Genomic DNA, 72089 nt, shown 5'->3' on the forward strand with positions numbered 1-72089 from the left:
ACTTCGTCTTTCATCGCTTTAGCACTTTGTTTCCTTTTTCAGAAGATCGGTGGCGGATCCTTTTGTTATGAACAGAGGTCATGCGTTTTGACAACGTTGGTCATGGCACATAGCATTCAACTGCTTTCATTAATCAGAATCAATCGTTAATGACACTGCTTTAATCAATCAGCTTACAACCTGGCAGGAAAGGGATTTTCTCAATGAAGGAATTTCTCCATGAAGGTTTTTTTTTTTTTTTTTTTTTTATGAGGGCTTTCTCCATGAAGGGGTCTCTCAAAGAAGAGATTTCTCAATGAAGGCTTTCCCAAGGAAGGGATTTTCAACGAAAGGATTTTTAACGAAGGGGTTTTCAATGAAGGGATTTTTAATGGAGGGGTTTTCAATGAAGGGCTACATCAGATTCCAGAACAGTGATATTCAAAGGATCAAATAATTTCATCTTTGGCCATCTCAAAGAATTAACAAAAATTCAGGACAATAATCAAATAAACAAATTGTGCATTTCATGAAACTTCAAATCAAAGCAGAAATAAGACAAAACTCAATTGCAAAAGATGCTTTCGTTAAGCTATTCACATATGCAAGAAAAAGTTTTTCGTGAATTTTAGTAAATGACAACCCCTAGATTCATCGAAATTCCCTTCGAGAGGGAGGATAATCAGCCATCCAAATTGTGCAGAGCTCCTTCAGGATTTTCAAGTTTTGTCATTGGAGGTGGATGCCTCAAAGGTGTCCTTGTATTCAGAAAAAGGATTCGTACTTATGTTCGGTCCTTGTTCTTCCCTTTTCCTTAACACTATATTTCCTGCTTCGATCATATCCTGGATCTTATGTTTTAGTACCCAACATTTACTGGTCGAATGACCGGGCGCTCCAGAATGGTAGGCACACGCGGTTTGAAGGTCGTATCCAGAAGAGAGACCTCGACGAGAGTAGTTTGGAGGAGGTATGTCATCTATTTTACCGGCAGCCTTGAGCTGTTCATACAGTTGGTCAATGGGTCGGCCTAAGTTGGCAAAAGTTCGAGATCGACCAGGTTTTTGTATTTTATTGGTTTGAGGAGGGTTGTAAGTCTGTTGGTTTGGTGGAGCAGGTCTGGGATTATAAGGTAGACGAGGTTGAATTTGAGGATTGTTTTGAGTCATTGGGAAGGATATTGTAGGTGGGCTTGCATGGTTTGGCTGAGGTCGAGGGTGATTAGTGGTAGTATGGTAAACAGGGCGTGAGTTTGGGTAGCGAAATGAATACGTCTGGTAACGTTGGGATCTGGGTCTTGAAAATGGTCCTTGGCCCCACACAAAAGTAGTTTCCTCCTCTTTCTTCTGGAGTTGAGGCTCCCTTCTGTTATTACTTTGACCTTGCAAGGCATCCAACTGTGATTTTAAAGCTGATACATTGACAATTTTCCCTGCTTTGACGTATTCGTCATATTCCTCCAACTTATTGATAATTGCTGCAAATGAACATCCGGTCATGCGAAAAATCTCCTCAAAGTAGGGCGGATCATGAGTTTTGATGAACGTACGAACAATCTCATCTTCAATCATAGGGGGTTCCACCTTGGCGGCCAATTTCCTCCATCTTTTCGCATATGTCTTGTGGTCCTCAGATGGTTTCCTCTTGGTTCCCTCCAATGTGGTCCTCGTTGGAGCCAACTCGCAATTGTATTCGTATTGCCTTACAAAAGCAGTTGATAAGTCCAGCCACGTCCTCATATCCTCGGGTTTCAAATTGGAATACCAGTCCAATGCATCACCTTCTAAGCTTTCGGGAAACAAACGAACTGGTAGATTCTCGTCATCTATTGGTTTGCCCAACTTGTTGGCAAACATTCGGAGATGCGTCTTGGGATTGCCTGTGCCATCGTATTTGTTAAATTTAGGGGTTTTGAACCCCTCAGGCAACTGTACACTTGGAAAGAGACAAAGCTCATCGTAATCCAGCACTCCTTATTTGTTCAACCCCTGACTTTTCCTCATAAACTCATCGAAACGGTCAAGGCGTTTGAGAAGCTTCGTATCAACAGGAGCAGAACATTTTCCTATCTCCGGCTTGTTTTGAATGGTATGGTCTGGCAAGAAAGGCTCAGCAGCAGCGTGGTAAAAAGTGTGTGACTCAGGTGGTATATTTGAGGTGATGTGAGGTTGTGGACCTTGCATGTAAGCGGGGAAAAATGAAGGATCAGGAGGGTAAGTGTATGGCAAATGTATGGTGGGGTATGTGAAAGTTCCTTCGGTTGGAATAGGGAAAGATGGAGCAACAGTGGCTTGAGTCGGAGGGAAGACAAATGGTTCAGATTCCGATTGTTTGATGGGCGCCAGTTCGGGCTGCACTCCGCTACTAACGAGCTCGTCGATTAACTTCTTTTGCGCTGCCATTTCAGATGCCATTTCACCAAACTTAGTAAGCATCTCAGTCAACTGAACCCCCAAACTCGCAGTCTCGGGTTGAGCGATAGTAGTAGACCTATCTGCTTGTTCCGGTTGTGAACTCATGTTTACACGACTCCTCTGAGCTTGGCTACGGGATCGTGTTATGATGGGGCTTCGACGAGAAGCTATGTTTAAATATTACCTGAGAATTTTTGAAAAGATTGCCTTTAGATTTAACTCTTGCTCAACTATTCCAACGAAAATAAAGAAAAGGAAAAGAAAAAGGCAAGAGTTAGTAACTATCCAAAAAATTCGGATGCATGTCCTATTGGGGAGCCCTTTTTATGCCAAGGGTAGGCCTAGCATGTAAATGCGATCCTCTAGGGTAAGCACTATACCATACCTGACGGATCTGATCAACTCATTGAATGAAAAATAATTTGAAAAAATTTGACCATTGAAGTGACGAGAGATTTGTCAAAATGAGGACAACGTCCGAATGGATGGATCACTTTTGATCGGTACAAGGTTTTGCAAAAACGCACGGGTTTGACCTTGACGAACTTCCTATCAAAGAGATTGGAATTCGTTGATAAAATTTCTCGGTGAATTACGGGTCAAAACCCTAATTGATCAAGTGGTGGGATGCCATGGATGTTTTTCTCAAAATCGACTAGGTTTTTCATTTTAAAATTCGACATTGAAATCCTAATTGGTCAAATGAAATTGACAATTTATTACAAATCGACCGGATTACCCTAAAAAGGGAAATAGGTCAAATGAATTGAATGAAATTTAATTTATCCAAAATTAATCAGATCACCCTAAAAAGGGTAAACTGATCAAATAGATTGAACGAAACTTGATTTATTCAAAATCGGCTCGGTTGCCCTAAAAATGGGTAAATTGGCCAAATGAATGAAATTGAATTAGTGATTTATTCAAAAATCGGCCGAATGACCCTAAAAAGGGTAAATTGGTCAAATGAATTGATGATTTATTCAAAATTGACCAGGTGACCCTAAAAAGGGTAAATTGGTCAAATGACCCTAAAAAGGGTAAATTGGTCAAATGACCCTAAAAAGGGTAAATTGGTCAAATGAATTGACGATTTATTCAAAATTGACCGAATGACCCTAAAAAGGATAAATTTGTCAAATGAATTGACGATTTATTCAAAATCGACCAGATGACCCTAAAAAGGGTAAATTGATCAAATGAATTGACGATTTATTCAAAATCGACCAGATGACCCTAAAAAGGATAAACTGGTTAAATGACCCTAAAAAGGGTAAATTGGTCAAATGAATTGACGATTTATTCAAAATCGACCAGTGGACCCTAAAAAGGGTAAATTGGTCAAATGATGGTTTATCGAATGAATCGGCAAAATGGATTGGTTGAATTATCCGGCCATTGGTTATTTCAAAATTATTGAAGTGCATTAGTCTATGACCTTCTAAAAATCAAATTTTGGCCTTAATTTATTTATCGTCTCAATAGGAGGAATCATTTGTGAATCTCTTCAAATTAATGTCCTTCATGCAAGGGATTTTTACCAATTTTTGATAAAATGGCCAAAAAGTGATTATTAGATGCTCATATTCCAAAGATCACTCTATGAAAATGATTGGATCCTACCTTACCTTGTGCACTACCCCTTTGGATGGTACAAAATGTAAACGTGCAAGTCTCTTTGGATTAAGTATCCGAGACACAAGGTGGTTTATTCCTAACACGGGATCCCCTAAATGGCATTCCCTTCTAGGGTTTATGCATGATGCCAGTTTATTAAAGCAAGGAAAAATGCAATTTGAAATGAGACGTGACCTAAGAAGCCCTTTGTTTGCCAGGGTAGACCTAAAATGGTATGACATTATTAATTTATGAACGAAATATACCAAAACTGCTTAAACGTGCAATATTCTATCTACACGGGTAGGCTTCTAAAAGAAAGTCATGTCAGACCTCTTATTTCCTAATGTTTGTGAATGCAACGGGGACACAAAACCAAGAAAGGTTAGTTTAGGTAGAGAAATACACATAACACATTGTAGCAACAAGATAAAACAATCAATACAAAGCAATAAAAGGGAAAAAGGGGGTTGGACCCCTCCCCTCGTGAATAGTGTCCCTAGCTCAGGATAAGGCCGAGTCTACCCTAAGGCAATTCTAAAATGGATGCATGAGGTTAGGGTTCGCTAATGCATCTAGACTCGATAAGCTCAGGTCCCCGAGCCTTCAGACTTAGAAACCAAGGGTCATCAATCCCAAGGTTCTTTGTCGGTGGCTCGAGCGATTCCCCAAACACCGCTACGCACACATCGTGTCGCGGCTACGTGTTTGAGTGAATCTATCAAAATCCTCAACCTTCGACTAAAAGCTAAAGGCTATCAACCCATAGCTTAAAGCGGAAGATTGAGTGACCCATTGGATCATGCTACACACACATCGTGTCGTGATCACATGTCCAAGTGGATCGCCTAAAATCCTAATAGGGTGGAGTGGCGTGACAAGCCACTAAAAGAAAAATAAATGAGGGGTAAAAATAATTAAAGCGTATGCACGTATGCTAGTGCTCGTTTGGAGGGGAGGGATCAAGAACCAACGCGAGGCTCTAAGGTGACACCCCCCCCAAATGCAATGTGAGCGCGAGGTAAGCAAGTAAACATACATTCAATCAACCAATCATACATTCGTGAGCGAGGGAGTAGTTGGACGCGTGTGAAATGCAAAAATCCTAAAAAAGGAAAAAATGCAACCCTAAAACACCCAAATGTGATATATGAAAAGGTTAAAAGAAGAAAAAAATTGATTAAATCAAATCTGCTCGGACTCTCGAATGTCCCCAGTGGAGTCGCCAACTGTCGCGCCCCATTTTTTGATAAATAAATAAATAAATGTATTTTTGATTCAATTTGTGATTTGAAAAATGAATCGTGATTTAAAAGGAAAATGGGTCTAAATGGGGGTTTGAAAATGCGACGATTTGACCCAAAATTATAGTTTAAAAAGGGTTTTTGAAAAAATGGGAGTCGCCACTTGGTAATGAGTTAAGGTGTACCAAGTCACCTAAAAATGAATTTTTTGGGAAAAAGTTATAAGAAACCCCTTTTAAACGACTCCTAGTCCACGTAAACCAATGAAAAAGGTTCGGGAGTCACATTTGACGAAGGGGAAGGCAAGGATAAAAATCCAAGGCACCCCTTCGACCTAGCCAAGGCTAGTTGCATGATTAATCAAAGATTTTCTTGTTTTAACCAAAGAATTTATTACATTTGGATGCACTACATGAATGCAGACCCTAGACCTAGGGGTATTGGGGGAAATTTCCCTTCAAAGGTTGAGTGGTGCCAATCACATTAATTGTGAAACCCAATAACGATCCTTCGAAGAAGTCACGAATAATGCAAGTGGAATGCTAATGAATGGAATGCATGTATGCAATGTGATGACATGAGTTTGAAAAAAAGTAATAAAAGGCAATAATATGTAAGTGAAAATGTGCACGTGAGTGGGCAAGGTGCGGTGTGTGAAATGATAATATGAAGTACATGTGTGCAAGTGATGATAAAAGTGTTCGTGTGTAAGTGAAGGAATAAAAGGTGTACGTGTGCAAAATGGGACAAAAGTGTTCATGTGCAAGTGAAGGAATAAAAGGTGATGCACGTGTGCAAATGAAGGGATAAAAGGTGTACGTGTCCAAATGGGAGGAAAAAATGAAAGTGTAATGATAGAGTGGATGCATGAACCTAGGGAATGCATGCATATTGGGTACGGGGAGACCTAAATCGTGACTCAATTTGCCCTTTGATAGAGAGGATACAAGCGTGCTAAGGCTTAGAAAAAGCCACACTCGTCTATATCCCATATTTAAGGGGACTCTCAAGCAAATGAACCCTATAACTAGCATGAAATGCAAAAATCCTAAAATGGAGGGAAAAGGGGTTCGAGGTGCATGCCAAATGATAAAACTAAGAAAAATGCATGAAATGAAGTGAAACATGCAAACATGTACTAACGAGGGGAAATCCCTAAGGGTCTAGCGTTGGACTAGCCCATTCTATGAATTCCGACTAGCGTTGGACTAGTGGAAACGTACATTCATCCATCACATTCATTTAAGGATATGGAAAGCGAGTAGACATGCGAATCATCTAAATCATGTAGCACTTATCATGCTCGACTAGATGCAAGATCCTAATAAAGCATTTAACATATAACACATAGGCATGCAACCATTGCATTTGCTAACTAAAACAAAGGGGAAAGGGAAAATGGACCGAATTACTTGCTATGCCCTATCTATTACAAGCCAAGAGGTGTACACATACCCCATTAATAAAAATTAAAAGTAAATGAAATAAATGAAAGGAAATAAGGAGAGGCTAGGAAAGCAAGTAGACATGCAAATTTCAATTAGCACATTAGTCCACATAGGAGAGAAACAAAAGGGGTACAAGAGATTATACCTTCCCTGTTGGTGATACTAAGGAAGTAAACAAACTCAACTTGGCTAGATTCACCCAAGAAAAGACTAACTTAGGCTAAAATCACCAAAAACAAAGGATTAATGCACCAATTTAGTGATAAGATATAAACTAAACAATTTGAATCCACCAAAACATCAAAATTTCCCTCAATTGCAACTCAATGAAGTCAAAACTACTTAAAGACCAAGGCAAAAGGCATGATCATCCAATCCCCAAGCATAACATCTACTAAGACCCAAATGCAAGCACTACTCAAATCAATTGAACCTAATAAATCGTTTAAGCACTTCAAAGATTCCAAAATAAAGAAAGAGTCAAACAATGATTGAAGTTGCAAATGATTTTAGGACTTAATTACAAGATACTAAAACATGCTTGGGCTATTGTAGCACAAAGAGAAACTTAGAGGGATCAAATTGATTAAATGTTCCAATTACTTGGGCCATAGTCGAGTTATCCATGAAACAAGGGACTAGACTGCAATTTTTAGAATATTTCCATGCAGATTTTCATGCAAAGCACGCAGATTGCCTCCTTTCTCATTGCTGGTTTCTGCAAATTCCAGCCAAGGTTGCTTCCGCAACTCTTTGCTCTTAAGCTCTTGGTGGCCAAAACAAAAATCTGAACGCAGCTTGCTCAACAATTTTTAACCAAGATCATAGTTTTTAAACTAAACAACAAAAACACTCGGCTCTATCATCCAAAACAAACAAGAAAACATAGCAGAAATTGGTGCAGAAAATCTGGATAAAACATTCGTGTGACAGTGACTTAGCAACCTGGAATTTACTTGTTCAGCAAAACATTCGAACATGAACCCAGCATTTCAGCCCCCCGAACATACAAACTCAACACCTTTAATCCATTCGAACACAACAGTCATCACCATATGACAAAAAAAAAAAGAAAAGACTGGTCTGCCCGAAAAATGCAGCAAGAATTTCTGCAACAAAACAAGCAGGCTGCTGCATTTTGTTTCACTTAGCCGAAACATGTCTATGCAAAAAGTAACCCAAGAAATTTTCACTGAATCCAGTCGTTCACAAGTTCAACTGGATATAAAAATGAAATGCAGCAAAGGTGCGAAGGGAAGGACTTATAGTGAACATTCACTCCATGTCAAAGAAATATGAGAAAAAAAAAAGAATAGACTTTGCCGAAACTTCATGTTATCTTTCTGGGTTATATTTGTTCTGCAACCATAAACTCCAGCAACAATCTATGATGCAACCCCCTCCATTTAACTAACGTCATTCGAGCATTGATCATCAAACCCAGAAATTTCAATCAAAGCAACTAAACAGAAGAAACAGCAAATCACAATCATGAAAACCAAACAAGATACTATGAAAAGAACTCCTGACCACTTATGTATGTACAAGGAATTCTAAAACAAGACCACACAGTCCACTCCCAACCATGCTACAATATCTTAATCAAACATCAGAACTTGTTTCCAAGCGCAAGCATCAGGCAACGAATTACGCAACAAAAACCCACCCAATGGGCTGTTATAGGAAGAAAACAGCAAAGTGAACAAAACGCAGCAAGGTTTTTTTTACTTAAGGCAGAACTGAGCTTCCGGAAGAGGTATAAGGCAAAAAAAAGATTACCTTTAACAACTTATGGAGTTCAATGACCAAGGAAGGATCGAAAAGATTGCGTCCAGATGCCAAATCAGTTGATGCAGATTTCTAGAAAGAGACTTCAAGGGCACCGTATGAGGTGCAGAGACAGGAATCAATCCTTCTTATCCAGCCCTTGCCCCCTTTCCTCAGCCGTGAGCTCTCGTGCTTGATTTTCCTTCTCACTCTCTCAAACCGTCTCAAAATTCTCTCTCAGTTCTTCCCTTCTGTCTCTCCCTTCCTGGTTTTTCTTCTGCCGTTCTCCAGAACCTCTCTCACGGGAGCTCTCTCCTAATCCCCCCTTTCTGATGCAGCCGCCAACCCCTTCTCTGTTTTTCCAGTTGCGACCGTCACCTCTCTGATGAAAAACCTCTCCTTTTTTCACAGTTTTTCTGGTTCTCCACTCAATTCTTACGGCTGCCCTCTTGTTCTTCTCCGTTCTCTGCCGTTTCTTTTTTTCTATTTCTTCCCGTCAATCTCTTTCTCTCCTTCGAAACTCTCTCCCTCAGCGGCTGCTGTCCTCTTTTTCTATTTATATGAAGCCCCCCTCCTCTAACCTACAGTCCTTTCTTACCTATTTGCAGCCCAGGCTCCCCAGTCCTTCCTTGCAAATCCTTCCCTGCAAGCTGCGTTTCGACGCAGCTTGCATGCCGCTACTATATATATATATATATATATATATATTTTTTAACTTAACAACTAACCGATTTAATCAAACAAAATTGATAACAATAATACTAATAATAATAAAAACAAAAATAACTTAATTAACATTGGATTGAATAAACAAAAATAAAACTAGAAATAACAAAATGCCACTTTCAATCTTCCATTTTTCATTTTTTTTCCTTTTCCATTTTCCATTTTTCATTGTTTTCCTTCTTTTCCTTTTTTTTTTCAAAATAACTTAACAAAAATAAGTAAGATGCTAAAAGATTGATTTTAAAAGACATAAAACACATTTTTTGGAACACTTTTCTTTTCCCTTTGAGAACTTCTAGCTAAGATGGTTAAAATAACTAAAACTAAATGTAAATAAAACTAAATATGACAAATAAAAATAGAAAAAATAAAATGAATAGTAAATAAATAAATAAATAATAAAACACCAAAAATTTGGTGTCTACACCTAGTGCATCGAGAGGTGCTTTAGCAAGGGGTGCTGGAGCTAGAGGCCCTGGGGCGAGAGGATCTGGAGGGAAAGGAGGTCAAAGTGGAAGGGGACCCCCTAGGAGTGCTCCACAAGGTGTACAAGTGTCAACCCCTCAGATAACCTGTGGTTATTGTGGAAAAACCAATCATACTGCAAATGAGTGTTGGAGAAAGGATGGCAAGTGCCTCAAGTGTGGAAGTGCTGAGCACCAAATTGCTAATTGTCCTAAGATTTTCGAGAATGGGGGAAGCCAAGGAGGTGCCATAAGTTCTAGGCAAACTGCTTCTGGAGGGAGTCGGCCGAAGGTCCCGGCCAAGGTTTATGCCCTAGATAGTCAACCTGCACCTGACCCTTCGGAGGTAGTCGAAGGTACACTTCCAATCTTTCATCGATTAACTAAGGTTTTAATTGATCCTGGTGCGACTCATTCGTTTGTTAATCCTGCTTTTATGTGTGGAATTGATGTAAAACCTGTACGATTACCCTATGATTTGGAAGTTAGGACTCCTACGGGTAATAAGAGCATGCTCACTAGTTTAGTGTATAAGGAGTGTGAATTTTGGGTTGGGGAGCGAAAAATGCTAGTTGACTTGGTGAGTTTGGACCTTAAGGGGTATGATGTGATTATAGGAATGGACTTTTTGTCTTACCACCATGCCAAGCTAGATTGTAGAGCTAAAGTGGTAGAATTTTGCATCCCAGGTGAGGCAACTCTCAAGCTAGATGTAAGGGGTAGATTAGCTTCGTCTGCTTTGATTTCAGGGATTCGAGCTAGGAAAATGCTTCACAAGGGGGTCCAGGGTTTCTTAGCTTTCTTAATTAACGCCCCTAGTGACCAAGTGAAATTAGAAGATGTGCCAATCGTGCGAGATTTTTCCGATGTCTTCCCGGAAGAATTAACATCTTTGCCACCTGAAAGGAAGATAGAGTTTAAGATTGACTTGGTTCCAGGAGTAGTCCCAATTTCAAAGACTCCTTATAGAATGGCTCCTGCGGAGTTGAAAGAACTAAAGATCCAGTTGCAGGACCTACTAGAAAGAGGTTTTATTAAGGAAAGTGACTCACCATGGGGAGCACCAGTTTTGTTTGTAAAGAAAAAGGACGGGAGTTTGAGATTGTGCATTGACTATCGAGGTTTGAATGAGGTGACTATTAAGAATAAGTATCTGTTGCCCTTGATTGATGGATTATTTGATCAATTGCAAGGATCGGTGGTGTATTCTAAGTTAGATTTGAGACAAGGGTACTATCAATTGAGGATTAAAAAGGAAGACATACCTAAGACTGCTTTTAATTCTAGATATGGGCACTTTGAGTTTGCGGTAATGCCTTTTGGGTTAACCAATGCCCCAGCTGCTTTCATGGATCTAATGCAGAGAATCTTTAAGAAATATCTGGATCAATTTGTGGTGGTATTCATAGATGATATTCTAGTATATTCTAAGACCCGAGAGGATCACGCCAAGCACTTAGAGATAGTTTTACAAGTGTTGAGGGAACACAAGCTTTACGCTAAATTCAGTAAGTGTGAATTTAAATTTCTTTTCTGGGTCATAGAATTTCTAAGAATGGAATTGCAGTGGATCCAACTAAAGTGGAGGCAGTTACTTTGTGGAAACAACCAGAGAATCCAACTGAAGTTAGAAGTTTCTTGGGATTGGCGGGTTATTACCGTCGTTTTATAAAAGATTTCTCAAAAATTGCTGGGCCAATGACGGAGTTAACTAAGAAAAATCATAAGTTCATTTGGAGCCCTAAATGTGAAGCGGGCTTTCAAGAATTGAAGAGGCGATTGACTACGGCTCCAGTGTTAGCCCTACCTGAGGGAGTTGATGGGTATGTAGTATATTCCGATGCTTCTAAAGAAGGGTTAGGCTGTGTTTTAATGCAAAAGGAAAAAGTTGTGGCCTATGCTTCTAGGAAATTGAAATCCCATGAGATGAATTACCCGACCCATGACCTAGAGTTAGCCGCTATTATTTTTGCTTTGAAGAAGTGGAGACATTACTTGTATGGAGTGACATTTGAGGTATTCACCGACCATAAGAGCCTTAAGTATTTGTTTTCACAAAAGGAGTTGAACTTGCGACAGAGGCGTTGGGTAGAATTTCTTGAGGATTATGATTGTTCAATCAATTATCACCCTGGGAAAGCAAATGTGGTTGCAGATGCACTAAGTAGAAGGACTCAAGTAGCGGGTCTAATGGTGAGAGAATGGGATATGTTAGAAGAAACGAGTGGTTGGAATCATCGTTTAGAAAAGTTGAAAATCTTGTTTGGAAATCTATCCTTAAAATCACCTTTGTTAGAAAGAATTAAGGAGGCTCAAGGGAAGGATCCGGTAGTACATGGTTATTTGGAGAAAGTGAGAAGGGGGGAAACCCTAGATTTTAAGCTAGGACCTGAAGGCATTTTGAGATTTAGGGATCGAATAGTAGTACCTAGTGAAGAAAGTTTGAAAAGAGAAATTCTAGAGGAGTCACATCGGTCCAAGTATACTATTCACCCTGGAGTTAACAAGATGTATCAAGATGTGAAAGGGCTTTATTGGTGGGATGACTTAAAAAGGGATGTGGCGAAATTTGTACAGACTTGCCTAGTATGTCAGCAGGTTAAGGCAGAACATCAAAAGCCTTCTGGTTTGTTACAACCTTTAGAAATCCCTGAGTGGAAATGGGAGCATATTACCATGAATTTTGTGACGGGATTACCTAGAAGTCAAAGGGGACATGATGCGGTTTGGGTGATAGTGGATAGGCTTACTAAATCTGCACATTTCTTACCGGTGAATATGAGTTACTCTTTGGAGAAATTAGCCAAGTTGTACACAGAAGAAATTATGAGATTGCATGGGATTCCTGTAAGTATAGTCTCCGATCGAGACCCTAGATTCGTTTCCCGCTTTTGGCAGAAATTTCAGGAAACTTTGGGAACTAAGTTGAAGTTGAGCACTGCGTATCATCCACAAACAGATGGACAGTCGGAGAGGACCATACAAACCCTAGAGGACATGTTGAGATCCTGTATATTAGATTTCGGAGGGAGTTGGAGCCAGTACATGACGTTGGTAGAGTTTGCTTATAATAACAGTTATCAGGTTTCAATCCAAATGGTACCGTATGAGGCGCTTTATGGTAGAAGGTGTCGATCCCCTATTCATTGGGATGAAGTAGGAGAGAAGAAAGTTTTAGACCCGACAGCTATTCCATGGATCGAAAAAGCTTATGAGAAGGTTAAGCTGGTTAGGGAGAGACTTCAAACCGCTCAAAGTCGGCAGAAGAGTTATACAGATCACCGAAGAAAAGACTTGGAATTTGACGTAGGGGATAAAGTTTTTCTAAGAGTAAAACCTATGAAAGGAGGGGTAGTATCCAAGAAGGGAAAGAAATTAAAGCCGAGGTACATTGGACCTTTTGTAATTCTTAAACGAGTTGGAAAAGTGGCTTATCAGCTGGATTTACCTCCTAGTATGAGCAGGATTCATAATGTCTTCCACGTATCTATGCTCAAGAAATATCATCCCGACCCAAGTCATGTGATTCAATTAGATGACGTTGAAGTAGACGAGTCTTTGACTTATGAGGAGCGATCAGTTAAGATTTTGGACCGAAAAATCAAAGAATTGAGAAATAAGAAGATTGCCTTAGTCAAAGTCTTGTGGAGAAATCACGACATCAAGGAGGCAACTTGGGAGGTAGAGAAGGACATGAAGGACCAATACCCAGAGTTATTTGCTTGAACAGGTAAGAATTTTGAGGACAAAATTCTTTTAAGGGGGGAAGGATGTGAGGATCTCAAAATTGCATTAATTCTAAAAATTAAAATCAAAATATTATTTAAATGTTGAAATTATTAAATAATATGTATTTATATTTAATAATGTACATTTATATTATTAATGATGTTTTCACTTATATAAATGTTATATTTTAATTTACATGAATTTTAAAAAAATAAAATAAAATTTATCTGACGGTTCGTGTTTGGCTAAGCATTAGGGTGAATTTTTGCGTACTGACGCGCAATGTAGCCCTAAGTTAAAATGTAAGGTATGTAGAGGTTATAAAATGTACAACTAAGCTGAGGAAATGTTAAATGGAGAATTCCTACCAGTAGATAAAATTTTCGCGCTTAAACACGATTCAAATTCGAAATTGTCACCATTAATGGCATGCCCAAAAAGTCTTCAAGCCTATACCTCTAGCTTACCTTCATTTTCAACCCATCTTATCACCAACTACCAGCCGTTTCTCTCCTCTTCAAGCTCGTTCCTCTGGTGCAAGAAGAAGCAGAGACCGCTGCCATTCCAAGCTTCTAACAGCCTTCCATCCTCAGCCATTCACACCCCAACCTTCAAGCTTCCATTTCCAGCTTCCACCTCTATTCTTGGCTGCTGTCTCGACCAAGCAAGGAGGAGGAAGATCGCTGCGGCTGCTGCCGGCGTTGCATCAGACCAGGGGAGAAGGAGAAACCAGCTGCCATTTTTCTTTCCTCCAACCACAGAACCTTCCAAGCTGACTCAAAACCCCAGACCAAGCTTCTCTTCACCTTAACGTTTGCTGCTGGGTTGCTGCTGTGGGAGGTCTGACCGAGAGAAAAACAGAGTGCAAGGGGTGCCGACTGACCTCAGTGATTCTAGGAGCAAACTTGGGGAACTAGGCACTTCATTTAGCTAGTAAACAACCACCAAAGGTAACCAAAAAACTTCCGCTTCACCCCCTTAGCCAAAATTTCAGATTTGTTGCAGCTTTTGGTTCTTGAAGTTTTAGCTTGTCTTGGTGAAACATGTTGGGTTGCTGATCCTCTAAGCTAATGATTGATGAAGCTAGAGGTGTTTTATGTGTTTATATGTGTGTTTTGTGGTGGTTAAATGTTGGGAAAATTTTTTTTTAGAATGAAGCTGGGGTGCTGCCGAGAGAAAGGAAAATTTTCCAGATTTGTACTTGTTGATGTTTTGCAAATTTCGCTTAGGTAATGAGCTGGATTGTTTGTTTGGGGGCTAGACTAGTTAGTGGTGATTGTTAGGGACTTAAAGTATGAATTATAAGTTGGAAATGGTTGATCAAAAAGAAGAGAAAAATTCTGCTCTGCAACCGAACCAGCAGGCCTGTTTTTCTTCCATTTTTACCCGAAATTTTGAGCTGGATTTTGTGAAGTTATTGAGCCATTTAAATCATGTATATGTTCACCTATATGTGTAGAGTAGTTTTGGTGAAAATGCAGCTTTGGTACAATGGGAAATTTCATTGAAAAATCAAAGAGAAAAATGCCCTTGAGTTGTCCGAAAAATTCTGGAAATTTCCAGATTTTTGGGCGAATTTGGGGTTTGGTTTTGACAAGTTTTTGAACCATTTGAGCTGTAAACATGTTAACCTATATGTGAAGTATTGTTTGGGTAAAAATGTAGCCTTTGAGTAGTTGAAAAATTTTGGACAAATTGAAGACAAAATGGACTGCTTGTACCAAATGCACTTGAAAATTTTTCCAGCTTTGCATGAGACATGTTGAATGATTTTCACGTTAACATGAACCCAATTTGACTTGTGTTTAGTTAAGGGGTGTGTATAGCTCCATTTGGGGACAAAATCTAGTAAAGTTTACGTTCAAAAGTAGGCCAAAATTTTATTCTTCACGAGACTACCAAAACAGAAATTTTGTTTGAAATTGGAAATGATTTTGACGTTTGGATTTCATTTTGATTAAATGTGGACCAAAGTTGCCCCGAAAATGTTTTCTAGCATTAACCGTTGTTACTAGATCTACTTTGAGTTGATAACCTTGAATTTTATTAGACCAAATGCCCCATTTTGAGGAATTTGTCAAATCTGGAAATTTTTCTAAAAACTCAAGTTTTTACCTTCATGAAAATCATTGGACTAAGTTGGTCATGGAATTTGGCAAACTTAAGGAGTTTATATTTTATAGAAATTCTAATGACTAGTTTTACTTGGTTTATATGATTGCCTCTTAAAGGAATTTCCCAAGATATGTTTGGGAAAAATTTGAGGGGAAATTCCTCTAAATTGTTTAAATGTGATTTTTCTCAACTTGTGACACAAAATTGGTGTTAAATGGCTTATGTGATTCTAGAACTTGGATGTTGGAATATTTGACGAATTTAGCAAGTTTTTGGGTTTTAAAGAAACCTCAAAATTTAATTTCACTCTATTTGTGGATTTCACTTTGAGAAAAACGATTAATACTAGTTTGGGATTTTTTAGTGAAATTAAATGCTAGAAGACTTGAGTAAACCCGCCAACTCAAAAGTAGAAATTTACGTGAATTATTTGTATGTTTTTAGGAGTTGGTGAAGGGCACAATCTCGGTCAAAGTTTGGAATTCTAGACACTTCACTTAAAGTGAGTGTCTCTTGCGTGAATCGTGTTTAACTGCTAGTTGAACTACTTGTTAAAAGTACTTGCTAGAGATATCATGAAATATTATATGCTATGTGATTGCGTGAAATGCCACAAGTACAAGTGTTGCAAGGTCGATTGGAGCGTGGTCTCGTCGACTAAATAAATCAAACGGATGTACGTACCACGCTCTATTAGAGTGGGAGGTACCTCTCTGCCGTCTTGGTAAAAGTGCTTGAAAAATTCGTGCTGGAGTCGGGTCCGAAAATAAGGGGGAAGTCGTTGCTAAGAGACGTGTAGATTAGGGAAAATGTCTACATGGAGATTAGGTAGTGAAAGTTGACGGAGTGTCAACTACTATAAATTACCTGATCGAGCGCAAGGACTTTGGCTCCTGAGAGCCCCGTATCCTTTTCTTGTCATGTTATTTCGTTTTTCTAAATTGTTAATTGCTTGCTTGTCCATTTGTACTTGTTAAATTGCCCTATGTGAATTGCATGTTACGAGGCACCACTGAGCTATTGGCTCATCCCTTCCAATTTGATTTCCTTGACAGGTTCTGAAATGCATGAAGTTTTGAAGAACTAGAAAAGAAATGTGATATTTTGAATGCCCACTTTTGTAATTGCACTTGGGAGATACTTTAATATCTTTTGGATGATTTTCTTGTGCCTTTGGGAAAATGTGAATCCTGTGGTGCTTCTGTGCCCTGAATTAGGAACTGTAAATTGTAAATTAAATATTTTAAGCTCGACGTTTTCGTTGGTACTTGGAATTGTATTTTTGGGCTGTATAAGTTGAATTGTATGATTTATTTAAGTACTTAGCTTGCTCGAGGAGTAATGTTTATTTCCGATTTATGTTTGGTGATATTAGTTGCTAGAGTGAGTGAGTCCTGGCGAGAGTTAGGCAGGCGACCCGCCAACCCTTTGGTTCGCCTTAGGGGAAAGTGGGGCCGCCACATTAGTACTTTGTTTTACAGTGAATTTGCAAAGATAGCAATAGATTGAGAGCAGAAAAAAGAAAAACTAAAGAATGGTAAGAATCATATGCACAATAAATCACAATAAATAGATTGACATTTGACATTTCCTAACCCTGCCTTGCAAAGAAAAGATCCAAAAATCCTAGAAAATTTCCAAAACCGTAACCTTCCCAAACAAATAATTAAAGAGTCATTCGTATCAATGAACACCACAAAAAATAGAGCAGGCTTGATCATAGTTGAACATGGTTAAAGTACTCTGCTACCTCCTCCTTTTCACTTAGATTTGTAAAGTAATAGCCACCAATAAAGTTGAAAACGCTATTTAGGAGAAAAAGATCAGCACTCTAGAAATTTAAAACAAAAAAGAAATTTATAGTAAGAATGAAACATAATCAACTCTCACAAAAGAATTCTCCCTATATTTTCTAAGATCTTGGAGCTTTGTGTAGTTTAACTATACAGCCTAAATATATACTAATTTGTATTACATTTTCAATCTCCTATGAGTAATTTAAACATATTCTTCTGTATTTATTTTGGCTTACTTGTCTTATGTCATTATAAAATAGAAAATTTTTATGATTAAGGTTATGTTCAAAGCCAAAAATATATCGAGTTCTTATTTTTTTTTGCTTCTTATCCTTGGAGCTAACTATCAATTACTAAGCATATGAGGTGAGAAAAACCTCGGTATTATCAATCTGTCAAGATTACTTGTTTTCTTTTCTCAAGTAGAGTTTCTGGAACTATACATCATATCTTGGATAACCTGATCTTGCTGACATTTTGCTATTTTGCAACAGCGTAAAGCTTCTCAATTTTCCTTCAGTTTCTAAACCTTAGATTATTTTTGAAAGGGTCCTTGTAAAATCAAATTTGAAACTACTATTGTATTGGTGAAACAAAAAATTACACCATACTACGTAAATATTTTCTAACCAATTTTTGGTAGACGATCATTCAAAATAGATATAGTCGCTACATATATGATGTACTTGTCTGTTTTAGGAGTGCTTTTGATTACTGTGCATTGGTCCAACTATCATCCCAAAAATTAGCAATATATGTCTTAGATATTTTTAATCAACAAAGCCTAGAATTGATTCCACAGTGGCTAAAGTTGGAGCTTGACAACTTGAGAGATTAGAGGCATTTTTCAGTTTTTTTTATTAATCTCACTTAGTTTTTATTAGAGGTATTTTTTATACTTGTTTTGGTTTATATAATTGCCATTTCATATTTACCAAAGCCTCATGTTAACTAAAAAGTCAAAATAAAAAACAAAGGAAAGAAGATCAATGGTTAATGTTAGAAATGAATGAAATGGTAATTGGTATTTGTTTATTGGCCTTAGAGTTTGGCCAATTTCTTACCACTTCTTTACTTAGATTCAATCTATTTATGCTTTGTTATCTTCCTAGAATTGGATGATTTGCAACACTCTATGTAGTCAATTTATATGCATTTGTTGTTGTCTACTTTTAGCATAATTAATCAACAGTTCCTTTCTATCTTTTACAAAATTTAGATGTTAGTTTACCTTCCAATTGAGTATGTTTATTTTTCATGCAAACTTACATTCGTAGAAAAAAATCAATTCTTATTCATGTTGTGTTTAGTGCTCAGATATTTTGCTAAAATATTTTTTTTCTAGATAGAGTTATTCTTTTCTATCGCTATTCCACATGTAGTCTTTTTTCTCTACCAACTCTCTGTGTCTTTCTTGTAATGTTGGAAATCTCGTCCAAGGCATGGTTGTTCTCTTTTCTCCATCTACCATATAAATTGTAAGCTTTTTCCCTCCATTTTTTTGTATTATGTTTTTTCTGTGTCTTTCACTTTGCATCAGTGGTCTCTTTTCTTTATCGCTATTCTCAATCTTCTCAGTTTATTTATATATTTTTTCGCTGATAATTGGTGTATACTCTATAGCTATGCATGACTTGAATGGTTATTTGCTACAGCTATGTTTTGCTTTTACTGCTGATAAATGTTATAATACTTTGGGTCGTGGCTATTTATTGATTATTCATCTTTAGTTCTAGCTTTTATTTCCTTTTTGGATTGTCATTTGATGTTCCTAGTTTGATGGTTGTGCAACATTTATTTATCATGCTTTAATATATTAATATGGTCCTCTTTTATTATCTATAGTATTCAATTATGTCCTATTATGTTTGTGGCTTCCAATATTTCCAAATGGAATTTGTCCTTAAATTAGATAGAAAGGAATGCTCGTTGGCATAAGCATTGTGCAGAAATGTCATTTGTTGAGAAGAATGCATTGCTACGACGCCGACGAGAGGCTTATGTAGCAAAGAAAATGAACTTGCTAAATATGGCTTGCTCGTCTGCTCCTTCTACTGAAGCACCTAGCTGTAAGAGGAAGTAGAAACACTACATTAGTGGAATTGGTTTAGACCATATGGAGACTGGAATTTGCTTTCCAAGACCTAAGTGTCAAGCTCAAGTTCGGTAGAAACGAGGTGAAATTAATAATGGTCCTTATAATCTTGAGGTTTCCACTTCTGCTACCACTACTTCTATCACAAACTCTATGGATTAGCCCTCTGTTTTTCAAAATGTTCATTCTTTAGATGATTTGCAATTAACTCGCCTATTTGAATCAATCCTTAATGAACTTGATTCTGGCTAGTCTATTTCAACTCTTGGCACCTCTTCTAATCCAAAACATGTTTCTGCATCTGTAGATCCTATGATATTTCTGATTCTGGAGGTGAAATGTAATCCCTTTTTTTTTAAAAAAAAAATTCTAGGTAATTAATGGCTTTAGATCCTTCCTGTACTACACATATGTAATGAAAAATCCTCATGACCTCCCTTTTAGATATACACCAATAAACTCCTGGCTTTTTTCTTATTCTGATTTTTTTCTTTGCAAATTTTCTCTATTATATGAAGGTTCATTCTTTGTGACACCCTTCTTCATCGAAGGTTAAGACATTATAGCATGTCTTGATCAAACCTAGGGATGTACTAGAGAATTCCTCCTCTTCTACAACTAAAATAGGTCAAGTCCACCAAAAAGCGGCACATGTTTCTATATTAGGTGTTATAGATAGTTTGGATTTCTCATAAAACTTTAATTTTCTTGCTTTTCCCTTTTTACTTCTTAATAATTTTCCAAATATCCTTCCTTCTACACCAGCGTCTATGTGACGATCTCACCTCTCCCTAAGGCCCAACTCTCGCTAAAACTCACGCACAAACACACCCACAAACCTTGGTTACAAGCGCAACCACTTCAAAAACAAGAATCACATCTCCAAATGACAATAACAAGAACCATTTTTCAACAAATACATGAAACAGTGATCAATCCAATCTTAAGGTACATCACTAGATCAAACTTACAAAAGTTGATTTTTCAAACTTACAAGTCATAAACAAAACTAGAGAGTTGATACTATTACATAAAAGCAAAATATTTAGATAAAACTCGGCTCTTTGCAATTGATCCCCCAAATTCTCGCCCTCTATAAGGAAAATAAACTAAAAGGGTTAGTTTTCGCTCAATGAGGTTCCAAGAAGGTCATGCAAACAATAATATAATACTCAAACCACAAAGAATGTAATTCACCACAAGATAGAGCAATTACACTTCAATTAAGCAATAACACATTCATTTAAAAGGATACATGGCTCTCATGAGCTTGTTCAAGTAGCTTGATCACGATTCAAGATTTCTGTTAACACTCCATCAACATTATTCCATAATACTATTAAGTATTTCACTACTTCATATCATTCTCCAACCACCGCTCAATCCCCTTCCGAGCCCACACGTCAAATTCAAGAAGGGTAATACTCGAGTATACCAATTCAAGTTCAAGTTCAAGAGTTCAAGTCCAAGTTCAAGTTCAATTCCAAGTGACATGACCCATGGTTCATTGATCTCATTGATCAAGCCCTTGCCGGTTCGACTCGACCAACTAGCAAATGAGATTTGGGGCCCCAAGCATGCAATAGAGTCGACGGGATAACAACCCAAATGACCATCAAGTCAAGCACAAGTAAAGCAATTCATTTAATACAAATATCAGGAATCTAGCCAGGGGCGGAGGGAAGGGGGGGCCAGGGGGGGCAACCGCCCCCCCTCCAATTGTTAAAAAAAAAAAATTCTAAGTAAAAAAATTTTTATTATATTGTTTTGCCCCCCCAAATATTGATAAAAAATTTCACTTTGCCCCCCTCTCAAGGACCCAAACAATAATGTTTGAAAGTTATTTGGACTTGGTCCAAATAACAGAGACTCGCCCCCCCTAATTGCAATTCCTAGCTCCGCCACTGAATCTAGCCATGAAAGGTCGAGAATGATAAAGTATATCCTCACCTAGACAATATCAATTCAATGGCAAGTATCTCAACCAAGCAAACATGTCATTTAAGAAAGGAAACATGGCATGTAAACACTTCACAAGCACTTAGAACACTCACCACTGAAAACAAACCTTAAATGTCTACCTCGGGAGCAACTTCGGCTTCACTTCCAAGACCTAGAATCAAGTAAATAGAGTACAATAAGACCCACTACTCTAAACCACAACATTTAAACAAAACTACGTCTAAGTTCCAACTAAGAAATCTCACCCCAAGTCATATGGTTTCTAACTCAATTCAAGGGGAACATCCATGTATACGATAGATCATGATTTAAGTAAATGGTAGTGAAAAAATTTCTCATTTTCATCCACTAATTTGAGTTTAAAACTACCCAAATCAATTTTGTTTCTAGGTTGGATATCCAGCACTTAAAATAGGGAAAGTGGGGTTTTCACCTCTTAAAACCTATCATTTTTTGCTCAAATCCACCACTCATGCTAGGGTTAAGGTATAATCAAGTGTTTAGGGCATTAACAAGATGATTTCACCACATAGAACCAAGAGTAAAGCTAAACAAAATCGCTCTTTCTTTTAGGCAGCTTTGAGCAGATTTCCAGCATGAAAACAGTGAAAGAAATGGAGTTTAAACCACTTAAAGTTCATGATTTTGGTTCAAATCCAACGCACACTTGTAGTTTAAAGTCTTATAGAGTGTTTTGAGCAAAATTGATTACAAAATCATCATGAAAATTTAGAAATCAAGACTGAAATTCCAGCCCCTGTTTTCGGCCAGCAAGCAACAAATTTCCCAATTTTCAACCAAACATACCTAGCAAATCCATAAGGTTTCATCACCAACGTAACAATAGATATATAAAACCAAAATCTCAAAAATAAAACCACCATAATTGCATATATATCTGAACCCTAAAACTCAAGTATCAAGTTCAAGAATCATCAACTTGGAAAATTTTCAAAGATTCACCACAAAACCTTATCTATAATCCCACAAAATTAACTTATTTTAAACTTAAGGTAAAGAAAGAAGGATAATCTAACATTTTTACCTCTTTTGCTTCTCAAAGCAAGGTGAAAAGCAACCTACAACCCACCAAATTTCTTGCCTTCCAAGTTTAAACCAAGGTTGGTGGTATGATCAAGGTTTTCCCTTTTTTCCCACAAATCTAAACAAGATTGAAATTAGAATTGATGAAGTTTCTCTTCCCTTTTTTCCCTAAAGCTCTAGGCCTTTTTTTTTTTTTCTCTTGTTGTTTTTTTTTTTGAAAGACAAGAAATGAAACAAAAATGGTAAGAAAGGCTTGGTCAAAGGAGTCTTTAAAGGATAAAGCTTGGTTCCTATTGCATCACATGTCCAATTCTCATAACTTCTTGTTTCAAATATCTCATCTCTCTCTTATTGCACTAAACTCCCTTTTTTCACTAAAGTTTCCTTACACACCTTACTGAAAGTCGTAGTCACCCCACTCACTAACTCCCACATGCAACAATTAATAAAGTCATTAAGAGTAAAATCATTGTCAAATCAATAAACAAATAAATAAGTGATTAAATGAATAAAATGAAATGTATTTAAAACAGGTAAAATAACAAAATTTTTCTAGTCCTCACAATCTAAGTCCTTGCAATTTGCTATAGTGAAGAGGTATCCTTGCAAAATAGATTGCTATTCCATTTTTTCCGTCCTCTTATTTATTTGTAGCAGCCATGGTTTAGCGATACTAAAGTTTTTTCTCCTTGAAATCTCATTTATATATTTCTAATAGCCAAAAAAAGAAATAGAAGTTAGCAAAAATTATCTCCATTAGATTCAATTCCAATCAAATCAATGGTCCTTCTTGAAGGTCCCAATTGTCCTCACTGTGGAGCGAAAAGATTTCATTTAGAACCAACCAACTTTTTGTTGCTTCAATGGAGAAATTTCACTTCCCTCTCCAGCAATGCTTTATGACTTATATCGCTTGCTTACTAGGACTGATGAAAAAAGTGTTGAGTTTCGTAAAAATATTCGAACCTATAACAACAATTTTGCATTTATTTTATTTGGAGATGGACGGTCCGGATTTGATCTAGGGAGGAGAGAGAAAGGGCAACCTAGGAACTGGGTTGTTGCGAGCCCCCTGTCCCCCACATTCTTGATTGATGCACCTTAAATCATAGCCATTCATTATATTAGGTTGAGTAGATCTCAACCATCCAATCTTCCATTGGATGATGACGTGGACCCCCTATCCGCCGTCCACGTGTCCGCCCCGAGCGTCAAAGCCAAGTGTACCATTTTTTGGATAGCTTTTTCTCTTCAACTGACAAATCCTTTGGGATTCAACTTTACTTATTTGACATAGAGAAAGAGCTATCAAAAAGGCTTAGTAGCTCAGGAAGGTTTTGTAAGAGTACGCTTAAATTGTTGACGCAGGTCCTTTCCAACAATCCTTACAATAGATTCTTTAAAGACTTATGCGATGTTCGTGATCTTAAAGATCATAATATTGTCCTTAATTCTAACTTGGGTTTGAACCAACGTGTTTATAATCTTCCTACTTTTCAAGTAGTAGCTATTAGGACTGAAAATGAGAATCCAGTGCTTGACTCTAGTGCTCATATTTAAATTTATAGTTATTCTGACACCAGCCATCTTATCAAGTACTATTACGGCAACTACAATCCCTTATAATATCCTCTTTTATTCCCACGGGATGAAACTAGATGGTATCATGGCATTAAAAGAAATTGCCCAACTAAACAAAGTTTTGATGTTTCTTCTGATGATGATAATTCTCTTGATCCTACCTCAGCAAACGGCATTCCTTATTTGCTAATTCTGAGAAAAAAAAAAGGCAAGGCTCTAGATAAATTCTGCCTTGATTTTTTCTAGTCAGCCTATTTTTCCTACTCTAATTCATATCTCTTCCATGTTTCTGTCGATATGTTATATAGTTGCTGCTGATGGAGAAAAATGTAGGAAAAATGTCACAGTAAGAGAATACTACTATTATAAATTTCAAATGTGATACAATGACAGATCAGTGTTGTTTCATACAGGCAGCCTGTTGCAACAATTTGTGGTAGACATTTACATAAAATTAGAAACATATAGGCCAGATAACTGTAATAAATGAAAAAATGAAATTAGAACTGAAAAATTATGAGTAATTGATAGTCTTTCAACAGGTAAGACAAATGGAAATAGAGTTGGTTGAAACATAATTCTATCTCCTTCTTTTATAGGTGGTCCTAGAGATATACGTCATAGGTATATTGATGTAATGGTTTTAGTACAAAAATACGGCAAACCTGACTACTTCCTTACCATGACTTGTAACACAATGTGGTCTGAAATACAATAGAATTTAAAATATGATAATAAACCACAAAATAGACTAGGGCCCTGTTTGGCAAGTGAGTTTTTTTGGTGTTTGTCTAAAACTTTACTATAGTTTGTTGTAGAATTTGTAGAAAATTTTTTTAAAATATGTAATTTTTTGGATATTTTGAAGTGTATAGTTTAAAAATTTTGAGAAATTTTTTGGATATTAATGAAGAATTCACCATTCCTATATGTTGTTATCACTGATATCTCTTGTCAATCTTATCACAGTATAAATTGTTACTAATACTGTGACAGCCCCACCTCCCCTTAGGGTGCACCCAAAAGTTTGGTGGATCGCCTGCCCAACTCTCGTCAGAATTCGGTCATAGGTTATGAAATTTTAGAACAATAACATCAATAATAAAGGTGATAACAAATACAACCTCCAATCTGTATAGTTATGGATTTCAATTGACCGTACAATCTATGAATACAGCCACAGAGTCGAATTTACAAAATCAAAACCACACAAGCAAGGTAGAAATTCTAAGGAGTGCTCACACGATCAATTAACAAAATTTAGACAAAGTCTATACGTTCTCCAATTCAATCTCTTATGTTCTCATTCCTGTAAGGAAAACAAATTCATAGAATGAGTTAAAAGTCCAATGAGGTTTCAAGAAATAGGCAAGTAAACTCGCATACATGATACTATTCACAGGATATCAAAAAATAAGTCATACTCAAGCAGACCGTGACATATGGTTTAGTAATCAGGTAACCAGATAGATCATGCATTAATATACGGTAAAGAACACATTTATGTCAAAAGGATATAGGCTACTCTCAGGAGTAGGTTCCACAGCTACTTGTTTGGTGGACAAGTTTTGGATTATATATGAAATTTTAAGAACAAAGGTGTGAGTTTTATACTGGTATGTAAATTTTGACAGAATTAGAATGATTGTCTTGATGGCGGATGGTACAAGGCACTAGTAAAGGTAAGGGATTATGGTTTCTTCTTGATCAAGTTTATAAGAAAGTGTATAATGGAGAGTGAGTTAGGCTGCACAACTTTTACTTTAAGGAATATGATTCTGTATTTGTTATGTGTATAAGTAATGGTAGTAGTTTTTATGGAAAGACCCAAGAATTCGTCTATCTCAAGTAACGATTAGTTAAGACTTATATTTCTTGGGTGACCTGCAAGCAAAGGAATGCAAGAGTTATATGGCTAGAGTTTCCAATTGTGATTAGTTACTCATTTCAATCCTTTGATTTGCCTGACAGGTTATCATTTGATTTAAGTAAATCGGTGAGATGACAAATTTGGGAGATATGTATAAAGAAATAGACATCCTTCGAAAGGAAGTAGAATTCCAGAAGAAATTGGCTGATTACTAGGAAGGACGATGGAAACAAGAATATGCGGAGAAAATTGAGCTGCTGCACAAGAATATAGAACTAAAAAAGAAATATGAAAGGATCCTGAAAGAGGTGCGAAATAAGTTTGAATTGGTGCATTTGTCTAGCCAAGTAGCATCTCAAGACATTACTAGCAATCAAATTAAAAGGGTGAAAGAAGTTCTCATGATACTAAAGGGAAATGTAGAAAGATTGGTGGAGATAAACTTACTATGAAGGATAAAGGGAGGAAGAAAAGAAAGAATGGACACTTCAAGAAGAGATGTGTAGCTACTAAGTGTGAAACCTATAACAAAAATTATACTCGAGAGACACCAAGTTTACTATTTCCAATCAACTAGCCATCCGACATCGAGTTTACTATTTCCAATCAAATATGAAGGGACACCAAGTTCACTCGAGGCTGGTTGACTCTCTGTCAATCAGGAAATAATAATGTCCGTAGATCACCACTAAATGTCAATCTCTGTTCACTGATCATCCCCCTACCGGTCCCGAACACCAAAAATACCCATGGTTCGTCAATCTCTGTTCACTGATCATCCCCCTACCGGCCTCGAACACCAAAAATACCCATGGTTCGTCAATCTCATCGACCAAGCCCTTTACCGGCTCAATTTGACCAACTAGCCATGGGATTGGGTTTATAGCCCTAGGTATTCAAGAATCAAGTATTCATGATATGGTTTAAAATCCCGAGTATTCAAGAATTCATGAGTGGAGTCATTGGTTGCTATCCAACGCTCATGCAGTTATTGATTGGAACCGTTAGTTCTTACTTAACGCTCCGTATCAGAGATTTCACAGTGTTCAGATTAGAGTTCCAGTCAGAGTAAACAGTATTAGGAAATTCTTCCTTTACCCAAGGTTGCCCAACTTACCCGACCGCTCTAAGGCTGGTCTCAAGCAAGAGGTCTAACGTGGCTCAGTTCAACCGTTACCGACCCACATTCACGCATATATATGAGTAACCCAATTTCCAACTTACCCAATGTCTCGGATAAGGGTCTAAGGGCCCAATTCAACAGCTGTAAGAAAAATTCAGCTGGCCTATATTCGCACACACATATACATGCAAGATCAAGTAATTCAAGTTCACAAAAATTGAGTGTACATAAGAGCACACTCGCCTAGACAGGATCAAGTCATAAGTAAACTCAACATATCATGTTTTCAAGCATATCAAAAGTTTACTCGATTTAAGTTAAGTGTGATAAAGTACACACTTGCCTATGAGATGACAAATCAAGTGCCTAGTAATTTTTAGCAGCAATGAGCACGAAACATGCAATTGGAACACTCACCACGGCAACAAGTTTAAGTGTTTGCCTTAGGAACACTTTCAGCCTCACCTTCAAATTCTAAAATCAAGTATGTAAAGTGCCATGAGATCCCCTACTCCAAGCTGCCATATTCAAAGGAAAACAGTTCCAAACCAACCAAGTTATCTCAACTCCAATTATAAAACCAAGCTCAAAATGGTTCTACAACTCCAACTTGAAGTTGGAAATGAAAACAAAAATAACTTTTGAAGAATAGAATTTTCTCCAGTTTTGCGCAATACTATTTAAAAAATCATATCTCAAGTTTCTTAAGTCCAAAATTTATAAAATTTATACGTTGGAAAATAGATTCAAAGGATTAAAATTTTTCAAAAGACACATTTGTAAGATTCTATCCACAAATTAGTCAAATTCAAGTCTCAAGTTGCTGCTTCATCCGATAGAAAAACAGAACAGGTGTGGAAATTCAGTCAATTTTGAAAAATCACAGATATTCATAAGAATTGAGAAAAATTCTAAAATTTTCACGGTAAAAAGCACTTTGAATCTAGTTTCAAATATAACAAACGGAACTCAATTCGGACATTTCTATACAAAGTTATAACCAATTTTCAAAACTATGTAGAGCTTCCTGTGGAAATTTCCAGCAGCAAAACAATGAAGAAAAAGAAGGTAGCCCACCAGTTAGAACCTTTCGTTTTCCACTCCAATTCACTACTCATACCAGGCTAATTGTCTAATCATGTGTTTAGGGCAGTAATACGGCAAGTTCATCACACAAAACCAAGAACAAAGCTATATAAAGTCACTCTCTCCCTCGGTCAGTTTTGAGCAGAATTCTAGCCATGAAAACAGTGAAAGAAATGGGTGTTCGTACCACTTAAAACTCCTGATTTTGGTTCAAATGTAACACATACTTATAGCTTAACATATTATAGAGTATTTTGAGCAAAATTGAGCTTAAAATCATCATGAAAATTTAGAAATCAAGGCTGCAATTCCAGCCCTAAATTTCGGCCAGCAAGCAGAATTTTCTCCAATGGATTTTCAAACATTCCTCTAATTAATTTCCTAATTTGTCAACCAAACCTACCTAACAAATCCATAAGGTTTCATTACCAACATAACAATAAATACATATAAGCCAAATTTCAACAAGAAACCCATCATAATCACATATACATACAAACCCTAACAAAGCCATGAAATTGCCACAAACATGCTTCCTTTTTCTTCTATAACATCAAATCTCAAATAAAATCAAAGATAAGAAAAGAAAACTAAGGTTTCTAGCCAAATTCAACCCTTTACCTCCAAACCCAAAGATGACAAGCAAATGAAGAGGGATGACAGATTTTCTTCTTCTAAAACTTCACCAAAAGCTTCTCTCCAGGCTTACCTCAAGATTGATCGAAGTAGGTAAGGATTTTTCGTTGAATTCTTCATGATTTAAGCAAGAGATCAAGGCTGATTTTTTATTTTTTTTTTGTGTTTTCTCTCCCTTACCTCTCTCAAAATTTCGTCCATGATGTGTGCAAGAAAAAAAAATGATGAAAACAAAAAGGTTTGGTCAAGATAAGAAGAAGAAAGCATGGTCTTGGTCAAACTTGGTTGGTCAAGCTTAGTTGGCTAATTGACAAATGTCAAGGAAAGATGTATTGTCTCTCTTTTTGCCTCTATATTTGTTTCTAATCACTAACATATCTAATACCCCTCTAATTAACTCTTAACACTTCTTGTCATATAATTCCTTTTACGCAAAACTCCCTCTAATCCTCCAAATTTATTGCACGCACCTCACTAGTCGATCACACTAGTATCATGCACTATAAAATTTAACATGTATCAAAATTAAAATGCGCCAAGGTAAATAAAGTAATAGGGTTAAGAACACACCTCAATTATCAAAGCAACTACAAATTCAAGGCAAGCAAGAAAAACAAGATAAAAGATAAGAACCTAATTTGCGGGGCCTCACAAATACTTATATCCTATAACGATTTAAGTTTTAAAGATTTGATTCACTTTGCTTTTTCTTTTTTATCAGGCAGCACCAACAGTTTTTTTGTTCTTAATTTACCACCTTTAAATTTAGCAAATCATAAACTGCAATAAGCATAAAAAATTTATTTGGCAATCTATATAGTTATACACAAACATTAACAACAACTTATTAGACAAACAAGCAACTACCTACTTAATAATACCATAATACATAAACTATTACCAACATGCTACAAAATAAGAACTCCAACACCTATCAGAGGCCAATGGCAGCAAGTTTCTTAGTCATTCTGCCTATCAAAACTATGAGAACTCTTAAGAGAAGGCGACCTTGGTTGCAACAACATTTACTCTCTACTTCTAGCTTCATTCTTGAAACATTTAGTTCCAGCATAGGCAAACTTCTACCACTTACTAGAGCACTATCCAAAAAAGGTCCCCCCATATTTCATGCCTATAAAATTATTTGAACAAGTCATATATCTCATTTTTAGCAAAATACTATTCACTTGAGCCTATGCAAGAGGTTCAACTGTGTGATTGCAATAACTATTAAGGAGAATCACCTTAAGAGAGCCCATCAAAGAATCCAATATGTAAATCAGGAACCCAAACTCTGACCCAAAAATTTAAGCTATTAGGTCTTAAACCCTTAGTTACATATTGACTGCTTTTTCTCTATCTCTCAGCTCGAGCTCATGAATCTAACAAATCTCCTACTTCATGAGTAGCCCCTCACATGAAACCTAAGCTTACAAGCTCTTCTCCAAATTCATTGTAATACTTAACGCAAACCCATCTTAACACCTAAGGTTATCTCTTCTCTCAATCATGGACCCACTCTTCTTCAACATCCAAACTAGATTTTGTATCCCTACCAATCCTTGGTTTCTTGATCTAACATGAATCAAACCTATGCCAAATCTATGGCACATCTAGTCCAACACCAGCCAAACCCCTTGACACTTCAGTCCACCATCAAAAATAGAATATTCTCTGGTCCAACTTCGAGAAGAATCCATTTGTCCATGAGTAGTCCAATCTTGTAACCAAAAGTTCTGATAGCACTTGTTAGGGAGAATCACTTCAAGAGAACCCATCAAAGAGTTCAATATGTAAGTCAGGAACTCAATTTTGATCCAAAAACTTAAGCTATTAGGTCTCAAGTCCTTACTTACATATTAACCGCTCTTTCTCCATCTCTCATATTGATATGGAACATAATCATTTACTCATGAATTTAACGACAATAATTTCCCATAGGAAAGCAAGCATCACCAACAATTGTCAATCTATTCAATTCTTTCTCCAATTCTGTATAATTGTCTTGAACATTTAGAAACCTTCTATTTGGAACTGCCATCTAAAATGAAATAAATCATACAAAAACCTTAGTTAAAAAAAAAACTTCATCAACCAACAAAGACCCATGTATCAGATCCGTACCTCATATCTAGAACTCACATCACATGTATATAGTGCCATCTTTTATACAAACACATCACAACAACACTTAATGCTGCTAAAATCGAAAACCAACAAATTTCTGCTATGCACATGTGAATCTTGAAAGCAAGCTTTTAGTACTATGTCACTTCAATACAGAAAATTTGCACAATAAATTTTTGTCCACAAAATTCGTCACGTGAAGCATAACTAAAACTCTAATAAAAAATTTATGTGTCAATGTAAGACAATTAGAGATAGCCTTACATTATTTGACTACTGTCCAGCAAAAAATGTGTTTAAATAAGGTATAATTTTAACCTATTGATTAAATGCTTATTTTAACCTATCCTCCAAATGCAAACCTCAATTTACCATTTAATTTGTTAAAGATTTTAGTTACAATACTTTTAGCAATAGATAAGTTATAGAAATAACAAATAAAACATATAAGATTGGATTTGTATTAAAAAAACATATAGACATTAATTCAAATTCGTCCCTCTTTTGTTAATTTCATATTCTAATTTATTCATCCCACTAAATTTTAATAACCTTCTACTCTTATACCGAAACTAATTTAAATTTTGAGATTCAAATATTTTCTATTTTGCAGTGTGAATATTTAATTAAGAATAATCTCTCTCATTCTATGTTTACACTCATAAATAAAAATACGTCTTTAACAGTTAATTTGTAATAAGATTAATAGTTATCAGAAAATGCAATTCCAAATGCTTTGGTTTAAAATCGTTCAATACAAATTTCCAAACAAAAAAAAAATCTTGTTTTATGTAAACATTGCTAATTATAGCTATCTTAATTCCAAACAAGTATTATTCACTTTAACTATTATTCATTATTGCTTTTCTACCAATTATCTTTAACCTAAATTCTATTATAATAAAACTTACTTCATTTATGTTACATACTACTAATACTTTACTTTATCATATAAAATTATACATACTTACGAAATATGACATACACAATTTATTCACCAGTTGTATTCATATACAAGATTTGTACATTAAAATTTTATTAGACTCTTGTTCTCCCCCACCTTTTCATAGCCAAAGTCAATTATAACATCCATATGACAAGCATAACATAATAAAATACAATTTTTCCAAAGATGGGTGGGCACAAATCTTGTACTACCGCGCAACTCGTGGCATTAGTTTGCCTGGTCCTTCATATATAATCATTCAGAATCAAAACAACAAGATGAGGTTTGCAATTATTTACTAAAAACATAATTATTAATGTAAGCAAGGTCATAAATATCAATATATTCAGCTGATAGACTTGAAGGACTAGTTAATCTAAATGTCATACTATCTAACAAAAATCCATTCTTGAGATGGTTATGGACCTTAGATTGCATATATAACATTTGCAATATCACCCAAAATTCATAGGAATATTCAAGACCTAAATTTGCTTAAAAAGTCTGACTATAAGACAATAAATCAAGAAAACACTAACTTGTTTTTTCAGCTTGTTCTTCCCTTTTGGAGAAAACAACACATGGTTTGGAGTTCTATCCAACTATTCAAAATTATAAAAGCTATGCACTGGAATATGTTTCACTGAATTAAGGATTGACATGGAAGAATAAGCATCATTTATCACAACCATATACCTAGAAAATTCAAACAACTTGCAGATAGGCTAGTAATAAAAAATTTAATTTAGATATACACTATGAAAAGAAAGTTCACACAAAAAGCTAAAAAGTTTACTATTTTGGACTTAATTAGTCAAAGAAAATTGTTATGGCTAAACAACTCATAAGTTACAACCTACTATTGCAAACAAAACAAAACTCAAAAATAAATTAATGAGATGATTGTATCCAAAAGTTTTGGTCTAACAATCTAGCTACAAGATTAAGGATATAACAATCTAACATTTCAATAAAATTCACAAAAGAAGACATTTATCTTTAGAACATTTTTTTGTATTTTAATTTTGATATTGAAAACTAGAAGAGAAGTTCATCAAAATTGATGAAATAAAGATCACGCAAGTCTTCAAGATAAGTAAGTTAAACATAAAATACAAAAAATACCAATGTTTACTTATCATTTCCAAGTTCAGTATGCTACATACAAAGAGGTTTCATAAAATTACAAAGAAAAAGATCAAATTGTATCTAATCTTAATGCAATTGTGAATTAGATAAAAATGAGAAAGCAAAGGAAAGATATCTAAAATGAAGCCAGCATATCCAATTTGCATTTTACATGTAACCTCAAAAAAATTATTTAAAGAAAAAAATTATCCTTTGACCCATCCCTTTTGAATAACAAATAAAGAACAAAAAAAATCCTAATTGTTTTTAATAAATTAGAGTTTTACAATTTGACAGATTACGACTCACTTGAATATGAAGTGCTAAATAGATAATCCATATGCCATCAAATTAATAGTTTCCAGACTGAGAACTTATGATTTTTGTAAGCCCTAATTATTGTTAATATAGATGATCGAAAATTAGGAAAGAATTTTTAAAAAGTGACAAGAGATAGAGATAGATTTAGTTTTAGGCTTAATTTATCGATGAGTTTTTTAAAAGTTCATATTTGATTTACCAGTTCGCTCTATTCCTATCATTTTTTTATAATTTCTTTTATTTTTGTGAAAATCACTTATTTACTAAAATTAGTATCACTTGCACTTTTAACTAAATGACATTCTTTTATAGCACTTTATGATTGAATGCCACAGCATTGCCAGTATATCTAGTATTATCAACACTTAAAAGCAAAGTGTTATCGAGACATCATAGCAAATTATTTTATTAAAGGTATTTTCCTCTTAAGTTATTATCAAAATCTATTACCGTGGTATTATTGTTCAAAATGCCACTAGAATAAATGCCACTAGAATAAATGCCACTTAAGCGCTTTTTTCTTATAGTGTAAAACATCATTATTATCATCATCATTCATGTTATAATCAGAATATATTACAAAAAAATATGTGCCACTACTTGTCTCGGATTTACTACCATGGATTTGGTTGCCACCACTACCACCATCACATTTCTATCATGATCAAAATTATTACCTTTACCATTTTACTCTTCATTTGCTTTATTGTCAATTTAATAGGAATTATAATAAGTTGTCGCACTAAAATTTCATGACCTCAAGATACAAATCAATGTTCCTAGTTAGCTCAATATTTCTCTCAATATCTATATGTAACTCGCTACTAGAATCAAACCATCTAAAATTGCTATCTTCCCACTTATAATATTTTTTGTACCTGCAAAATATGAACGTTTTCACATAATCTATCCATTTCAAATCTACATAAATCCACACTCTCCATGTAGTGAATTCTGTACACATAATTCTCCACCTTCATATTAGGCATGAGGTGTATGAGGAATCAAATTGCCAAAATGAAATCTCATCATAATAAGTGGTTTTTATTTCTTGGTAATATAAGAAAAGGAAAAGGCATCAACACGTGTATGTTACCAGCACCAGATAGACAAAGTAAATATTTTTTGTTGCATTTTCACACGGAGGATTGGACCACATTTTCCACACTTGAGACCTAAGAGACCACTTTTTGCTAATAAAAGAAAAAGAAAAAGCATCAACATGTTCATGTTACCAACATAGAACATACAAATCATAGATTTTTGTTGCATTTTCACATTTAGGGTTGAATCACATCTTCAATAGTTCAGGCATAAAAGACAATTTTTTTACTACTTAATCCATAAATGATAAAAAAAAAAAACAAGAAGAATATTGCATTATTTAAATACTAACCATGTATAAACAACAAAGCACATCTATTACCTAATCACAAGGAGCCACTTCAGTACTATATAACTAACAATATGCTGAAAAATAACAAAAAAAAAAAAGGTGTATTATCAAAACTCTTATGAGCCAATTGTTAAACGAAGGGAATGCTAGCATAATTTGGGATGGGCCAATTATTAAACTCTTGTTTAAAACTGATATTATGCTTCAAATCCTTGCAATATAGCCAATCAATTGTCGATTTTCACTATTGTTGACTTTGTTTATGTTTGATCTTCTTGATTCACTGTAGTTGATAAAGACTTATTTCTTAATTTTGTAGGGTTCATGAAGTAGAGGGATTTCACGACAAAGGGGAAAGTGAGAAACGGATGGATGAGAAATGGGTATTTTGATGAATTCCCACGAGTGTTCTTCCTACCAGTGCATTCCTGCATAGCCCTCATGTATTTTGTTCCATCCAAATTGATTGAGTGGACATCAATTTTGGCCTAAATTAAGTGACTGAACATCTGTTATCTCTAGTTGGTAAAAAATGCGTCTAAGTTGAAACAGTGGGGACCAAGTTAGTCCATCCCCCAAAAAAAGCATTTTTCCTGTACCAAATTCAAAATTAGTTTTGCAATTGAAACCAATTTAAGCTTTACCATTCATGTTATAGAAGTCCATTGGGATTTAAATTTGCTTATTTTCTTACAAATAAAGTCTAGTTCAACACGCCCTTTAACCTTTCTGATTTATGGTTTTTTATGTGTAAAACGCTCGAAAATCAAGAGATTCAATTTTTTGATCAAAATCAAATTCAATATCTTAAAATCGTGATAAAATTATATTACCAAATATAGAATTTTATTGAATGCAGAAAAAGAATTGGAAAGCCTAATATCATTTGATTTAGACAATTTTTAGTCCAAACCAATTGTTGCGCACGCTTAATTGTAATCATATTAGGAATCCACCTTAGTCTATGAATCAATATTGAATCGAGAGAGTGTTCCATTTCATAATTTGCAGCTTGACTCATCTTCCATAAAAATAAATAGTTTCTTGTGAAAGTGTTTGCATGGGATCAATGACTACTATAATTGCATGTTTCAATGGTATTCTAGAATTAAATCATTGAACGACAAATTTATATCCTAAGTAACAAATGTATCATTCATTTGTGAGTTCCACAACACCTCTACAGAATTTTATCCCTAAAAAAATACAATGATTTAAAGTTTACATAGAATAACATCAACCATTAGCCTAAATTTACATTTCTCATGACAATTATAGAGGTCCTCATCCCCTTGATCTTGCTTTAAGGAAAAGAATGGTGGTGCTGTAGCCACAAAGGTCAAGCTACCTTAAAATTTGCTTGTCGGAAATATAGTTGGAGTAGTTATTAATTGGGCACCACCTGGATTTCTTAGCCAAATACAAAAATGGGTTGAGTTTTGGCTCAAAATATGATTAGAGCCACTAGGTTTCGACCTACTATAACTATTTGAAAGGTGATTCCATATTAACATAGAAGTTAGTAACCTTTCCAATTTTGATTTCTTTTATATTAAGTAACTAAACATGAGGATAACTTTGCTAGCTTTCATTATTGAAACTCAATTTACATCCAAAATCTTAGCATTATTAGAACTAATTTAAAAAAAAATACTGTAACACCTTTTTAATATGATATATGTGAACTAAAAAGGGAGTTAGAAAAAATATTTTGTTAATGCAAGAAAATAAAAATTTATCATCACTATTGTAGTAAAATGCCTTTCTCTACCAATCCTATTGTAGTAAAATCATCATCATCTCTATTAAGAAGCTGACTTACAGATAATATATCTCCTCCAAGTGTAAAATTCACAATGTACAAAATTTTATTTAACATCATATCATTTTTCACTCGTTAATGTCCTATAGAATGTCATAATTATTCACGCCTTCATTTCATTCTCCCATAATCGGTTTGAGCCAGGCCCGGCCCAGCCCAAAAACCTCCAATTGCAATTTAACAAGCCAAACCCAAAGAAACATCAGCCACGTGTCACAAACAGAAATTCATTCTACTCTAAATCGTAAAACTCCAGCAAGTAGAATATAACCACCCAAACCAAGAGGGAAAAAAAAAGGACAGTGCTACAATGCCTATAATTATGGTAACGATATTAGGAAAATCTGCTATTATAGGTTGCTATTACCTTTAGTGACAGATCAAATCTTTTAGTGACTTTTTAAATATTATATTAAAATAATTAATATTAACTTTAGTAAGTTTTTAATTAAAACTAGTAAGTATATGTCTGAAAGATAAGATTTAGTGCCTGTTTGATAACATAAAAAAGTACTGAAACTGAATTCATTCAGACATTCAGATGTTGTAGGTGTTTGATAAATAAAAATTCACCTGCTGAACTTATTAAGTGGTGCTGAATTTGTATGTATTTTTTTCAGCACAAGAATCGTAGCTGAATGCTTAATTTGATAAGAATCAAGAGATTTACTTCAACTACTTTATCTTATCTACCAAATATATCCCTGTTTGTTAATTACATTCAAAATCCTTATTTAATTAAACAAACTAATATTCCATATTCAAAATCCTTATCTAATTAAACAAAACAACCTGATATTCTCTATTCAAAAATTTTTTTTAACAATAGTATTTTTTTGCAGTAATTTTCATCCACAAACATTTATATTTTGATATTTTTTTGTGCAGACAAATATTATTTATGTGATGCAACTTATCCACACACACGTGGCTTTATGACACCATATTGAAATATTAGATATTGGTTGTCTGATTTTCGAAATGCTTCTCGTCCAAGATCAAAAGAAGAACGCTTTAACCAAGCATATGCAAGATTGAGAAATGTAATTGAACGTGCTTTTGGAGTATTAAAAGCTCATTTTCCCATTCTCAAAACGATGAAACTATACCCTTTTCCCACACAAAAAAACATTGTCATTGTATGAATTGCTCTTCACAATCATTGTCATTTTCATACCTAACAATTTTAAATTAATTAAATCATAGGTTCTATTTCCTTTTTTGGATTAAAAGATAGAAGGGCAAAATTGTACAATTTAGCTTATTAAGCATTAAGTTATGAATATTTATCAAACAGTATAAATAGATTCAGCATTAAGATTCAGACATTCATATATCTCTTTTCAGTGCTTAAATTTCAGCAAATTAATTATTTCAGTATTCAGAATTCAGAATTCAGATTCAGTGTTATCAAACGGAGCCTGCAGAAACAGAAATTTGCACTTTGAGTAATTTAATTTACTTATTATTTGACAAAATTTACTTATGTTTAAATTAAACTTACTAATACTAAAAATAAAAAATGTACATATTTAAGTAAAAAAAACGATTTTGGATTCCTGAAAACGGTTTTGGGTTTCACCTTTCTCTTTAAAGTCATCTACCTTCTTCTTATTCAGTTCTCAGTTCCAATGATACGATTGAATTCCCAGGCAAAGGTTTCACTTTGGTCCACACTTTGTCTTTGTTACAATTGAATAAATCTTCTCACTTCAAAATTTTCATCTTTAGTTCACACTTTCCCTCTATCCTTTCTCATCGTTCGTTTGGGTTTGAGTGCTGCCATATGCAGACACAACAAAAGGGTTAGAGACGGTGGTAGCCAGCCAAAGAGCATATGAAAAATAGCAGTGACGAGGTTAGATCATCATGTTCTCTTGAAATCGTTTGATTATATTGCTGTAATTTATTTATATTTCATTTGTTTTGTTTGTCAAGATTTTCTTGGGAAATCAAGATTGAGAATTTGAAGATTTTATTGCAATTTTGGGGCCGAAAATGTCCGTTGAAACATCTAGGAAATGGTTGTAGTTTTGATTGTCTATGGGTAAAATATGCTTAATAGCCATGTGAAACATCTAGGAAAGGACTTGAGACCAGGCGTTTAAGTTAAATGTGATTAATTTGTGAATGCATATAAGATGTTTGGTGAAATGTCAAAGAGAAATTTGTATGTTGTGATTGCTACTCTATGCGGGTGAGAATTACTAATATATTAGTAACTCAACATGAGCTTTATAACTTGAATTCTTCAGGCAAGAGAGATTTCTCCCGTTTTGGAATTCTAAGTTGATACGCTTGATGGAGTAGATGTTATTGAACTGAACTGATCTAGAATCATTGTTGCGAATCTGTTGTTTTTATGGAAATTTATTATCAGCCTCTTGAATTTTTTACTCCATGTTAACGTCTGCAATGCCACGGAAATTTGGCCATCTATGGAAATTTATTATCAGCCTCTTGAATTTTTTTACTCCATTTTAACGTTTGCAATGCCACGGAAATTTGGCCATTATTACTCTTGTAAATCTGTGTTGTAGAAGCAATTCTTATTACCATCCTATGATACATGTATGATACATGTAGATTTTGTAGAATTACATCTTCCCTCTTCTTCAGTCAAGAAAGGAGAGTAAATTCATAGAACAGTTTCCAAATGTAAGCAGTTAAGATTTCAGAAATAAGAGGGATCACTAAAAGGGAGATGATATTTCAAATACTAAACCAACCTAATAATATCAAGGAACAGGACATAAAGATCAATGTTTATTCATTTCTGGTTTGAGCAAAGCCTGGACAGAGCAATTTGTAGCATCCTGTTGATCGAAAATTATTCCTCTGTTCATTGTTGGATGGAAGACAGACTGATAAATACATGATGTCATATTTTAACTGCATTCTGAGGACTCGAGAGAAAGTGATTAATTTAATTTTAAACTATCAACAAATGTGGGATGCTTACAGTCCAATAAATGAAAAAATTTGTTCTTTTATCTCCATATAATTCTGGAAAAAAACCTGTTGTCGTCCAATTAAGACACACAAAAAAATTAATAGAATGATTAAGTGATCATTTTATATATGCTATTTTGAAGAAAATAAAAAAAAAGGCGTGTGTAACAGGTGCCCTTTTATGTGATAGTTTCTTTAAAAAATAAATTAAAATTAAACATGGACAATGTTGAAATAAAAGAGTCCAAATAAATATGAACGTACGTATTCATACGATAGTTTTGGTGTAAATTAAGTTCACTAACGGATGTTCATTGAGTGCCTATCGTTATAAGTTTGCACTACTTGAAAGAGTTGTGATCATGTGAACAACTATACTTCGTTGAAAACTTACATGCCACCCTGCTTCAATGATGTTTAAATCTGAATCGCAAGAGCCTCCTGTAATCCAAAGCTGAGATGAGCTAAATTCATTGGGTTTCTGTCAACTCGGGGCTCCCATACATATTACTTTTCTTCTCGAACTACTGCAGCTACAGACTAAAAAAGCCCACATGAGACAGAAAAGTTTAGGGAAAAATAGAAAAAAGAGAAAACGAGCGGAAGAACAAGAACATTGTTTCAAATTGGCCCTCAAACATTAAACATGTTTCTCATCGACAAAGGTGTTGGCTTATTTCCAGCAGTTAAATCTTTAGTACGGATAATGCAGATAGAACTTTCAGAGTGACATTCACATAGATTTATTTTAGAAAATCCTAAGTAGATTTTTTTTTTCTAAATAGTAAGTGCTATTTTTTTTTTTTTTTGGCAAAACAGTGGTTCCTGAAAACTGTGTTGGCCAATTGCAACAACTGACTGATTGGTTTCTGTTCAAGCTCATTGTTAGTGGACTTAATGTTGGAAAATTTATTCTCAGTAAATCCCAGTTCTGGTTGATAACTTGGTCTCATCTGCAAAAGAAAGACATATAGCTTCCTTCCGACCATCAATACTTCATATTTTTGCTTTTTTTTTTGTTTATTTTTCTTTTGAGTGGTGTTGCATGGGGCAAACCTGCAGAATCCAGTGGTCTTTGAGCAAAGGATTGTCAAATGCTGGTTGTTGATAGATATAGACAATCAATTATATCACCATCTTTGCTCTGTCATGAGAAAAAATTTTGAATTTCATTGTAAAGAGCCAAAGGCATTCAACATAATCTAATCTACCTACCCGCAAATTTGTGACTTTCATTGAACTAAGGATTAGATTATGCTGGTTGTTTCGATATTTTGGACATATGAATAACTCATCTTCCTCCTAAAAAATTACTAATACGTAAACCCTTACCGGGAGAGTCAAAATAGTTTGTTAATGCCATTGCTATATCATAACGATTAGACTGGAACATAAATCTGTTGAATGGGTTGATTGGAACAAAATTCAGATGAATGGTTTATATGAGAATTGAGGTTTTCAATTAGTTTGATGATGGTTTGTAATATAGAGAGAATGGAGTTCTAATCACCTAGAAAAGAAACGGGTTGCCAAGTCGAGAAGATAAGTAAGTTTTTAATTAAAACTAGTAAGTATATGCCTGAAAGATAAGTTTTAGTCAGAAATAGAAATTTACACTTTGAGTAATTTAATTTACTTATTATTTGACAAAATTTACTTATGTTTAAACTAAACTTACTAATACTAAAAGTAAAAAATGTACATATTTAAGTGAAAAAATCACCGGTTTCTGAAAATGATTTTGGGTTGCTGAAAACGGTTTTGGGTTCCTGAAACACTTTCGGGTATCACCTATCTCTTTAAAGTCATCTGTCTTCTTCTTATTTAGTTCTCAATTCCAACGATACGATTGAATTCCCAGGCAAAGGTTTCCACTTTGGTCCATACTTTCTCTTGGTCCAATTGTTATTGCTACAAAGGGACAAAAGGCAAAACAGTCCACTCACAAGCGAAAGCGAAGACGATGCAAAAATTGCAAGTAATCACCTACTCTTGAAATTGACTTATTCTACGGTTAGAATAGCTTTGCAAAACCAGATATGAATGAGCAATGCTAAATTTCATCCACTCATTGGCTTTATGTTAGAAGGCCAAAAATGTTAGTTATATATGTACACTTCATATACGCCTTTATAAATTCAATCTTTTTGTTTATGGATTGTGCTTGGCAATTTTTTTCCCGCAGGTCATTTGGACATGATAGACGAAAATATACTAAGGTGTGCACAGATGCATATGAAACTCACAATTATGATCATGTTGGGGCACCCAATTATGTTGAGAATGTAAATTTGAATCTGATAGGATCATCCGATGGCCTATTGCAATCATATTCACAGCATGGATGCAATAAGGAATTAATGGATAGTAATTGGTTTCAGATCATTCCTCCTGGTCAGGTAATGTATAGCTTGCTTTTATTTATTTTTGTGTGAAGGCATGAAATATAATGGTGCTCTATTTGCATTTGTATAGGCATTAATGTGGGCATGCAATCCTTCATTAATCCAAAGTCATGTACAAAACACTAGCTTGTTAGGAGACGAAAAGTATTCAGGTACATTTTTCCTTCTTCACGACTAAGTTTTATGTTATTTATTTGCTATGATTATGTGTTGTTGTGGCCTTTTTTTAATACAAATCTTGTGATGGTTTTGTAGTGAATGAACCAGATTTCAGCCAAGACCATTAAGGAATTTTATTCTTGAGAGAGTACAAATGTTTTTGCACGTCTTTGCTCAAAGCTTTTAGGATGATTTAAGTTTCTTCGAAGGTAGTTTAATGCGTTTTGATTGTAAATCTGAACATAATCTCCTTAGTTTGCAATTTCTGGTGTTTACTTGTTTTAATGTGAATAATTTCAGCTTGCTTGGAAAAAAGTTTGGTGATCAAATTTCAGATATTGTTAGCATCCAAGTGCTCTTGGGTTTGTAAACCACAAATTTCAATCCAAACTGAAGCTTTTGATAGTGATATCAGAGCCCTTGATGCTGGTGATCAAATTCTCAAATCAAGTTACTAGCCTTTTGATTGCTTTAGATTTCTGAAGCCAAAGTCTTTGTGCTCTAAATTCAGTTCTTGGCCATGTAATCTTGTCATGCTTAGATAGCTATATCTAGTGTCCTGCCAGCTTAATTTGATACGTAAGTATCAATTATTAAAAGTTAGTAAATGATATTAAATCTCAGGTTGCTATTTTTGTTAGTGGTTAAACATTCAAACTACATGCATGAACCTGGACACGCAATAGAGACATAAGCCGATGTAAGCATCAAATGATTGATTTTCCTTATGATGATATGCTCTGATTCTCTGCCGGCTGTTGCTTCTTTCAGATTAATCTAGTTGCTGCAAGTGCGGTTCATTATAATTAGGCTGGAATTCCGATATTTAAGGCCATAGGTGGAAGAACACGTTGCATGGAAACTTTAAATCCAGCATTGCATTTCAATGTAAGGAGGTGAAATCCTATTTTCTAGTGACTTGTTGGCCAATTTGAATTAGATGGACCTTTGTTTATTCCAAGTATTAAATAAATAGGTGAGTAGATTCATTCTGATGCTCAAAATGAGCCGTTTTCTCCTATTTTGAACTACCAATTTCATATCAAATGTCTTGTGCATGTAGATTTTGTTGTTTACTTCAAATTGGACTGGCTTACTTGATGAGCAGAACGCGAAAAGCAACTCAAATACTCATGTTATACAATACTCAGCACACGGTTTTTTAGGCTTTAAACTGGATAGATCTCGGAAAACTTGAAGATGTGTTGTGGAAGTGTTGTGACTGCTATGCTATACTAATAGTCTGCAATTTCCTTCTAAGAAATAAGCACGACATGAACTTTCCCGTGGAGTTTTTTGCTGTGTTAACCAAGTACCTGTGCGTTTATGTGATTTGCTTGTATCCATGAAGCAGGAATTTCGAAACTCTCGAGCTTTCGAAATGAGTTTTTGAGTTTGAAACCAAGCATATGGTTCGTTTCTAATTGTGATTTAAGTTCAGGAGGATGCCCTTACCATATTAATGGCGGTGTAACATCCATTCTGTTGTAGGAGCACGTACTCTTATTTATTTCTGCGAGCATTAGAAGTTTTTACTCGTAAACGACAATCCGCCTTTCTATTTAATGATAATCTGCCAATTAGGAATAATGGGACAAACTTTTAGCTAGGCACCTGCCTCATATTAACAATTAATTCCTGCATCCATGGACACAGAAGAACCAAGCAGGTCAACTTTCCAATCCCACCAAAAAAAAGGTGGATGGATCACTGTTCCCTTTATCACAGGTATGTCCCATTAGTGTCGCAGCAAATTAGTGTTTGTCATATGCACTCGAGCGCTACAGGGTTTTGAGCATTTTGAGCTAAAAGGAGCAGTTTGAGCTTAGAACCAAGCAGTAGTGCTTTGACTGCAGTCCATGGCAAGTTTGTGTACACGTCAAAATTAAGGGCCCATAAAATAAAGTGGCAACAAGACTTGAAACGTTCTTCTGCCTTACTAGGTACTTGTTATTCAGCTAGAAATAGCAAAGATAAATTAGAATTTTTTTTTTCAACTATGAATACTTTCATTGTTCATCTTCTCTGCAAATGATCTTCTAGAAGAAATCCCCATGCATTCTTAGGGTGTAGGGACCAATTCCATTGCAATGTTAAAACGTTCAGTCTCGGAGTGAAACTGAAATTTCATGACAAAGTCAACTAGAATTAGCGAGTTAACCGTGCAAGTAAAGATAACAGTTTATTGACATTCATAATTATTCACCACAAAAAACTCATATTAAATTATAAAACTATACCATGATTGAACTCATTTGTTCCACTTCAGATGACTTCATGAAGTTAATAACGTATACACCACAATCATTGCTGCATGTAAACCAATCATCATAAAGTAGTAAGATTTGATCATTTATAAATTGACAATTTTAGCAGCTAAAATACCATTCACCTATAAAAATTATGATTATTATAAAATGATATTTTATAATAATTTACATACTATTTGCCAATTAAAAGTAAGTTTCATAAAAAATGTGCATGTAAATCCATATTGTGAATGATACGAAATATATTTGAAACTCACGAAACTTAATATATGGGTAAATTTACTATAATTTTAAAAGATTATGCTACATTAGATACGATCACTTTACCTTTTATACTTGTGACCTAGAAAATAAATTTATTAAAACACATAACATTTATAAATGATACATACATTTATTAAAATGCTTAAAACGCAAAACATTTATGAATGAAACATACAATCATTATTATACATTTATGTTACCAACAACTACTAACTATAATATTAAGTTTCAACCATTAATAAAAAAATCTTAGCACTAGTTTAAATAAACTTCCTAATACTTGTTTCATATAAGTTTCTTTAAGTAATATAGTAAATTTATGCTACAAACTAGTAAGTTTTGATGATTAACCAAATTTACTATTCTTTCAACAAGATTTACTATTAATCTATAAAAACTTACTATTACTTGAACTAAACTTACTCCCCACAAAACTAAGTTTCGAATGTAGAGTAGTAATTTAATTTTTAAAAAAGTAACTTTCATTTTTATTTCGATTTACTTTTTGAAACATAAATAGGATAACACTTATATGACCATTTTCGTTTTATTTTTTATTTACTTTTAGCGGCCATTTGATTATTTGATAGGCCTATCCACCTAAATAGGATAACACTTAAAAATAAGAATGTAAGTTTTCCATCTAAAATAGTAAGTTAACAGTAATAAATTAGTAACTTTTATACTTCAAAATGTAAATTGAAATAAATATTAAACTTACTTTTTAAATAAATAAATTACTACTTTATATCCCAAACTTACTTTTTATAGTGTAAGTTTAATTCAAGTAATAGTAAGTTTTAATACATAAATAGTAATTCTTACTGATAATATGGTAAAATTGATTAATAATCAAAACTTATTGATTTATGAGACACATGTACTATTTTACTTTAAAACACATTTCAAACTAGTGTTAGGGAATTTATTTGAAATAATGATAAGATGTTTTATTAATGATTAATTTTTAGTACCTTAGTTAGTAAGTACTCATAATATACCTGCATAATACAAGATTATAGTTATCATTTGAAAAAATTTATTTACATATTTTAAAATACTATGGAAAAAGTTTGACTTTTCACATAATCTCGTAAAATATGTAATAAAATTTTGTCATACTATAAGTTTTTAATTATTTTCAATTTTTGAAAAGTTTGAAAGTTTGTATAATAATAACAACAAATCTTCCTAGTTATATATAGAATATTACTTGTTTATGTATCAAAATTTTTATAAATTAACACCTATGAATCTAATAAGATGATAAAGTTTTAATAAATTTACATCTGAGACACAAGAAATAATAAGAGTAAAAGCCTAAACAAAATGAGAAATAATATAATAACAAAAATGATAAAATTAGTATAACAATTAATATAAGAAAATTAAATTAAATTTAGAAGGTAAATTAAATAACGATGTCAAGGTTAGAGGTCATGGTAAATGTTACAAATTTTAGGAGAAATTATGTACTGTAAAAATGGTTTAATAATTTTCTATTAAGCATAACTACTGCATAGATTTCAATTATTATAAGATTTTCCAGCCTTAACTTACAGTCAAGCTATTTGCACCCCAACTTCATCCCAAATAAGACCAATTCAACAAAAGCCAAAAACCCCAGAAAAATTTATTGAAAATACCTACTTTACTAAACCATTCCATCAGCATATTACTTTAACCAGATTCCAAGAAATACCATTATATTCTACACTCAATCAGCTTACTCAAAGAATCTTTCCTCAAAAGTGTTATTGGCAACCTGATGATCCTTCAAAAAATTTGGATTATTATGAATTAATTCTTACAGATACTCAATCTGTAGAAATATTCCCCATTCCAGACAGAAAAAATCCAAATATAATTAGCCATTCAAAGTGTATAATAAAGAAAGTTTGTTCACCTAATGAATGGACTTCTCTTTATTCCAAAAAATTATTCTCAATAAGATTCATTCCAGATGGATTTACATATCAAGATTACCAAATGGCATGGTATCGTGCTTTTTTATACAGACCATTCAACCATTCATGGTTCTTCACATTCAAAGAAAGTTGTAACAGGGAATTTCTAATTTGGTTTAATCATTGGTGGCAATGGTTCGGCCCCCAAAAAGAAATTCTACCTCCAAATGTGGCCATGGGATTTCAGACATATCTCAAAAAAGCAAAGGGGGAAGAGTATATAAGGCCAATATTATTTCATATGGAGTTCAAAGTACCATGGATTTTTTGCTGGAGTTTCAAAATTTATCAAGAGTTAGAAAAATCACTTCCAATGTCACTAGTTAGAGAATTCAAAATTAAATGGTGGACAGGATTCAATCAAGAATTTGGAGATCAAGCAAATGTGAAAAGATTTCTAACCACCGGAGACAAACTCAAGTGGACAAGTCAGCCAACCACTTCAACCACTCCAACAACTACACAAATGACAACCACTTCAACCACTCCAAAAAGAAAAGACAAAGAAAAAGTTGTCAATATGGCATCCGAGGCAATTACAAACGACTTTTTGATAAAAAAGATGATGCAGAATTCGGAGATACTCAAAGAATATTTGGATTATTTGCAAAAGCAGGATAAGAACGAAGAAACCGACAAAATTGAAGAGTCAGCTGGATCATCCGAATCTACTTTTGATCCTTTCGGGGGACCATGCGGACAAGACCCAAATGACTTTTGAAGAAAGATGTCGGCCATATTTCAAAAGAAAGCAAATGAAACTGAAATGAAGATGAAATGCAAGACGAGACGATTCTACAAATAGATCCCAAATCAAAAGACAAATCATTGGTGAAACATTCTAGTGTAAACTCCTTAGAAAAATCTCCCAATCTCTCTATTCAACCACTCTTTGCATTCAACTACTTTTGTATCTTTCTCCAACTATTCTAATAAGAAGTACAAGGATTCAACAAACATCAGCTTCCGTTATCAAAGGCAACTCTAAATTTTCAGTAAGTCCAATTTTATACTAGCCTGGGTAGAAGTGGTATCAGAGCCACCTACCGATTTAGACTTTGAATTATTATTACTTTATTTGAATTATTTTCTATTTTAAATTTGCTAATTTATGCATTTATGTTTGCATATTTAATTAAAATTTTACTGAAATCATTGGTAAGACTTTGATGCCTTGTTAGATCGTTGGTAAGTCCAAGGTAGGATGTTCCCGGCATAGTGCTCAGTTGTTCCTGATTAGGTAAACTTTTAAATAAATATTGAACATGGCTGCATTTCTTAGACAATTAAAAATAGGATCTAATTCAAAGCAAGCTAATATAGTACAAAGTCATGAATATCATATGCCTATAAATAATTCAGATTGGACTATTTCAGAAGAAAAATTAGAACATATCTATAGAATAGGTCCTCTAGATTTCAAAACAGCTCTATCAGTTAAAACACATGAAGAAACAATATCTATTCAAGAAGAATATCAATCTATTCCATTATTAAATCATAGTACAATTCAAAAATATTTAAGCAAAGGATACCGATATATTCATATAGGTTTAATTCAAATTGCAATAATAGGTTTAATTCATATAGGTTTAATTGCAAGGACTCGAAAATTTATTATTATTAAAATTCCTAATTTTAGCTTAATTAATTATTTATTTGGATTTTTGCCACGAATGATAATTTCTAGCCTTATTAGACCTAAGTACATGGTTTTATAGTTTCGTTATATTTTTAAAAAAAAGAAAAACGTCTAATTTCAAGAATTATTTTCTTAAAAACTTGATTAGTGTAAAGTGAAAACGTGTCTGAAAAACTATAGCCAATTGGGAGTACAATAAGTTCAAAAATTTGAGACATATACAATGGTCCTAAAATAGGTAAATTTAGGTTTAAGTACTCAAGTGATAGTGAGTGGTACGATCGTTATAAGAATTTGTCGAAGGTTTCATTTTATTGCGCCTAAATTGGAAATACATGTTTTCACGTGCGCGCTTAATTGAGGGACTTTGGACCATTATTTTGGGACAATTAAGAATGAATAATATTTATATGAATGTAAGTGCCCAAGAGGTTTAGTGCACTAGTGCAACAAACTTAAGAGAAATCGAATACAAAACGCGCGCGTAGGCGCACTAGTTGCAATTGATTTTTACGTACTTAAAATATTAGACGGCAAGCTTCATTTGTACGCAAAGGAATCAGACCAACATGTCATTTATTCTAGCTGCCGTGGACGGATAGCAGACAGCCAAGAGACAACCGAAAGCTCTTCAACATTTCCTCTACAAAAACCATTCAAATCACTACCAAATCTTCTCAAAATTTAGCACCACTTAGCCTAAGCCTTGGAGTTCACATCTAGCTAAAAGGGAGGATTTTCACGGCTCACTTAGGAGCAAGGAAGGACCGCATCTCTGACTTAGACATCAACTAAGAGTAAGTCTTAATCCAGCCTTCTAACTTTGATTTTTGGAAGTTCTAGTATATCTTTTAGCTCTGGATTTCTTATGGGTTGTTGTGGATGTTAGAAAATTGGAAAAGTGGGCTCTATGAATTCACACTCTTGGGTTGCTACTGATTTTGTTCTTGATGATGTTTATAATGTGGAATTAGTGTTTAAATCAGTGGTTTGTTGATGGAAAATTGATCGAAACTCACGTTAGGCGCAAAGGCCAAATCTGACCATTTTGCCCCTGCTCTGTTCGGCCACTTTAATGCAGAAATTTGAGGATTTAATGGCTTGATTGTGTTGTTTACATGTTGTAGAAGTTGTGTACAAATTTTCATTGAAAAATGTTGAGTTTTGGTTGATCAAAAGAATTTATTTCCCAAAGCTGGTAATCTGGAAACGGGTGCTATCATAACCAAACCAGTGTTCGTATTTCGTCCATAACTCTGTACTCCGACGTCGAAATCAAGTGTCGTTAGCAGCATTTGAAACTAGACATACACATCTTTCCAACGGTATATAATGAACGTTCTAGTTCCATGTGTGTGAACCGCACCACTCTTCTGAATTCAGCTGCCCTGTTTCTCCGTTCTTCCGAAATGATTTGATGATGCTGCAACTCTAGGCTTAATTTCGAGCCAGTTGCATGCTGAAACTTAAAACGATTTCTTTTGTGAAATTTTAGCCCTATGAATTTATTTTCTAAAAGTATCAATGATGCCCAAATCCAAGTTAAATTGAGTGAGTTATGATCAAAATACGGTGACTGCCTTGTTTTTGAAAACCTTAGATTTGGACAGATTAGATGTGAAACTTGTTGTGGCCTTACTAAATGAATTTTTTGGTGCTAAACACCTACCAAATGTACCATGTATACTCCTTAGACTTTTCTTGCACAAAAGAACCATGCTTGTAGGTTTTTCTTAGCCGAATGTTTGGAAACGGAGAGAAAGAGAGCTAAAGGCAGTTTGGCCTTAGTAATTTAAAACTTTGGTTGATTGGTTCACTACCTTTTCGAAGGTATTTTTCCACGAAATTTGATAGAGAGATACCCTTCATATAGGAGTACTATACTGCAAAATTTGATATCAATCCAAGTCTGTTTCGACACTTAACAAAAGGTCCAAAGTCGAAACCAAATCTGGAAATTTTGTAACAGTCTTGAATTTTTCCCAACTTTGAGCTACCATATCTTGGTGCTCGAAACTCCAATTCTCGATCCGCTTGTTCTACCATAAACCTTACTTGCACCTCTAATTGAGCTATAAATTTCAAGGGCTCATTTGCAACGAGTGAATTCTGCCGAATTTTCAAAGTTACCGAAAAACCAACCCCGGCTCAATCCTGGGTGATTTGGAACAGCAACTTTAAACTCATTTTTGAGCACTTTCCACTTCGATTCATGGAAAAGTATCTTCTAGGGACTTGTAGTACTTTCTAAGAGGTTTCCAACGGTATAAAGGTTTCCAATTCTTGACTTATGCCGAGTGAGTTACGATTTTTCAAAAATTCATAACAAAATTGAAAATTTTCAACTTTCAAGGAAATAGAGTTTTTCAAGAACTCTTTATTCTTTTGATATTATCTAAACATTTCATCCCCGATTTCCTAGATAAAGACTTAAATACTTTTGAATGTTATCAAACCTCTCTCGAATCTCGATTTACGAGTAATTGAGGTTCATTTTCACGGAATCCTCTAAATTAATACTAGTGAACGAATTATTCCTCGATATTTGAGATATGGATGATAATTCACTATTATTTGCTCAGGCGCACACGAGAACCTTCAAGAGGATCCCACGGTGGACGCTTGAACTTTCCTTGACCTTACTTACACCTAATACTTGGTGAGTGTCAGGTGTATATAAACTTGTTACATGTTTAATTGTTATTAATGATTGAAAATCTTGAAAGTGGAGTCGAGTGTGTACTTTACCACACTCGTTCTCAGTAGAAATGAAATATTAATTGTTGAAATGCATTGAATGAATGATTGAAATGTATTGAATGAATGAATGAAATGTAATGGTATGCTATAGTTGCCTACGTCGTTGGAGTGAATCTCCTCGACACACAAGTGCACATGGGGACGCCCAAATCTCATTGACCGACCTTGGACTCGAGCCGGCATGGACTTGGTCGGGAACCTTGGCGAGCCATGAGATATATAAGCTTGACCTAGTGAGAAGTCTTGCTTGGCATACTCGAGTAGTATCGCCACAAACAAATGACAGGCGGGCCCGATACAGGGGTATGTAAGGTGAAAGGGGACAGGTTAAGTGGAGTTCAACGGACTAAACCTACCCGATTGACGGAGTGTCAATTCGTGGAGGTTATTGAATGTGCAAGTGGAATATAGCTCCTGAGGGCTCCAGTATTCTTGAATTGTTTCTGGTTATATTTCCAGTAAATTGCTAATTACTAAAATATGATTGCTTGACTTGTAAATTGAGATTGTTATTTGAGCAATGTGCTTGTATGTGTGTTCTTGACCTCACGAGCATTTTTGCTCACCCTGTAGATTTGTTTTCCTTAACAGGATTGAACTTGGCAAGGTATCGAAGAAACCTTCCTGATACGTTTTTGTTTAGGGTTTTTATTACTTTTAGCTATGTCTTGACTTTTGGGTTGTATTTTTGAAATTCGAATGTAACTTTTGGAGTATGATGTATATTTGGAATTTATGATGGTTGTTGAACACCCGATGTGCGGGTTGGTTAATGGATGACTTTTATTAAACTTGAACGCTTCCGCATTTAATGTATCTAAGTTATTGATTCGTATGGTGTGGTCTGGCAATAAGTTTAAATGGAATTGCTTGAGTCCTGGCGAGAGTTAGGCAGGCGTCCCGCGGATACCCTTTGATTCGCCTTAGGGAGAAGTGGGGGCGTCACAGTTGGTATCAGAGCGCTAGGTTAGCGCTAGGTTAGAAATCTATATGGGAGGCATATTGGATACTCTATCCTTAAAACTTGAAACCGGATAATTTAGTTATACCTAAATAGGTATTTGGGGCATACTAGAGCTTGGGGTAGGCATGCATAAACGACATCCGAACTAGATAACGATTTAAATTTCTAACCCGAAAGGTGCTATTATTTTGCAGGGATGAAAAACGGAAATGGAGTTCCGGCAACTAACGGGAATGGCCATGCGAATGGTCATGTAGCGCCTCCTAGGCCTATCTACTACCAAGCTTTAGGTGGGGGAGCTCGTGTACGCTATTCGCCTGCTACTCGATACCCCCGATGTGCTTGTAGGGTTACCTTTGCTTACCCGAACTACCTTGTGCTTGCTCTGGACGACGAACGTCATCAGCTAGTGGATCTTAATAGGGATCTTCAGGCAGAGATGGATAAGCTCAGACAGATGGTTAGCGCTCAGGGTGAGCGGATTGCAGAGTTCGAGGAGGTGATCGAGGGTGAGGTGGCCACATCTGCTGTGGTCCGTGATGAGTTTCAGAGTAATAGGACTCAACTTACTAGGTTGAGGGAGGAGGTCCGTAGTAGAGCTTCCGATATCGTAGCTGATGCCACTAGGCTAGTGGAGGATGCGATGGAGGTAGCTCCTAGTCCTGAGGAGGAGGATCCTGAGGAGGAGTTTCCTCCCGATAGTCCTACTATGGATTAGTTCTAGGCAGTTTGACCACTCTCTGACTCTTTTGACTAGTATAGCTAGTTTTAGCAGGGGTGATGCTAAGTGTTGAAACCATTGTATTTTGCATGACTGTGTGGCCTATTTTTGGAAGCACTGCTTTACTTTAGTCTTCTGTGACTAAAAGTACTCTTGTGGTACCTGTGTGCTATATTTTTGTAACTACCCCATGACTTGCTAATTGTATGAACTTGATATGTTAATGAATGTAAATTATTGTTAATTCCAATATTTTCTTGATTTGTTCCTACTCTTTACTTTGCATCGCATAATTTATTTATTCTTGCACTAGGCACGCCTAGGTTATGGAAGGACTAAGAGGTGGTCGAGACCGTGATCGAGGCCGTGGTCGAGGTCGTGGGCGAAGGACTAGGCAGACCCAACCTCAAAGGAGTGACCAGGGATCGGCAACTGCACCGATCCAAGGTCAGGAAAATATTGAGGGTAATCAAGTGGCTACTGCCATTAATAGGATGACTGATATCCTAGAGCATTTGGCTGATAGACAAGACCCTGGACCATTCAACCAACCTGGGGGTCAGGGAAAAGAAGAGGATAGAGCCTTAGAGACGTTCTTGAAATTCAACCCGCCTAAGTTTCTTGGCGAACCTGATCCTGAGGTGGCGGAGAATTGGTTGGAAAGGATGATCAACATTTTCGCTGCTTTAGACTACACTGAGGATAGGCGAGTGAATTTCGCAACTTTTCAATTTGAGGGAGTAGCCCGTGCTTGGTGGGATCTGATAAAAGGAAAATGGGAGAGAACTCAAACCCCTTGGACTTGAGAGAATTTTACAAGGGAACTTAATGAAAAGTTTCTTTCGCCCTTAATCCAAGAGAAGAGGGAGGATGAATTTATCAAGCTGAAACAGGGAACTCTTAGTGTAGCGGAGTATGAAGGAAAATTAACTAAGCTTTCCAAGTATGCCCCTGAGCTAGTGGTCAATGAACGAAAGAGAATTAGATGGTTTATTCAGGAACTTAATGTGGAGGTACAAGAGGATTTGGCTGCAGCCCAAATCTCTACATTCACGGAGGCACTAGAGAAAGCTCAGAGGGTAGAAAATGCAAGGATGCAAGTGAGAGACTTCCATAGTAGAAAAAGAAACTTTCCTAGCCATACCTCTGGTCAAGCAAGTAAGAGTGCACAACCTTCCAAGATAGGAAGAGGAGTTGGAGGAGTGAAGTCTGTTGGAGCTTCTAGGGGAGCTCTAACTAGAGGGGGTCGTAGTGGAACAACTCAAGTTAGGGGAGCACCTCCTACTGGATCGGCTGTGACTCCTCAAGTTACATGTGGATACTGCGGTAAATCCAACCATTCTGAGAACGATTGCTAGAGAAAGTCGGGGAAATATTTATTTTGTGGTAGTACTGAACATCAAGTCGCCAATTATCCAAAATCACCAAAGACAGGGGGAAATGCTCAAAGACCAGAAAAGTCAGCCTCTAAGCAAACCAGTGTCGGAGGGAGTCGACCGAAAGTACCGGTCAGGGTTTATGCACTGGATTATCAACAAGTTCCTGAGGTAACTGAGGTGGTAGAAGGTACGATTCCAATCTTTCACCGTTTAGCTAGGGTTTTAATTGATCCAGGTGCTACACATTCTTCTGTAAACCCTAATTTCATGAGTGGGATAGACTTGAAACCAATTAAGTTACCATATGATCTAGAGGTTAAAACGCCTACTGAGGATCAAAGTTTAATTGCTAACTTGGTGTATCAAGATTGTGAAGTCTGGATTGGGGAACGAAAATTTTCGGCTGATTTGATGGGATTGATGATTAAGGGATATGATGTAATCTTAGGGATGGATTGGTTAGCCCGTTATAATGCTCAGCTAAACTGTAGGACGAACGTTGTGGAGTTGCGTATTCCAGGAGAAACAACCCTGAAATTGGATGTAAAGGGTAAATTAGCTTCGTCTGCACTTATTTCAGGAATTCGGACTAGAAAATTTCTAAGTAAAGGAGCTCAAGGATATTTGGCTTTTCTTATTAACACCCCTAGTGATAAGGTGAATTTGGAGGACATCTATAGTGAAAGACTTTCTTGATGTTTTTCCTGAAGAATTGGAATCTCTACCCCGGAACGGAAAATAGCCTTTAAGATTGATGTAAATCCGGGAGTAGTCCCTATTTCTAGGACGCCATATCGAATGGCCCCAGCCGAATTGAAGGAGTTGAAATTGTAATTACAAGATTTGTTAGAACGGGATTTTGTACGGAAAAGTGATTCGCCGTGGGGAGCCCCAGTTTTATTTGTTAAGAAAAAGGATAGAAGTTTGAGGCTGTGTATAGACTATAGAGGCTTGAATGATGTTACAATTAAGAATAAGTACCCTTTGCCCCACGTTGATGAATTATTTAACCAATTGCAAGGAACTGTAATATTTTCTAAGTTGGATTTGAGACAGGGTTACTATCAGTTGAGGATTTTGGAGAAGGACATACCCAAAACTGCTTTTAACTCGAGATATGGGCATTTTGAATTTGCCGTGATGCCATTTGGATTAACAAATGCTCCTGCTGCTTTTATGGATTTAATGCATAGGGTCTTTAAACCTTATCTGGATCAATTTGTGGTGGTCTTTATTGATGATATTTTGGTATATTCCAAGAATGTGAAACAACATGAGAATCACTGGAGGGTTGTTTTGCAGACTTTAAGGGAGCATCAATTGTATGCTAAGTTCAACAAGTGCGAATTTTGGTTAAAAGAAGTGACTTTCTTGGGACACATAATTTCTAAGAATGGGATTAAAGTGGATCCAGCTAAAGTTGAAACCGTTTCAAAATGGAAACGAGCGGAAAACCCTTCCGAGGTTCGGAGTTTTATTGGTTTAGCAGGGTATTACCGGAGATTCATTCAGAATTTTTCGAAAATCGCTGGACCCATGACTGAATTGACCAAGAAAAATGGGAGGTTTATATGGAGTCCTAAGTGTGAGGAAAGTTTTCAGGAATTGAAAAGAACGTTAACAAGGGCACCTGTGTTAGCTTTGCCAAACGGAAAGAATAGTTTTGTGCTTTACACGGACGCCTCTAAGGAAGGTTTGTGATGTGTTTTAATGCAAAATGATAAAGTGATAGCATATGCCTCTAGGAAATTAAAACCGCATTAAGGGAATTACCCGACTCATGATTTGGAGTTAGCGGCCGTGGTCTTTGTTTTGAAGAAATGGAGACATTATTTGTATGGAGTAACATTTGAAATTTTTACGGACCACAAAAGTCTTAAGTACTTGTTTTCTCAAAAGGAGCTGAATTTGAGGCAACGTAGATGGATGGAATTTTTGGAAGACTATGATTGTACTATCAAGTACTATCTAGGGAAAGCTAATGTAGTTGCCGATGCCTTAAGTCGTCAAGTACAAATGGCTGGATTGATGATTAAGAAGTTTCAATTATTGGAAGAAGTGAGTTACTGGAATCCTCGATTGGAACCAAGGAAGGTAATTTTGGAGAATATTGTAGTAACTTCCACTTTATTAGAACGCATTAAGAAATTTCAAGAAAAGGACACGGAAGTGCAAAAATGGGCAGAAACGGGGTAAAATGGAAGACAAGACAGATTTTAACTTGGGGTCAGATGGAATATTGAGGTTTCGGAATCGGATAGTTGTGCCAAACGATGAAGGACTTAGAAAGGAAATCTTAGAAAAGGCACACCGATCAAAGTTTATGGTACATTCAGGAGGGAATAAAATATATCAAAACTTAAAGAGTCTGTATTGGTGGGAAAACATGAAGAAGGAAATTGCCCATTTTGTCCGAACATGTTTAATTTGTCAACAGGTTAAAGTCGAACATCAGAAACCATCAGGACTTTTACAACCTCTAGAAATACCTGAGTGGAAATGGGAGAATATCACTATGGATTTTGTATCGGGATTACCAAGGATACAGAGAGGCCATGATGCGATTTGGGTAATAGTGGATAGATTGACCAAGTCGGCCCATTTTCTGCCGATTAACATGAAGTACCCGTTGGAGAAGTTGGCCAGGTTATATTTGGATGAGATCATTAGGTTGCATGGAATACCTGTGAGTATCGTGTCCGATAGGGATCCGAGATTTGTTTCAAGGTTCTGGCAAAAGATGCAAGAGGTATTGGGAACTAAGTTGAACTTTAGTACCACTTATCATCCCCAGACTAATGGACAGTCAGAGAGAACAATTCAAGCACTTGAGAACATGTTAAGGACTTGTGTTCTGGACTTTGGAGAAAATTGGAGTAAGTTTTTGACTTTAGTGGAATTTGCCTACAACAATAGTTTCCACTCTTCTATTCAGATGGCCCCGTATGAGGCACTTTATGGTAAAAAATGTAGGTCTCCAATTTGTTGGGACGAAATAGGTAAACGGAAAACCCTAAATCCGATCACAGTATCTTGGATTGAGGAAGCTAATGAAAAGGTAAAGTTGGTACGCCAGAGAATTCAGGCTGCCCAGAGCCGCCAAAAGAGTTATGCCGATAATCGAAGAAAGGATTTGGAATTTATTGTTGGGGATTTGGTATTTATCAAGATTACACCTTTGAAAGCAAGGTTGATGTCTGGAAAAGGAAAAAAGTTACAGCCAAGGTTTGTAGGACCTTACAAGATTATCCAACGTATGGGGAGTGTAGCCTATAAGTTGGAATTACCGGCGAGTTTATCTCGAATCCATAATGTGTTTCATGTATCTATACTTAAGAAGTATCATCCGAACCCTTCTCACGTCTTACAACCGGAAAATATTGAGATTGATGAGACCTTAACTTATGAAGAGAAACCGGTTAAACTTCTGGATAGGAAGGTAAAGGAATTGAGAAATAAACAGATACCATTAGTAAAGGTCCTCTGGAAGAACTATGGGTTGGAGGAAGCAACTTGGGAGGTCGAAGAGGTAATTCGAGAAAAGTATCCACACCTGTTCGTCAATCAAGGTAAATTTCGAGGACGAAATTTCTTAAGGGGGAGAGGATGTGAGGACTCGAAAATTTATTATTATTAAAATTCCTAATTTTGGCTTAATTAATTATTTATTTGAATTTTTGCCACGAATGATAATTTCTAGCCTTATTAGACCTAAGTACATGGTTTTATAGTTTCGTTATATTTTTAAAAAAAGAAAAGAAAAACGTCTCATTTCAAGAATTATTTTCTTAAAAACTTGATTAGTGTAAAGTGAAAACGTGTCTGAAAAACTATAGCCAATTGGGAGTACAATAAGCTCAAAAATTTGAGACATATACAATGGTCCTAAAATAGGTAAATTTAGATTTAAGTACTCAAGTGATAGTTAGTGGTACGATCGTTATAAGAATTTGTCGAAGGTTTCATTTTATTGCGCCTAAATTGAAAATACATGTTTTCACGTGCGCGCTTAATTGAGGGATTTTGGACCATTATTTTGGGACAATTAAGAATGAATAATATTTATATGAATGTAAGTTCCCTAGAGGTTTAGTGCACTAGTGCAACAAATTTAAGAGAAATCGAACACAAAACGCGCGCGTAGGCGCACTAGTTGCAATTGATTTTTACGTACTTAAACTATTAGACGGCAAGCTTCATTTGTACGCAAAGGAATCAGATCAACATTTCATTTCTTCTAGCTGCCATGGACGGATAGTAGACAGCCAAGAGACAACCGAAAGCTCTTCAACATTTCCTCTACAAAAACTATTCAAATCACCACCAAATCTTCTCAAATTTAGCACCACTTAGCCTAAGCCTTGGAGTTCACATCTAACTAAAAGGGAGGATTTTCACGGCTCACTTAGGAGCAAGGAAGGACCGCATCTCTGACTTAGACATCAACTAAGAGTAAGTCTTAATCCAGCCTTCTAACTTTGATTTTTGGAAGTTCTAGTATATCTTTTAGCTCTGGATTTCTTATGGGTTGTTGTGGATGTTAGAAAATTGGAAAAGTGGGCTCTATGAATTCCCACTCTTGGGTTGCTGCTGATTTTGTTCTTGATGATGTTTATAATGTGGAATTAGTGTTTAAATCAGTGGTTTGTTGATGGAAAATTGATAGAAACTCACGTTAGGCGCAAAGGCCAAATCTGACAATTTTGCCCCTGCTCTGTTCGGCCACTTTAATGCAGAAATTTGAGAATTTAATGGCTTGATTGTGTTATTTACATGTTGTAGAAGTTGTGTACAAATTTTCATTGAAAAATGTTGAGTTTTGGTTGATCAAAAGAATTTATTTCCCAAAGCTGGTAATCTGGAAACGAGTGCCATCGTAACCAGACCAGTGTTCGTATTTCGTCCATAACTCTGTACTCCGACGTCGAAATCAAGTGTTGTTAGCGGCATTTGAAAATAGACATACCCATCTTTCCAACGGTATATAATGCACATTCTGGTTCCATGTGTGTGAACCGCACCACTCTTTTGAATTCAGCTGCCCTGTTTTTCCGTTCTGCCGAAATGATTTGATGATGCTTCAACTCTAGGCTTAATTTCGAGCTAGTTGCATGCTGAAACTTAAAACGATTTCTTCTGTGAAATTTTAACCCTATGAATGTATTTTCTAACAGTATCAACCATGCCCAAATCCAAGTTAAATTGAGTGAGTTATGATCAAAATACGGTGACTGCCTTGTTTTTGAAAACCTTAGATTTGGACAGATTAGATGTGAGACTTGTTGTGGCCTTACCAAATGAATTTCTTGGTGCTAAATACCTACCAAATGTACCATGTATACTCCTTAGACTTTTCTTGCACAAATGAACCGTGCTTGGAGGTTTTCCTTAGCCGAATGTTTGGAAACGGAGAGAAAGAGAGCTAAAGGCAGTTTGGCCTTAGTAATTTTAAACTTTGGTTGATTGGTTCACTACCTTTCCGAAGGTATTTTTCCATGAAATTTAATAGAGAGATAACCTTCATATAGAAGTACTATACTGCAAAATTTGGTATCAATCCAAGTCCGTTTCGATACTTAACAAAAGGTCCAAAGTCGGAACCAAATCTGGAAATTTTGTAACAGTCTTGAATTTTTTCCAACTTTGAGCTACCATATCTTGGTACTCGAAACTCCGATTCTCGATCTGCTTGTTCTGTCCTAAACCTTACTTGTACCTCTAATTAAGCTATAAATTTCAAGGGCTGGTTTGCAACGAGTGAATTCGGCCGAATTTTCAAAGTTAGCGAAAAACCAACCCCGGCTCAATCTTGGGTGATTTGAAACAGCAACTTTAAGCTCATTTTTGAGCACTTTTCACTTCGATTCATGGAAAAGTGTCTTCTAGGGACTTGTAGTACTTTCTAAGAGGTTTCCAACGGTATAAAGTTTTTCAATTCTCGACTTATGCCGAGTGAGTTACGATTTTTCAAAAATTCATAACAAAACTGAAAATTTTCAACTTTCAAGGAAATAGAGTTTTTCAAGAACTCTTTATTCTTTTGATATTATCTAAACGTTTCATCCCCGATTTCCTAGATAAAGACTTAAATACTTTTGAATGTTATCAAACCTCTCTCGAACCTCGATTTACGAGTAATTGAGGTTCATTTTCACGGAATCCCCTAAATTAATACTAGTGAACGAATTATTCCTCGATATTTGGGATATAGATGATAATTCACTATTATTTGCTCAGGCGCACACGAGGACCTTCTAGAGGATCCCACGGTGGACGCTTGAACTTTCCTTGACCTTACTTACACCTAATACTTGGTGAGTGTCTGGTGTATGTAAACTTATTACATGTTTAATTGTTATTAATGATTGGAAATCTTGAAAGTGGAGTCGAGTGTGTACTTTACCACACTCGTTCTCAGTAGAAATGAAATATTAATGGTTGAAATGCATTGAATGAATGATTGAAATGTGTTGAATGAATGAATGAAATGTAATGGTATACTATAGTTGCCTACGTCGTTGGAGTGAATCCCCTCGACACACAAGTGCACATGGGGACGCCTAAATCTCATTGACCGACCTTGGACTTGAGCCGGCATGGATTTGGTCGGGAACCTTGGCGAGCCATGAGATATATAAGCTTGACCTAGTAAGAGGTCTTGCTTGGCATAATCGAATAGTATCGCCACAAACAAATGACAGGCGGGCCCGATACAGGGGTATGTAAGGTAAAAGGGGACAGGTTAAGTGGAGTTCTACGGACTAAACCTACCCGATTGACGGAGTGTCAATTCGTGGAGGTTATTGAATGTGCAAGTGGAATATAGCTCCTGAGGGCTCCAGTATTCTTGAATTGTTTCTGGTTATATTTCCAGTAAATTGTTAATTACTAAAATATGATTGCTTGACTTGTAAATTGAGATTGTTATTTGAGCAATGTGCTTGTATGTGTGTTCTTGGCCTCACGAGCGTTTTTGCTCACCCTGTAGATTTGTTTTCCTTAACAGGATTGAACTTGACTAGGTATCGAAAAAACCTTCCTGATACGCTTTTGTTTAGGGTTTCTATTACTTTTGGCTATATCTTGGCTTTTGGGTTGTATTTTTGAAATCCGAATGTAACTTTTGGAGCATGATGTATATTTGGGATTTATGATGGTTGTTGAACACCCGATGTGCGGGTTGGTTAATGGATGACTTTTATTAAACTTGAACGCTTCCGCATTTAATGTATCTAAGTTATTGACTCGTATGGTGTGGTCCGGCAATAAATTTAAATGGAATTGCTTGAGTCCTGGCGAGAGTTAGGCAGGCGTCCCGCGGATACCCTTTAGTTCGCCTTAGGGAGAAGTAGGGGCGTCACAAATAAAATATTTTTTGGGGTGAGTTAGAAGCTCAGTGAGTAACCAGTAAATTAGTAATCAAATCAGTTTCATAATAGTTCATTTCAATGATGTCATGAATCAATAATCAAACGTACGTTTATTGCTCTCGTGAGCCAGTGAAATCATGGTACTTAGATGTACAATGCTCAAGTTGATCAGTTAACAGTGAAATAGTGATAGGGAGCCATTTGCTCCAGATAAACAGTAATGGAGATGTTGGTTCTAAGCACACGAATTCCAAGTACTCCTTTGAGCCAAAACATGTCATGAACTCACATGCAAATACACATGATATGCAATCGAGTAAATAATGTAAAAAACAGTTCATAAGTAGCTTTGGAAATAGTTTGGGGTCACTCACCAACCACAGCTCAGGAACCATCTATCATATATCATCGCCTTGCTCAAGTCTAAGCCCTTCAACTCAAACTTAAAGCAATCAAATGCTTTCAAAGATCGGACAGTATATCCCCTTAATTTCCTTACTTTTCCATCCTACAAGCAACACCAATTCATCTCAAATTAACCACATACACATCATAAACTATCAAATACACTTTTCGGCACAATCTCCATAACTGAAGCTACCCTTATCAGATTGAAACAAATCTTATGGAGTTTCGAAGCTAAAACATATACCTACATTTCTTATGAAAACCTCCAAAGCCAAATCATACATTTTCATGGTGAAAAATGGGAAACTCCACGAAAACAGAAATCTGTCCGCAAAACAGGGTTCATGGGCAGTCAAGGGTATTTTGGTCATTTCACATGATACAGTACTCCGATTGAGTTGATATTTTGTAGACAGCTAGTTAACACCATTTGCTACAACTTTCATGTTTTAACCTAAGCCTGATTCGGCCTCCAACATGCTCGAATAAAGCCGGACAGAACAGGGAAAATTGGAACCCTAAAGCTGAAACTTCCGCACAAAACTGAAATTTTCCGCAACCAATCGTAACTAACATATACAAGCTTCATTTTACACCATTACAAGCCATCATATCATGATTAAACCATGATCATCATATAAAATCAGAAAAATCTCCATTAAATAAGAAATTTAACAAACACTACTTAAACCCATGAAGTCTTCCACAAAATCACATATTGAACCAACACAAGTCATTTATTCCATATTATCAAGACCAAAGAAAGAATTCCCTAGCTACTCACCTTGCAACCTCAAGAAAGGAAGCAACTTAGCACCACTTTCTTCCAAACCACTTCACCAACAACCTTACTACTACTAAACTAAGGATTTTTATGGAGAAATTGGAAGTTTAATCGGTTGGATTTGCTAGATTGAGCAAGATTGAGAGCAAGAGTGTTGAGAGTTTTCTTTTCTTTTCTTGTTGAGATGGCCGGCCAAAGGAGTGAAGGAAATGAAGATTATTTTTGTTCAATTTTGAGGTTTAGTAAAGGTGATGAAAATTAGTCAAAGTCCAACTTGCAATAGGGTCATGACACTTGGCACCTTCTTAAGTTATTCTTATCTTCTTGTCTCTCCAATGATAATCCATCTAGGTCACCTCTAATTATCTCTTAATACCTGATAAATTAAACTCAGTATACAAAACTTAATCTAGTTGGCCGAATTTATCGAACTTACCACACTAGTGGGTCCCACATCCGATATACACTTCAAACTTAACGTGGACTAACTTGTATCAAGGAAATGATTTGAAAACTATATTCCTTATAAAAATATATAGGAAATTAATCTATTGAAGAAAGGTATAAAATTATAGACAAGAAAACAAAATAATGTCTAGAAAATATATAAAATTTTTCGAGTTCTCACACTCATTCTTTCGGGGTGTCACAACACAAATGGGGAAAAATGATAATTAGACTTATTTAGCATTACAAGTAAATATTTAAAATTAATGATGGGTGCAAACTGCAAAGGGTGATATAAATATATAATTTAGTTTACAAAATATATTTAGACAAGTTTGTAAAAAGTTAGAATAAATGGGTTGTAAATGGATAATTGGGTTACCCAACTCATTTTTTGACTTACCCATTTATACCCAAAATGAGTATAAATGAGTTGACTCACTTATATTCATTACCCACTTTAACCCATCTAAATCACCTATTTTAATACCTCTATTCATGAGTTAGGTCAATGTCGATTGAGTAGGGAATGGCATTTGTAATTTAAGCATCAAAAGGTCAGGTCAATCACGAGGGAGAAGTCTTTAAGTGTTTTTATAGTAATGAAGTGGTAATAGTACTTTAAAAAAAATTTGTAGCATGCACGTTAGACGACATTTATGAACAGTCTATTGCTCTTCACGTAATCGTAACACAATTAAATAAATATATATTAGTACGAGTAATTAAGTACTCATGAAAAGGTCGGATTTGAGATAACATACATGCACAAATATTTATGAAGACAACTTGTACAATTGCTTAAATTTGAAACAACTTGTATAATTGGTTAGATCTGTAGACACCAAATTTTTAGTGTAATTTCATTTACTATTTATTTTATTTTTATTTGTCATGTTAGTTTTTATTTACTTTTAGTCTTTTAGTTTTTTATTTTATTTTAAGCCATTTTAGCGTAGAATTTCTCGGAAAAAAAGAAAGGCATTCACAAAAATATGCTTTAGTTATTTTAGATTTAAATTCATTGTTATTTAATTTAAAAACAAAAGAAAGAAAAAAAAGAGAAAAGAAGAAAAGAAGAAAAAGAGAAAGAAAATTAGCATTTCATTTTTTATCTTTTTATGCCTAGTTCTGCTCATTTTATTCGATCTTTCTTAATTAGTTATTTTTCTTTATATTTTGTTTATTATTAATTAAATGAAAAAAAGAGGAAAAGCTGTTTCATGCAAGATGGCCAATCGGATGGTCGAATGAGAAGGGCTGAGCTGAGGTTTACTGGTGACCATTGAAATGAGGGTTTAGGGTTTTCCACTTGATATAAAAGGCTGGGAAAATAAACGCAGAGGGGAGAGGCTTTTGACGGCTGGTTGAGTGAGGAAATTAGAAAAGAAACCAGAGAGGGGAGTTCAGGAGCGGCTAGGGTTTGGAGGGGAGTAAAGTAGCAACGGGTAAAAGAAAAAGAGAAGAAAAAGATATAGAGTGAGCTTGGGAGGCAACGGCGGAGAAAAAACCAGAAAAAGATGGTTGGCGGCTGAAGGGGGCGGCTGAAGAAAGAAATCTGGAAGAGAAAAGAGAGACGGCGGATGAAAAAGAACGGGGTTTGACAGATCTCCATACTTTCACTTGCGGTTTCCTTCATCAAGGTTGCAGCAGGTCTCGTTGCTTTTCTGTGGAGTTCGATCATCCTGCAAGGTAACCCTTTCTTTCATCCTCCTTCGCCTACGCATCATCCGCCTCCGTAACCAAGAGTTTCGCTACTTCATTTTTGTCTTCACGTTCTTTTTTTTTCCTTTTGGTATTTTCCTGTTCATGCGTTGTTCATTCAAATCTGGGCTTCATACTTCGGGTCCTGTGTTATGATGAGTCATGAGTTCCTTTTATGTAGAAGATTCTCCATGTTTTTTTTTTAGTTGGTAGCGAACCCAGTAGATGACAGGATTTTCTCTTCAGATTTGCATGACTTTTATTCTGTTTTTCCTGCTTTCTTTGCCTGGATTCTGTTAGAATTAAGAGATGACAAGGAAGCTCACTGATTTCGTTGTTTTTGCAAGTTCAGTCGCTTGTAATTAGAATCTTGTCTTTGGGTTTCCTTGTTGAGGACTTATGAATAAAAGGTGTCAGCTTGCTTCCATCCGTGAACCTGGAGAGATGTTTGCTGAGTATGTTCAGTCTTTTGCTCGTTCTTGATTACAAAATTATGGTTTGGGCCTTAGGTTCTTATCTTGTGAATTTGTTTTGAGGTTTCGGCAGGAGGTTTAAGGCATTTTTGGTTGTGTTTTGATAAGCTGCATTTTTGCAGCAGTAGGTTGCGGAATTGTCGAAGTAGTTCTTCGACACTTGCATAGGAAACTCGATGGGGGTTTAGACCCTTTTGGCATACATGACTGCTGTATTTTTTAGTTTCCGCTTGTTTTAATGCTTTGAAAACAGGTTTCGATGTCTTAAGCTCACCCACAAGGATTGGAAATAGTTTGATGAGTTTTGTTTGCATGATCTTAGAATGCTTTTGCGCCTAGAGTTGCAGCAACTTTTCCTCTCTTGGATTGCCGAAGTTACGACTGTTTTGGCACTCTTGATTGTTGTTTGTTGCTTGTTCTTGGTAATCATGTTAGAGTTTTGGTTTAGTGTGTTCCCTGATGGATTCGCAAGTTCCACTGGAGTTCATTGCTGTTGTTTGCGAGGAATGAATTTCTGAAGTTGTAGAATATGGTTGATTCTTTGAGTTGTATAGTCTCGGTTTGTTTGCTTGCAGTAGTGTCGACCAACCCTCTCCTTTTCCCTTGTATGCTTAGTATGTTATCTTAATGATAAGTTTTTGACTGGATTCTTGTTTGAGATGATCTTTAAAACTGGCCGCATGATGTTTCCGAAGTTTCAAAGCATGAAAGTCGCAGAACATTTTCCAGATTTTTGCATGCTCTTTACCTCTATTTTTGCATTGAAACATAAGAGTTGGGTAGTTTAAAAACTGGAAAGAATGAGTGGTTACATTGCCACTTTGATCCACGGTTGGGTTGGTTGAAGCCATTAGTTATGTTTGGATGGAAAAGGAGTTGCATTCATAGCACTGAAACCACCATAAAAAGTTGCAGACCTATTCCATCTGTAGATTTGTATAGAACTTGCATAACTTCCTTCTAAGTTTTGCTTGTTTGGATGTGAAAGATATGTGTTTTGTTGTTTAGTTCAAGTTTTTTGGAGTTTAGATGAGAAGTTTTGATCAAAGCGCTCCTGTAATCTGTATTTGAAACAAAAATTGCAGAAAGAATGTTAGTTGCAGAAGCTCATTTCCTTCGTAGCATTTGCATGCATGTTGCATGAGAATCTTTCTAAAAATTACACTTTGGCCCACCAAGTCTCCCTGTGTTTCACTATGGCCCAAGCAATTGAAAAATTAATCAAAATTGATCCCTTAAACTTTCTTTTTCCTTTCAATTGGATCCTAATGTTGTGAATATGGACTGTTTAGTCATTTGAATGCTTTTTTAATGATTCAATATCGTATTTATGCGATATTTTGGGATGCCTTGTCCTTTTCTTTTATTTTGGAGGGTAAATAAGTATTTTTATTCCATTAAGGCTCCAAATCAAAGGAGGTACACCCTAATCCCTTATTTCTTACTTTATTTGATCCTATGTGCCCTATGTGATTTTACGTGTTTAAATTGCATGCCTTTTGAATGCTTTCATTTTATTCATTTATTTATTCGCTTTCTTTGTTTTAATTTAGTACATTTATTTTATTTTAGTTCAATTTTGATCGTTTGGAAGGCACTTGAACGCCACAATTGTAATAGTTAGGTATTTATTTTAATTATTGTCATTCCCCCCTCTTACGTTGTAGTAGGGCTCCCCGAATGTAATAGTTAGGATTTTATTTATTTTATTTGCCTTGTGTGTTTTTGCATGCCTATGTGTTACGTGTTAATCGCTTTCCCTAGGATTTTGTATCTAGATACCATGCTTATGTGTTATGTGCTATACATGATTTATGTGTTTACATGCTTTTTTTAGGTTTTTACATGATTTATTTGATTATAACAAATGCATGCCGTTACCACACTAGTCCAACGCTAGTTGTGGCCCCCTTTTCCGAATCCACACTAGTCCAATGCTAGTTGTGGCCCTTCATTCCGATTTTCCGCTAGTCCAACGCTAGTGAGGATTCATAGACATGGGCTAGTCTAATGCTAGACCTTTAGGGACCTCCTACGCTAGATCATGTTTGTATGACTACATTACATTCTCATGTATATTTTTTCACTTTTTTTTTAGGATCTTTTATCATTTTTGCATGATATCCCTTCTTATACGTATATCCCTTCCCCCATATTTTCCCGTATATGTATATTCCTTACCCCTTTGAATGGAAACATAATATTAGATTTGCATTTCATTTAAGAAATAGAATTAGTGTAGTGCATTTGCTTGATTAGATAGGAAAAAACCCCTTGGATATGGGATATGGACGAGTTTGGCTTTTTTTAGCCTTAGCACGCTCGTATTCCCTCTATTAAATGGAACATTGAAAGTCACGAGTGTAAGTCCCGCGTACCCATTATGATGCATTCCTTTAGGACATACACATTTGTATATTATTATTTTCTTTACTTTTTCTTTCTTTCAAGTCTCATGATTTGCATTATTCGTGACTTCTTCGAAGAATCTTTATTGGGCGTCACAATTAATGTGATTGGCACCAATTGAGCTTTGAAGAGAAATTTTGACCCCCCGATACTCTCTTAGGTCTAAGTTTTGCATTCATATAATACATCCGAATGTGATAAATTTTTAGATTAAAATAAGAAAATCTTTGACTAAATCGCGCAACTAGTCTTGGCTAGGTTGAAAGGGTGCCTTGAATTCTTATCCTTACCTTCCCTTACTTCAAATGTGACTCCCGAATTTTTTTCTCTGATTTTCATAGACTTGGAGTCGTTTAAAAAGGGTTCTCTATTTTTTTTCTTTAAAAATTCATTTTTAGGTGACTTGGTACACCTTAACTCTATACCAAGTGGCGACTCCATTTTTCATTCAAAAAACCCTTTTTAAACTATATTTTGGGTCAAATCGTCGCATTTTCAAGTCCCATTTAGACCCATGTTTTTCATTTTCTTTTTAAGTCAAAAATTCATTTTCCCAAACTAATTTAATTTTTCTTAAAAAATGGGGTGCGACAGTTGGCGACTCCACTGGGGACTTAGAAGGTCCGAGCATTCGATTTAATCAACCTTTTTTCTTCTTTTAACCTTCTTATATATCACATTGGGAAGTTAGGGTTGCATTTTTTTCCTTTTTTAGGGTTTTTTTGCATCTACCACGCGTATAATCTCTCTTTGCACACTATGTATGTGATGAATGGATGGTTCATTTATTTGTTTACTTTTACTTGTTTCGCAATTGCATTTTGGGATGGGGGAATATTACCCTAGAGTCTCGCGTTGGTTCTCGATCCCTCCCCTCCAAACAAAGCACTAGCATACGTGCATATGTTTTATTTTTATCTCTCATTTATTTTTCTTTAGTGGCTTGTCACGCCACTCCACCCTATTAGGATTAGGCGACCCACTTGGACGTGTGATCGCGACACGACGTGTGCGTAGCATGATCCGAGGGGTCACTCAATCTTCCGCTTTAAACTTTGGGTTAATAACCTTTAGTTTTTAGTCGAAGGTTGAGGATTTTTTTAGATTCACCCGGATATGTAGCCGTGACACGACGTGTGCGTAGCAATGTTTGGGGAATCGCTCGAGCCACCGACAAGGAACCTTGGGAGTAATGACCTTTGATTTCCAAGTCTGAAAGCTCGGGGACCCTGAACTTATTGAGTCTAGATGCATTAGTGAACCCCAACCTCATCCATCCATAATAGTTCACCTAGGGTAGAGTCTGCCTTACCCTATTAGGGACACCATTCACGAGGGGAGGGATCCAACCCCTCTATTTCTTTTATTGGTTTATCTCTTTGTATTATTTTGCTACAAATGTGTTATGTGTATTTATTTGATTGAACTAACCTTTCTTGGTTTTTGTCCCCATTGCATTCATAAGCCCTAGAAAATAAGAGTTCTGGCATGGTACTCTCTAGGAGCCTACCTTATTTGATGTGACATGTTTAAATTCAATGCTTCGCATTTGCAGCATAGATACATTTCATTTTAGGCTCACCTTGGCGTACAAAGGGTTCCTTTTAGGTCACATTTCATTTGTGTACTACATGTTTACGCGCTTTGATAAAATGGCATCATGCATAAACCCTAGAAAGGGAATGCCATTTAAGGAATCCCGTTGTTAGGATTAAACCCACCTTGATTTTTCCCGTGGGTACGTAACCCTTTAAGGGATTGCACGTTTAAATTCTTGCCAACCGAAAAAGTGGGACCTGTAGGTAAGGTATTTGACAACAGCTTTTTGTTCCTAGATGGAAAGCCCTCGCCGAGTCCAACAGATGTTAGTAGTACCATTTGAGGTACAAAGATGGCCCACGTTGCTTTCACCTAGCGAGATTAACCAAATAGCCGTTCGATTAGGACACATCGGGGATTTTAAGGACATTAAGTCCGATGGCTATTTGGTAGAAGCCTTGGTGCATCTATGGGACCCTACTTGTTCTGCTTTTAGGTTAAGAAAAAAGGAAATGACCATAACAATTGAGGAGGTCGCTGGATTTCTCAATTTGCCGATTCAGGGAACTGCCGTGATATTCCCATTAGTATCTAACAAAGCCGAGTTTTGTCGTTTCACCGGGTTAAGGGAATCAGTAATACAAGGGTCGGACCAAAATATAGAGGCAAAGTTCTTATTTGATCGATTCGCATTAAGGGATGGTTTTGAGAAGCATCGAGGGGATTTCTCGTTTACTTCCAAGGAAATGTAGGATCGAAAGAGAGTTTGGGTGTATGGATTAGTCATGGCGGGAACCTATCTTTTCCCTAGGAAAGACAAAAAGGTAGCCTTTAAGCTCACTAAAATCTTATATGACCTATTTCTAGGAATCAAAGATAAGTCGTGTTCTATTATTCCGACTATTTTGGCCGACATCTTCGTAGCCTGCACTACCTGTCAGAAAGGAAAAAAGTTCTTTTGTGGTTCAAATTTAATCTTACACATATGGGGGATGGAGCACTTCATGAGACGATCGTCTATTTCCACGAGTCTACCAATGTCTGCATACAACTGGATAATCACACACCACAAGAGGATTAATAGAGATAGTCTGACGTGTAATGCATATGAGTTTGTGGATTTCTTGAATAATGTGACCGATCAAAATATTAGATGGGTATTGGATTGGACCAATTGTATTAAACATGTTCTTCGCACTCAGGCATCTGAATTCGTTCTCTTATTGGGTACCCAAGGAATCACCGCATACACTTCAAATGTGACTCCCGAATCTTTTTCTCTGATTTTCATAGACTTGGAATCGTTTAAAAGGGGTTCTCTATTTTTTTTCTTTAAAAATTCATTTTTAGGTGACTTGGTACATCTTAACTCTATACCAAGTGGCGACTCCATTTTTCATTCAAAAAACCCTTTTTAAACTATATTTTGGGTCAAATCGTCGCATTTTCCAGTCTCATGTAGACCTATGTTTTTCATTTTCTTTTTAAATCAAAAATTCATTTTCCCAAACTAATTTAATTTTTCTTAAAAAATGGGGCGCGACAAGATCGATGGTTTGTGATAGATGTGGCAAAATAGATATATGATTGATAAATAGTTTTAGTTAAATGGATAGTGGATCAAATTGATCCAATCCAATTAAAACCATTTAATAAATGGATCTAAATGGATGTCATTTAAATGGATAGTGTAAACCATGATCCATCCATTTATCCATTTACTCTCCCAAATCCTAAATTTAAGATCCAAATGCTTTTTTTTCAAACAATACAAGATCCCCAACTTAAATCACCTAAAACCTTTTGGTAATAACAAATGCTTGTACTACTACTCTATTTCAGTTCTTCATAAAATTAGTTTAGTTCCAAGAAAATTTAACTATTGTGGTCAATTTAACCTTTCATCATTAGTTTAAGTATCATTTTGTAAAGTAATGAACAGTTAAGAACTTGGCTACATTTTTATAACTTTTGGGTGAATTGAATACGGCTTTACAGTGAAAAGAAGTTTACGTTTCCAAATTTTTGCACTCCTGTTCAAGAGGGATGATTTGAATAAAAGTGGAGTTCTAATAAGAAATCTTATGTTATTTGACAAGTAAAATATTTTCATTACATGTACACATAGTACCTAGTTGGGTTGGGTGATAAAGGGAGAGGGATTGTAAGTACGAGAATTTGGATTCAAAACCTTCCACTTATTTAAAAAAGAAGAAGAAGAAGGTGTCATTTACGTATCTTAACAAATGTTCTTTTTATAAATAAAAGAATTAAAAAAATAAAAAATTATTTTAACTGGACCCACCAAAACCCATCAACGGCCGTACGTTGCATCACATGTCGCTAAGTCACCTGATTGGATCTCCCCAAGAAGAAATATCATCTGATTGGAAGGTGCAACATTGTATAATCCCATCCTATTTCACCTTAACACAGCTCTTACCCAAATAAGTGGGTCTCTTTGGTAACCGGGCCAACTAATGCTTGTTACATGTACAAGTGTCACGTGTCCGGTTCATAGACTGCACGAGCGATACGGTTTAGCTCTGATTCACTCAACTAATGATAGCAAAAATAAGAAAATCCACCCAAAAAGATTTGTAAGCACTAATTAGCTCCTAGTCAATCCTATCTAGGTTGACTTTTTTTTAAGTTAAATGGATGTATATGGATGACATGAATAATTCATTTAAATCCATCAACATAATTGGATTTAAATGGTTATCTATTTAAAACCATTGAATTTATATGGATCATCCAAATCTATTTAATGTTGGTTTATATGGATGGATTGGTGGATATGAATCCATTTTGCCACTTCTTGTTTGTGATTTACGGTGTAATCTCAGTATAGATTTCTTTATCAAGCAAATTTGTGTTGAAACGATTTAAAACTAATTTATGTAATAATAATATTGACTTTATTTTATAAAAAAATAAGTTTTTCAAATACAATATTACAGTAATACACAAATAAAAATAATTTAAAAAAAATCTCATCCATACAATATATCAAAAATAATTCACAAATATACA

General features: G+C 35.6%; 2 long non-coding RNA genes across 2 annotated transcripts; one reads left to right on the plus strand and one right to left on the minus strand.

The window, feature by feature from the left end:
• Positions 1-41672: 41672 nt before the first annotated feature.
• Positions 41673-42330, plus strand: LOC113688974 (uncharacterized). The gene is made up of 3 exons (XR_003448155.2): positions 41673-41787; positions 42049-42161; positions 42253-42330. It is a non-coding gene; the product is annotated as an uncharacterized lncRNA (long non-coding RNA).
• A 1440-nt stretch (positions 42331-43770) lies between these two features.
• On the minus strand, positions 43771-44596 carry LOC113689852 (uncharacterized). The gene is made up of 2 exons (XR_003448249.2): positions 44193-44596; positions 43771-44071 (listed from the first exon to the last, which is right to left on the minus strand). It is a non-coding gene; the product is annotated as an uncharacterized lncRNA (long non-coding RNA).
• Between the last annotated feature and the right edge of the window lie 27493 nt (positions 44597-72089).

The sequence above is a fragment of the Coffea arabica genome, chromosome 5c, assembly GCF_036785885.1.
Source record: "Coffea arabica cultivar ET-39 chromosome 5c, Coffea Arabica ET-39 HiFi, whole genome shotgun sequence".
NCBI lineage: Eukaryota > Viridiplantae > Streptophyta > Magnoliopsida > Gentianales > Rubiaceae > Coffea > Coffea arabica.